Here is a 72089-nt window from a genome sequence, read left to right as displayed (position 1 = left end):
GGAAGGTATATGGTGGGTTTATGGCATTGCGAAAGTTGCGCGGTACTAGAGAGGCTAGCAATGGTGGAAGGGTGAGAGTGCGTATAATCCATGGACTCGACATTAGTCATAAATAACTCACATAATTATTACAAAAATCTATTAGTCATCGAAACGAAGTACTACGCGCATGCTCCTAGGGGGATAGATTGGTAGGAAAAGACCATCACTTGTTCCCGACCGCCACTCATAAGGAAGACAATCAATAAATAAATCATGCTCCGACTTCATCACATAACGGTTCACCATACGTGCATGCTACGGGAAACAGAAACTTTAACACAAGCATTTCTCAAATTCACAACTACTCACTAGCATGACTCTCATATCACCAGCTTTATATCTCAAAACAATCATAAGGAATCAAACATCTCATAGTATTCAATGCACTTTATATGGATGTTTTTATTATATCCCTCTTGGATGCCTATCATGTTAGGACTAAATTTATAACCAAAGAAAATTACCATGTTGTTTAGAGACTCTCAAAATAATATAAGTGAAGCATGATAGTTCAACAATTTCTATAAAATAAAACCACCGCCGTGCTCTAAAAAGATACAAGTGAAGCACTAGAGCAAAATTGCCTAGCTCAAAAGATATAAGTGAAGCACATAGAGTATTCTAATAAATCATGATTCATGTGTGTCTCTCTCAAAAGGTGTGTACAGCAAGGATGATTGTGGCAAACTAAAAAGCAATGACTCAAATCATACAAGACGCTCCAAGCAAAACACATATCATGTGGTGAATGAAAATATAGCCTCAAGTAAAGTAACTGATAGACGAAGACGAAAGAGGGGATGCCTTCCGGGGCACCCCCAAGCTTAGGCTCTTGGTTGTCCTTGAATATTACCTTGGGGTGCCATGGGAATCCCCAATCTTAGGCTCTTGCCACTCCTTATTCCATAGTCCATCAAATCCTTACCCAAAACTTGAAAACTTCACAACACAAAACTCAACGAAAAATCTTATAAGCTCCGTTAGTAAAAGAAAATAAATCACCACTTTTGGTACTATTGTGAACTCATTCTTTATTTATATTTGTGTAATATATACTGTATTCCAGCTTTTCCATGGTTCATACCCCCCGATACTACCCATAGATTCATCAAAATAAGCAAACAACACATAGAAAACAGAATCTGTCAAAAACAGAACAATTTGTAGCAATCTGGATATTTTGAATACTTATGTAACTCTAAAAATTCTGAAAATTTTGGAAAACCTAGGAAATTTGTTTATTAATATTATGCAAAAAGAATTGGTATTTTATCACGCTTCTGTTAAAAATGAGAATTGTTTTCCTGAGTGCAAAAGTTTCTGTTTTTCCAGCAAGATCAAATCAACTATCACCGTAAGCTATCCCAAATGTCTTACTTGGCACAAACACTAATTAAAACATAAAACCACATCTAACCAGAGGCTAGATGAATTATTTATTGCAAAACAGAACCTAAAAGCAAAAACAAAAATAAAATTGGATTGCCTCCCAACAAGCGCTATTGTTTAACGCCCTTAGCTAGGCATAAAAACACGAATAGATCTAGGTATTGCCATCTTTGGTATGCAATCCATAAGTAGCCCTCATAATAGATTCATAAGGAAATTTAATTTTCTTTATAGGAATGTGTGCCATGCCCTTCCTTAACGGAAATTGAAATCTAATGTTTCCTTCTTTCATACCAATAATTGCACCAATCGTTCCAAGGAAAGGTCTACCAAGAATAATTGAACATGTAGGATTGCAATCTATAACAAGAATAATAAAATCTAATCTTCCGGTTACAAGATTGAACACAAGAGATGAACTAGGGTTTGAGAGGAGATGGAGCTGTTGAAGATGTTGATGGAGATTGCCCTCCCCAAGATGGGAGAGTTGTTGGTGATGATGATGACGATGATTTCCCCCTCCGGGAGGGAAGTTCCCCCGGCAGAATCACTCCGCCGGAGGGCAAAAGTGCTCCTGCCCAAGTTCCGCCTCGAGGCGGCGGTGCTTCATCCCGAAAGTCCTCCTCTTATTTTTTTTCCAGGTCAAAATGACTTATATACCAAAAGATGGGCATCGGAGGTGGGCCGAGGAGGCCACAACCCACCAGGGCGCGCCTAGGGGGCCTGGCGCACCTAGGTGGGTTGTGCCCACCTGGTGGCCCCCTGCAGTAGTTATTGGCTCCAATATTTCTTATATATTCCATAAAAAATCTCCGTCAAGTTTCAGCTCATTTGGAGTTGTGCAGAATAGGTAGCCTGACGTAGCTTTTCCTGGTCAAGATTTCTAGCTGCCGGAATTCTCCCTCTTTGTGTGTTCCTTGCAAATTTTGAGAGAAAAGGCATTAGAATTACTCCAAAAAGCATTATTATGGATAAAAACATTATAAATAATGGTAAGAAAACATGATGCAAAATGGATGTATCAGAACGACCTAGGATTAAAATTACCTCTATACGCGTTATTACCAAAATTGTTCCTACCAACAAAATTCACATCCATAGATTCATTATTATTCTCAATCAAAGTAGACAAAGGCATATCATTAGGATCAATAGGAGCACTCTTGCTAGCAAATAATTTCATAAGCTCATCCATCGTTCCACTCAAAACATTAATCTCTTCAATTGCATGCACTTTTTTACTAGTGGAAGATCTTTCGGTATGCCATTGAGAATAATTAACCTAATATTATGTAGTAGTTTAGTAGCTTCTCCTCAAGTAATTTCCATAAAAGTACCTCCCGCGGCCGAATCTAAAAGATTTCTAGAAGCAAAATTCAATCCAGCATAACAATTTTGTATAATCATCCACAAATTCAAACCATGAGTAGGGCAATTTTGTATCATCAATTTCATCCTGTCCCAAGATTGTGCAACATGATCATGATCAAGTTACTTAAAAACCATAATATCGTTCCTAAGGAGATGATCTTAGTGGGAGGAAAATACTTGGAAATAAAAGCATCTTTACACATATTCCATGAATCAATACTATTTTTGGGCAAAGATGAAAACCAAATTTTAGCATGATCTCGAAGCGAGAATGGAAATAGCTTCAATTTAACAATATCATTATCCATATCTTTTTTATTTTGCATGTCACACAAATCAACAAAATTGTTTAGATGGGATGCGGCATATTCACTAGAAGGCCGGAAAATTGATCTTTCATAACAAGATTCAGCAAAGCGGCATTAATTTCACAAGATTCTGCATTAGTAGCGGGAGCAATCAGAGTACTAATAAAATTATTATTATTGGTGTTGGAAAAGTCACACAATTTGGTATTCTCTTGTGTTATCATGATGAAGCAAGCAATCCAACACACGGGCACACAAAAAGAAAACAAAGAAGACAAACGGAAGAGGGACAAAGAAAAAGGCAAATCTTTTTCAAAAATTGTTTTAGAAGTGAGGGAGAGGAAAATGAGAGGCGAATGGTGAATAATGTAATACAAGAGATGAGAGTTTATGATGGGTACTTGGTATGTCTTGATTTGGTGTAGATCTCCCCGGCAACGGTGCCAGAAATTCTTCCTGCTACTTCTTGAGCTTGCGTTGGTTTTCTCCTTGAAGAGGAAAGGGTGATGCGGCAAAGTAGAGATAAGTATTTCCCTCAGTTTGAGAACCAAGGTATCAATCCAGTAGGAGACAACGCACAAGTCACCGAATACCTGCACAAACAATCAAACAACTTGCACCCAACACGATAAAGGGGTTGTCAATCCCTTCACGGTTACTTGCAAAAGTGAGATCTGATAGAGACAGATAAACGATAAAGTAAATATTTTTGGTATTTTTGGTTTATAGATCGGAGAGTAAAAGATTGCAAAAAGAGTAAATCAGAAACTAATATTGTAGATCGGAAACTTATATGATGGAAAATAGACCCGGGGCCATAGGTTTCACTAGAGGCTTCTCTCAAGATAGCAAATAATACGCTGAGTGAACAAATTATTGTCGAGCAATTGATAAAAAAGCGCAAAGTTATGACGATATCTAAGGCAATGATCATGAATATAGGCATCACGTCCGTTTCAAGTGGACCGAAACGATTCTGCATCTACTACTATTACTCCACACATCGACCGCTATCCGTCATGCATCTAGAGTATTAAGTTCATAAAGAACACAGTAACGCATTAAGCAAGATGACATGATGTAGAGGAATTAAGTCAAGCAATATGATGAAAACCCCATCTTTTATCCTCGATGGCAACAATACAATACGTGCCTTGCTACCCCTACTGTCACTGGGAAAGGACACCACAAGATTGAACCCAAAGCTAAGCACTTCTCCCATTGCAAGAAAAACCAATCTAGTTGGCCAAACCAAACCGATAGTTCGAAGAGAATTACAAAGATATCAAATCATGCATATAAGAATTCAGAGGAGACTCAAATAATATTCATAGATAAGCTGATCATAAATCCACAATTCATCGGATCTCGACAAACACTCCGCAAAAAGTATTACATGGAATAGATCTCGAAGAATATCAAGGAGAACATGGTATTCAGAATCAAAGATAGAGAAGAAGCCATCTAGCTACTAGCCATGGACCCGTAGGTTTGAGGTAAACTACTCACGCTTCATCAGAAGGGCAATAGAGTTGATGTAGAAGCCCTCTGTGATCGAATCCCCCTCCGGCAAGGTGCAGAAAAAGGTCCCTAGATGGGATCTCACGGGTACAGAAGGTTGCGGCGGTGGAAAAGTGTTTTCGTGGATGCCCCTGTTGGTTTGGGGATATATGGGAATATATAGGCACAAGAATTAGGTTGGGAGGTGCACGAGGGGCCCACAAGGGTGGGGGCACGCCCTACCCCCTGGGCGCGCCCTTCGTCCTTGTGGCCGCCTCGTGGCTCCTCCGACTTCATCTCCAAGTCTCCTGGTTGTCTTCTAGTCCAAGAAAAATCGTCGCGAAGGTTTTATTTTTTTGGACTCCGGTTGGTATTCCTTTTCTGCGAAACTCAAAAATAGGAAAAAAATAGGAACTGGCACCGGGCTCTAGGTTAATAGGCTAGTCCCAAAGATAATATAAAGTAGCATATTAATGCATGTAAAACATCCAAAACCGATAATATAATAGCATGGAACAACAAAAAATTATAGATACGTTGGAGACGTATCAACTGTGTCCTCAACAAGTCCACCGGACTCATTGAGGACACGTGTAACATGGAGTTTGATGAAAATAATGGCTCCCATGTGGAGCAAAGTGGTCTTTGTGATATAGGTGATGAAATTCCTCCTGAAGCCATAAGAAGAATGGGGATTGCTCAAATACTCCCCATTGAGGAACCCCTTGTGGCCGAAGGAGAAAGATAATGCTCTACTCAAGTGGAGCCATCACCAACACTAGACCCAGACGCTTCCGAAGAAGAAAGTGAAGACCCTCGACCAAGTGAACAAGATCAAGGGCAAGATCAACCTCATGATGATGGTGGTGCACCAAGTGATGCCCAATATCAAGTTCATGATACCGAGCAAGCTCAATATCAAGAGACTTCTCAAGATCAAGGGCAAGCTCAAGATGGTGCTCAAGATGAACAAGAAGATGATCCTAAAATGCCTATTGAGTAACTTCTAGAGCGTTGTGCCGCCAAGGTGGCTTCCAAGCTCGAGCATCAACAACATGTCATGGAGAAGGTGCTTGGAAGCTTGAGAAAAGGGGTAACTACTCGTAAACAATTGTCAAACTTCTGTGAGCATCACGCGTTCGTTTCGTGTGTTAAACCACACAAGGTACATGAGTCGCTCGATGATGAGGATTGGCTTGAAGCCATGCATGATGAACTCAATAACTTCGAGCGCAACCAAGTTCGGGAATTAGTGCCAAGGCCAACGGAGGAACACAATGTCATTGGGACCAAATGGATCTTCAAGAACAAGCAAGATGCGTACGATGTTCGTAACAAGGCAAGATTGGTGGCACAAGGCTACTCCCAAGTCGAGGGTATCAACTATGGTGAAATATTTGCCCCCGTTGCACGTCTTCAATCGATTCGCATGTTGCTTGCATATGCATCTCATCATGATTTTAAGTTGCAACAAATGGATGTGAAGAGTGCATTTCTTAATGGTCCTTTGAGTGAGTTGGTATATGTCAAACAATCTCCGGGATTTGAGGATCCCAAGCTCCCCAATCATGTATACAAACTCAAAAAGGTGCTCTATGGCCTTAAGCATGCCCCACGTGCGTGGTATGAGCACCTTACCGAGTTGTTGCAAGATCGTGGGTTTGAAATTGGGAAAATTGGTCCCACTCTTTTTACTAAGAGGGTCAAGGGGGATTTGTTCCTATGCCAACTATATGTTGATGATATTATTTTTTGTTCTCCTAACAAATATTTCAATGATGAGTTCGCCGCACTAATGACCGAGAAGTTTGAGATGTCCATGATGGGAGAGTTGAAGTTCTTTCTTGGGTTCGAAGGCAAGCAAAGGAGAGAAGGAACATTCATCAACCAAGCCAAGTATACCCAACACATGCTCAAGATATTCAAGCTAGATGATGTCAAGTCGGTCAAGTTTCCCATGCCCACCAAATGCAAGCTTGACAATGATCCCAATGGTAAAGCAGTGGATCAAAAGGTATATCGCTCCATGATTGGATCCTTGATTTACCTTTGTGCATCTATACCGGATATCATGTTGAGTGTGGGAATTTGTGCACGGTTTCAAGCCGCACCTAAGGAAAGCCACTATGTGGTGGTCAAGCGAATCTTTCGATATTTGGCCCATACCCCAAACTTTGGCTTATGGTACCCCAAAGGAGCAAGCTTTGATTTCATGGGTTATTCGGACTCGAATTGGGTGGGATATTGTGTGGAGAGGAAGTCAACTTCCGGAGCGTGCCAATTCCTTGGTCGCTCTTTGGTGAGTTGGTCTTCGAAGAAGCAAAATTGTGTGTCTCTCTCTTCCACCGAGGCCGAGTATGTAGCCGCCGCAAGTTGCTGTGCACAATTTCTATGGATGAGGAAAACTTTAAAGGATTACGGTGACTCTTGTGACAAAGTGCCTCTTCTATGTGACAATGAAAGTGCTATCAAGATATCTCACAATCCGGTGCAACATAGCAAGATGAAGCACATTGAGATTCATCATCATTTCATTTGGGATCACATCAAGCATGGAGATATTGAGATCATCTACATCAACACTCAAGAGCAACTAGCGGATATTTTCACCAAGCCTCTAGATGAAGCAAGATTTCGTGAGTTAAGGCATGAGCTAAATATCATTGATTCGAGCAAAGTGGCTTGAATCTAAGCACGCCCCACTTCACTCATCTTTTTATCTTGTTCCAGATGTAGGCATGGACATAGGGCGAGTGTTGTTCTCTCAATGAACTCTTCCTCCCCCCATCATGCATAAATTGATCAAATCATCCACATTAGCCATTTTATGGTACTTGTGCTTCAAAGATGAGTTTTGGTCATGGGTCAAGGTCAAAATCTTCGCGGTGTGATGTCGGTTGAACTACGTCGGTATTTCCCCAAAGAGGAAGGGATGGTGCAGCACATCTACGGTAGGTATTTCCCTCAGTTATGAAACCAAGGTATCAATCCAGTAGGAGAACCAAGCAACACTATTTAAACGGTACCTACACACAAAGAACAAATACTTGCAACCCGACGCGTATAAGAGGTTGCCAATCCCTTCTTCGGGTAACGGCACCATAAATTGTCAAGTTAACGGGATAAAATTGTGATAGATTGGATAAATAGATCTCGAATAAAATATGCAAATAAAATATATTTTTGGGTTTTTGGAATAATAGATCTGAAAATAAAAGGTAATAAAAATAGATCTCAAAGAAAATAATAGATCGGAAAGAAAATATGATAAAGAATAGACCCGGGGGTCGTAGATTTCACTAGTGGCTTCTCTCGAGAAAAATAGCATACGGTGGGTAAACAAATTACTGTTGGGAAATTGATAGAATTTCAAATAATTACGATGATATCCAGGCAATGATCATTATATAGGCATCACGTCCAAGATTAGTAAACTGACTCCTGCCTGCATCTATGATACGTCTCCGTCGTATCTACTTTGCCTAACGCTTTTCCTCTTGTTTTGGACTCTAATTTGCATGATTTGAATGAAACTAACTCGGACAGACGCTGTTTTCAGCAGAACTACCATGGTGTAGTTTTTGTGCATAAAGAAAAGTTCTCGGATTGGAACAAACTTTAAAAGGATTTTTTATACAATAAAAGAGAATTTCTGGAGCCAAGAACCACCGGAGTGGGGGCACCTAGGTGGGCACAACCCACCAGGCCCCCCTCCAGGCGCGCCCAGGTGGGTTGTCCCCACCTGGTGGCCCTGCAGACCTCAACCTTGATACTATAAAATCACATATTCGGAGAAAAAAATCAGGGAGAAAGAATTATCATGTTTCACGAGACGGAACCACCGCCACCTCCTGTTCTTCATCGGGAGGCCGGGTCTGGAGTCCGTTTGGGGCTCCGGAGAGGGGGATCTTCGATCTTCGTCATCACCAACCCTTCTCCATTGCCAATTCCATGATGCTCCCCACCAAGAGTGAGAAATTCCTTCGTAGGCTCGCTGGCCGGTCAGGAGTTGGATGAGATTCATCATGTAATCTAATTAGATTTGTTAGGGCTTGATCCCTAGTATCCATTATGTTCTGAGATTGATGTTGCTATGACTTTGACATGCTTAATGCTTGTCACTTTGGGCCCGGGTGCCATGGTTTCAGATCTGAAACTTTTATGTTATCACCATTATATCTATGTTCCAGATCCGATATTGCAAGTTATAGTCACCTACTACGTGTTATGATCCGGCAACCCCGGAGTGACAGAAGTCGGGACACTTCCCGGTGATGAACGTAGTTTGAGGAGTTCATGTATTTGCTATGTGTTAATGCTTTGTTTTGGTTCTCTATTAAAAGGAGGCCTTAATATCCCTTAGTTTCCAATAGGACCCCGCTGCCACGGGAGGGTAGGACAAAAGATGTCATGCAAGTTCTTTCCACAAGCATTTATGACTATTTACGGAATACATGCCTACATTATATTTATGAACTGGACCTAGTGTTGTATCGCCCTAGGTTATGACTGTTATATGATGAATATCATCCAACGAGTTCACTGATCCAATGCTTACGAATTTCTCTCATATTGTTCTTGCTAAGTTACTACTGCTATTGTTACTATTGCACTTGCTACAAAATCATTGCTATCACTGTTACCATTACTATTGCTGTTGCTACTGCTATCAAAACTATCATATTACTTTGCTACTGATTGAAGGAAATATGCCCTAGAGGCAATAATAAAGTTGTTATTTATATTTATTTATATCATGATAAATGTTTATTATTCATGCTAGAATTGTATTAACCGGAAACTTGATACATGTGTGGATACATAGACAAAACACAGTGTCCCTAGTAAGGCTCTACTAGACTAGCTCGTTAATCAAAGATGGTTAAGTTTCCTAACCATAGACATGTTTTGTCATTTGATGAACGGGATCACATCATGAGGAGAATGATGTGATGGACAAGACCCATTCATTAGCATAGCATAATGATCGTTAAGTTTTATTGCTATTGCTTTCTTCATGTCATATACATATTCCTTTGACTATGAGATTATGCAACTCCCAGATACCGGAGGAATACCTTGTGTGCTATCAAACGTCACAACGTAACTGGGTGATTATAAAGATGCTCTACAGATATCTCCGAAGGTGTTTGTTGGGTTGGCATAGATCGATATTAGGATTTGTCACTCCGAGTATCGGAGAGGTATCTCTGGGCCCTCTCGGTAATACACATCATGATAAGCCTTGCAAGCAATGTGACTAATGAGTTAGTTACGGGATGATGAATTGCAGGAAACTAAGGGATATTAAGGCCTCCTTTCAATAGAGAACCAGAACAAAGCATTAACACATGGTGAATACATGAACTCCTCAAACTACGGTCATCACCGGGAGTGGTCCCGAATATTGTCACTTCGGGGTTGCCGGATCATAACACGTAGCAGGTGACTATAACTTGCAAGATCAGATCTAGAACATGGATATAATGGTGGTAACATAAACGGTTCAGATCTGAAATCATGGCACCCGGGCCCAAAGTGACAAGCATTAAGCATGGCAAAGTCATAGCAACATCAATCTTAGAACATAGTGGATACTATGGATCAAGCCCTAACAAAACTAACTCGATTAGATGATGAATCTCATCCAACTCCTCACCGACCAGCAAGCCTACCAAGGAATTACTCATTCCCGGTTGGGAGCATCATGGAATTGGCGATGGAGAAGGGTTGGTGATGACGAAGAATGAAGATCCCCCTCTCCGGAGCCCCAAACGGACTCCAGATATGGCCTCCCGATGAAGAACAGGAGGTGGCGGCGGCTCCGTCTCGTGGATCACGATAATTCTCTCTCTCTTATTTTTTCTGGAAAAATAGGTATTTATGGAGTTGGAATCAAGGTCTGCATGGCCACCAGGTGGGGACAACCCACCTGGGCGCGCCAGGAGGGGGGGCGTGCCCTGGTGGGTTGTGCCCACCCAGGTGCCCCCCTCCGGTGGATCTTGGCTCTAGAAATTCTCTTTATTTATATAAAAATTCCTCGCAAAGTTTCATTCCATTCCGAGAACTTATATTTCTGCACAAAAACAACACCATGGTAGTTCTGCTGAAAACAGCGCCAGGCCGGGGTTAGTTTCATTCAAATCATGCAAATTAGAGTCCAAAACAAGAGGAAAAGCGTTAGGAAAAGTAAATACGTTGGAGACGTATCAACTCCCCCAAGCTTAAACCTTTGCTTGTCCTCAAGCAATTCAGTTGATAAACTGAAAGTGAAAAAGAAAAACTTTTATGAACTCTTTTGCTCTTGTTTGCATAAATAAGCTTAAACAGCACCCAGGTTTTCAGCCAACATTATAACTAACCATACTGACAATAACTCTTAAAAATTATATTAACTCATATCAATGACATAATCAGCTAGCGAGCAATAATAAGATATCTCAAACAGCAACATGTTGTCAAAACAACCATGATAGAATATGACAATAGTGGTATCTCGCTAGCCCTTTCTGAGACCGCAAAACATAAATGCAGAGCACCTCCAAAGTTCAAGTAGCAACTAAACATTGTAATTCATGGTAGAAAAGGTCCAGTCATTATGCACCCAACATTAGCTACACACAATGCATAAGCATGATAGCAGTGCTCTCAGGTTCTGGCGCTTATTTTAGAAGGTGACGACACAACATAAAAGTAAATAGATAGTCCCTTCGCAGAGGGAAGCAGTGATTTGCAGAGGTGCCAGAGCTCAAGTTTTAAAACAGAGGTAAATGATATTTTGAGACATGCACCCTTCTCATTTACTTCACGACCATCAGTTATCAATATCTTCCATGCTAAGAACGCTAGTGGCGGTTCCCAAGCGATAAAAGTAAAGTTTTTGACTCCATTGGGAGTTTTTGTTTGATTATTTGTAAGCTTTTTCTGTTTGCAGTTTGGGACTGGGCATCCCTATTACCGCCCTTTTCTCGGGCGATGGCGAATGAATAAACACTCGACCTGAGAATTACCTGCTTAGCATGGAAGATAGCGACCACCTCCTGTCGTTCCATGAATGATCCAGGCACACAAAAAGGATGTTTATTAGAAGTTTTTAGAGGTGGCACATGCAAATTTACTCAGGACGGCAGGGTAATACCACATATAGGTAGGTATGGTGGACTCATCTGGAATAACTTGGGTTCAAGGTTTTTGATGTACAAGGAGAATTCCCACTTAGTACAGGCGAATGCTAGCAATTAGATTGAGAAGTGGCCAGCTAGAGAGCAACAACGGTCATGAACATGCATTATGCATAAGTAACATTGGACACTAGCATGAGTAGGATATGAACACCATGAACATAAATATCATAGAGGCTATGTTGGTTTTTATTCAACTACGTGCATGAACATGTGCCAAGTAAAGCCACTCGAACATTCAGAGGAGGATACCATATCATCATACTACATCACAATCATTTTAACGCAATGTTGATATCCAAGATAAATCATCACTCCCAGCTACTTATGCATGGCATGATAAACTATAATCTCTAATTGTCATTGCAAACATGTTTAATCATAATGGGCTGAATCATGGATACTGGGTTAAACATATTTACACAAACATAACAAGTCGAGTTCATACTCGTTTCTCTCTCACACGGCCAGTTCATCGAATATCGTCATTATTGCCTTTCACTTGCATAACCGAACGATATGAAAATAATAATAGTGCAAGAGCGTCGTGGACTAAGCTGGAATCTGCAAACATTTTATTCAATAGGAGAAGACAAGGTAAAATGGGCTCTTTATTAGATCAACAATTATTCATATGAGAGCCACTCAACATTTTCATCGTGGTCTTCTCCTTGGTACAACTCGAATAAAAAGAAAAGAAATTCAGAGAAACACACTAAAATATTTTTGGAGTTTTTGGTTTTCTTGAACAAGCAAATAAAAGGGTAAAACAAAAACGAGAAAACTATTTACACGGGAAAGCTCCCAACAAGCAAAAGAAGAACAAGGAAATCTTTTTGGGTGTTCTTTTTAATATTAATATTACAACTAAGCATGCATAGAAAGTAAACTAACTATTTTTTTTATTTTTCTAAAGTTTTTCAAACACATAAGAAAGAAAGCAAGAAAAATAAAATTTAAACATGGATGATACAATGAAAAAGGGTGAACACTGACAACGGGAATAAGTGGACATGAATGTAATGTCGGTGAGAAACACGTACTCCCCCAAGCTTAGGCTTTTGGCCTAGCTTGGTAATCGATCAGTAGTCTGGATAGTAGTCAGCGTGGTAGCTCACGGAGGCTCTCGGTGCGGATGCCTCGGCTTGCCGTGCTGCCTCCACCACCGCGTTGTGAGCTCGGGCCTCGCTCTCAAGAACAAAATATCTTCCCTTGCTGTGATAGTCAAAAAGAGCAGGCGCAGGCAAATATGTGTGCACAACAGATGTTTGGTTAAACAACAGATTATAAGTGAAGTTATGAATTTTTCCTTTGAGGATCTTATGACTTTTCAAAGCATTAAAGTCTAAATACTGTGTGTCTAGGATAGGGTCAAAGGGCAAAGGTGAAACACCCAACCCTCGTGCTAAATGCGTGGCATATATTCCACCATAGAAATAGCCACTATGAGCGTTATGTTGCAGTCTGCGTGCAACAATCGCTCCAAGGTTATAACTCCTTTCACAGGTGAGAGCGGTGCGTATGACGCTCAAATCTGGAGCACAAAGTGTACTATAGTCTTGTTTGCCTACTATACATTTCCCGTTAAATAATGCAAAGTACTGAATTGCAGGAAAATGAATGCTCTTTATTCTACCTTGTGCCACTCCCCTCGTCTCACCGTAGCAAAGACTAGTCAAGAATGATTGGTACTTAGCCCTTGGCGGTTCGTCAAGCGAACCTCAGAATGGGAGTTTGCAGTGGTGAGCAAAACTCTCTAGTGAAATGGTAAATGGATTTTCATAAAGCTTAAATGACACCCTAGACTCATGGAGATGGAATTTAAATCCTTTACAAATGATTAAGTGAGAGTGTGGTGTTGTTCGCACTTATCTGAAATGTAGGGACCGAGACCGGCATTGTGAACATATTGCTCAAATTCCTCCTTAATGCCCACATGCATCATATAATCATTACAAGGCCATAAGCATGTTTTGGTGGCTGCATCTCAAATGGAACTTTCACTTGGTTCGACATAAGACAGGCGAGCGGAGTTGTCACTTGAAGACGCCCCGAGGATCTCCTCCACGAAGAACTCCTTCCAAATAGGTTCATCATATTCGCATACAATTTTTTGAAAAAAAATTAATGACAAAAATTTATCAACAAAACTTTATAAGATTGATAGCAACTACTCATAGGGATACTTAGAGGCCATAGCAAGCATTCAAACTACTTAGGACTCAAGAATTCAACATGCAAGCTCATCTACAGCAGCACCAAGAGTAGCTAATTATTAAAAATATAAACCACTAAAACAAAAACTAATTGGATAAACGGTGGAGTCACATACCAAGCATCAATCCTCCGAAACAGTTTCAGAAACGGAGCTTCGAGCAAAGAGATCGAAATCCGCGGGTTTGAGAGCAAGAACACGAGAGAGAGAGAGAGAGCAATGGAGATTTTTTCTGGAGGTAAGTGATGATGTGGTGTGAAGGGATAAGTGAGGGGGCCCACATGGGGTCCACAACCCACCAGGGCGCGCCTGGGGGTCCTGGCGCACCCAGGTGGGTTGTGCCCACCTGGTGCACCTCCCTCTGATGTTATTTGCACCAAAAATTCTTAAATATTCAAAAAAATCGTATTAAATTTTCAGGGCATTCTGGGAACTTTTATTTTTGGGTCATTTTTTATTGCACGGAAAATTCAGAAAACAGACAAAACATGGCATTTTGTTTTACTTAACTAATAAAAACAAGAAGCAAAGGGTAGGGACAGAAGGTAGTGCTTACTAAATTCATCAACTTCATACCTCTAAAAAATGATCCATTAATAAGGTTGATCAGGTCTTATTAACAACCACTTTCGATTAGCATGAAACCGAAGAACTTTCGTAAATCACTAAGTTACCTCAATGGGGATATGAATGTCCCCAACAATAAGCATTTCATATTTCTTTTTGGCAGTACGTAGAGGTATTTGAAAACTTCCAATAGTGATTGTCGGAGATTTTTCAATAACATTAATACCATTCACTTGGAATTTTTCCTTCGGAAAGTGCACCGTATGCTCATTACCATTGATATGAAATGTGACCTTGCTTTTATTGCCATCAATAACAACTCCTGCAGTATTCAAGAAGGGTCTACCAAGGATAATCGAAATGTTGTCGTCCCCGGGCATCTCAAGTATAACAAAGTCAGTCAAAATAGTAACATTAGCAACAACAACGGGCACATCCTCACAAATACCAATAGGTATGGCAGTTGATTTGTCAGCCATTTGCAAAGATATTTCAGTAGGTGATAGTTTATTCAAATCAAGTCTTTTATATAAAGAGAAAGGCATAACACTAACACCAGCTCCTAAATCACATAAAGCAGTTTCACATAATTCTTTTTGATAGAGAAAGGTATAGTTGGTATTCCCGGATCTCCAAGTTTTTTAGGTACTCCATCCTTAAAAGTATAATTAGCAAGAATGGTGGAGATTTCAGCTTCCGGTATTTTTCTCTTATTGGTGATGATGTCTTTCATATACTTTGCATAAGGAGGCATTTTAAGGATATTAGTCAAGCGAGTACACAAAAAGACTGGCCAAGGCATTTCAGCAAAGCGTTCAAATTCTTCATCATCTTTCTTTTTAGTTGACTTAGGTGGATAGGGCATAGGTTTTGAACCCACGGTTCTCTTTCTTTACCGTGTTTTTAGCAACGAAGTCTCTTTTATCATATCTTTTATTTTTAGGTTTTGGGTTATCAAGATCAACTGGTGGTTCTATCTCAACATCATTGTCTAGTTCTTCATTATTTGTTTGACTATCTTCATGAACCTCATCATTAACGTTTTCATTATCAGAAGGTGAGTGTTCACTACCAGGTTGAGTCTCAGCATCAGAGATAGAAACTTCATTATCATTATCGGGAGGTTTCTCTACATCAGGTTCACTAGAAGCATGCAAAATCCTATCATTTTTCTTTTTCTTTCTAGAAGGACTAGGTGTAGTGGTGTTGTTCCTTTGTGAATCATGTTCAATTCCTTTTGGGTGTCCCTTAGGATAAAGTGGTTCCTGAGTCATTTTACCTCCTCTAGTTGCAACTCTAACAGGAAAGTCATGTATATTATTATTCATTTCATCTAGCAACTCTCTTTGAGATTTAGCAACTTGTTCTAACTGGGTTTGTACCATAGAAGCATGCTTTCCAACACCTCTAACATCATTTGAGATTCTAAATAACAAGTCACTCGAGCGAGCAATCATATCAGAATTGTATTTCAATTGTTTCATAACATTTGCATTGAAGTGATCTTGTTTTCTAATATAGTTTTCAAACTCGTAAAGGCATTGGCTAGGGTGCATATTATGAGGATTGTCATTTTCATTGAACTTCATTAGAGAATTTACCTCTACCACCTTAGGAGGTGGTGGTGTATTAAGCCCATGTATTTCTTCAATAGGAGGTAAATTTTTAACATCCTCAGCTTTAATACCTTTTTCCTTCATGGATTTCTTTGCCTCTTGCATATCTTCATGACTGAGATATAATATACCCCTCTTCTTCGGAGTGGATTTAGGCGGTGGTTCGGGAAGAGTCCAATCATCATAATTTTTCAATATGTTATTCAATAATTCTTCAGCTTGACCAACTGTTCGTTCCCTGAAAACACAACCAACACAACTATCTAGGAAATCCCTAGAAGCATCGGTTAGTCCATTATAGAAGATATCAAGTATTTCATTCTTCTTAAGAGGATGATCAGGCAAAGCATTAAGTAATTGGCAACGCCTCCCCAAGCTTGTGGGAGACTCTCTTCTTTAATTTGCACAAAGTTAAATATTTCTTGCAAGGCGGCTTGTTTCTTATGAGCAGGGAAATATTTTTCAGAGAAGTAATAAATCATATTCTGGGGACTACGCACACAACCAGGAGCGAGAGTATTGTACCAAGCTTTAGCATCACCCTTTAATGAGAACGTAAATAATTTGAGAATAAAGTACTAACGAGTCTTCTCATCATGAGGTAAAAAGGGTGGCTATGTCATTCAACTTAGTAAGATGTGCCATAACAGTTTCAGTTTCGTAACCATGGAAAGGATCAGATTCAACCAAAGTAATTAACTCTGGTCAATAGAGAATTCATAATCCTTATCATCAATAAAGATAGGTGAAGTAGCAAACTTAGGATCATATTGCATTCTAGCATTCAGAGATTTTTCTTTATACTTGCATAGTAATTTCTCTAGATCATCTCTATCCTTACAAGCAAGAATATCTCTAGTTGTCTCCTCATTCATAACATAACCTTCTGGTACCTTAGGCAATTCATATCTAGGAAGGCTAGTTCTAATAGGTGTTTCAGGAGGTTCAGTTTCAAGTTCATCATCAGATTCAACAACATCATGTTGTGTTACTCTAGCAATTTGTTCATCAAGAAAATCACCAAGTGGCACATCATTATCATTAAGCAAGGTACTAGCATCATCATAGGTATCATTCATAGCAGAAGTAGCATCATCAATAACTTGCGACATATCAGGATTAATAACATGTGGTGGTGTTGCAAGTTTACTTATAACAGAAGGTGAATCTAAAGCAGAACTGGATGGCAGTTCCTTACCTCCCCTTGTCTTAGAGGGATAAATCTTAGTCTTAGCATCCTTCAGATTCTTCGTAGTGATAAATTGATAATAATCCCAAGTGACTTAACAAATATAGCTATGCTCCCCGGCAACGGCGCGAGAAAAGGTCTGGATAACCCACAAGTATAGGGGATCGCAACGGTTTTTGAGGGTAAAATATTCAACCCAAATTTATAGATTCGACACAAGGGGAGACAAAGAATATTTGAAGGTATTAGCAGCTGAGTTGTCAATTCAACCACACCTGGAGATTAATTATCTGCAGCAATGTGATCAGTAGCAAAGTAATATGATAGTTTTGATAATAGTGACAACAGTAATAGTAACGGTAACAGTGATAGCAGTAGTTTTGTAGTAAGTGCAACAGTAACAGTAGCAGTAGTAACTTAGCAAGAACAATATAAAATAAATTCGTAGGCATTGGACCGGTGACTTGTTGGATGATATTCATCATGAGACAGTTATAACCTAGGGCGATATGGCACTAGCTCCAGTTCATCAATATAATGTAGGCATGTATTCCGTAAATAGTCACACGTGCTTATGGAAAGAACTTGCATGACATCTTTTGTCCTACCCTCCCGTGGCAGCGGGGTCCATATTGGAAACTAAGGGATATTAAGGCCTCCTTTTAATAGAGAACCGGAACAAAGCATTAACACACGGTGAATACATGAACTCCTCAAACTACGGTCATCACCGGGAGTGGTCCCGACTATTGTCACTCCGGGGTTGCCGGATCATAACACGTAGTAGGTGACTATAAGTCGCAAGATTGAATCTAGAACATGGATATAATGGTGGTAACATAAACGGTTCAGATCTGAAATCATGGCACCCGGGCCCAAAGTGACAAGCATTAAGCATGGCAAAGTCATAGCAACATCAATCTTAGAACATAGTGGATACTAGGGATCAAGCCCTAACAAAACTAACTCGATTACATGATGAATCTCATTCAACTCCTCACCGACCAGCGAGCCTACGAAGGAATTACTCACTCCCAGTGGGGAGCATCATGGAATTGGCGATGGAGAAGGGTTGGTGATGACGAAGAACAATGATCCCCTCTCTGGAGCCCCAAACGGACTCCAAATCTGGCCTCCTGATGAAGAACAGGAGGTGACGGCGGCTCCATCTCGTGGATCGCGATAATTCTTTCTCTCTCTTTTCTGGAAAAATAGGTATTTATGGAGTTGGAATCAGGGTCTGCGGGGCCACCAGGTGGGGACAACCCACCTGGGCGCGGCAGGAGGGGGGCGCGCCCTAGTGGGTTGTTCCCACCCAAGTGCCCCCCTCCGGTGGATCTTGGCTCCAGAAATTCTCTTTATTTATGTAAAAATTCCTCGCAAAGTTTCGTTCCATTCCGAGAAATTTTATTTCTGCACAAAAACAACACCATGGTAGTTCTGCTGAAAACAACGTTAGTCCGGGGTTAGTTTCATCCAAATCATGCAAATTAGAGTCCAAAACAAGAGGAAAAGCGTTAGGAAAAGTAGATACGTTGGAGACGTATCAATGACAAAGGGAATAGCATATGTTGTCATTATGGTACGACTGATAAAGATCTTCATAGAATATGTGGGAAACAATACGAGCATCTAGGTTCCGCTGTTGGTTATTGACCGGAGAGGTGTCTCGGTCATGTCTACATAGTTCTCAAACCCGTAGGGTCCGGACGCTTAACGTTCGGTGACGATTTTGTATTATATGAGTTATGTGATTTGGTGACCGAATGTTGTTCAGAGTCTCGGATGAGTTCACGGACATGATGAGGAGTCTCGAAATGGTCGAGAGGTAAAGATTCATATATAGGACGATAGTATTTGGACACCGGAAGTGTTCCGGGGGTACCGGGTACGTATCGGGTCACCGGAAGGGACTACAAAAAAAAGACACATCCGTGACATTTTGGGCCGAACGAATTTTTTTCTGTCATGCTTATGGCACTTCTTTGACGATAATTGTGGCAAAACCCGGTATCATCATAGATGTGGTGGGCTCCTACTTCTATGACAAAAAACATGACAGAAAATGGGCTTTTTGTCCTGGGCGGGCCGGAGACGCAGCTACATGACATTCTTTGGGCTGTCCATGACGGAAAAAACCGTGGTAGAAGCGAGGGCAAGGAAAATATCAGGGAGTTCCCGGTTACGGTGGGTGGTCGGGGCCGAGTGATGCGCGTTTCTCTTGTACACGTATGCGCGTGTGTGCAAGGCGTTGCGCTCTAACTGAAGCCGAGCGAGGCGTTGGGCTCTAACTGAACCCGAGCGATTGCACTAGCTACGTTACTGAACCTCGATCGATCCCTTGTTGTTAACTGAACCCGAGTGATTCCTTATCTACTGCTGCTAACTGAAGCCGATCGATGCTGCCTCTGGATGAACTGTGAGCATTGTTGGGGGGGTTGGATGAACAGTTCCCGGTGGGAGGTTTGATGAACAGGACCCCGTGGTAGTAGAGGCCGTTGCCGCTGGATGAACAGGACCCCGATCGAGCCGGTTGGGGGTGGATGAACAGGACCCCGTGGAGGGCTGGATGAACAGGACCCGTGGAGGACTGGATGAATAGTAGCCCGTGGAGGGGTGGTTTAACAGGACCCCGTGGAGAGGGCTGGTTGAACAGTAGCCGGTGGAGGAGCGGTGGAGGCTGGATGAATAGGAGCCCGTGGATGAACAGTCGTAGGTGGAGGCTGGAGGAGGTCGACGGTGGATGAACAGTAGCCCGTGGAGGCTGGAGAAGGTCGACGGTGGAGATGAATAGTACCCCGTGGAGTCCCGTTTTGCGGTACGCCACACCCCTCCCAATGAACATGACCCTCGTTTCGACCGTAGCGCTCCAACACAAGTCTGTTTCCTCCGTTTTGCGATACGCCACACCCCTCCCGATCAACAGGACCCCGTTTCGATGGTAGGAGGTCCAAGAGAAGTTTGTTTCCTCCGTTTTGCGGTACGCCAGACCCCTCCCAATGAACAGGATCCTGTTTCGATCGTGGCCGGTCGAACACAAGGCCGTTTCCTCTGTTCTATGGTATGCCAGGCCTCGTTTCGATCGGCTGTTCTGTCCAAGCCGGTTGCCTCCCGATGAACACGACATATTCCGTTGCCTCCCAATGAACATGACACATTCCGTTGCCTCCCGATGAACACGACGACGCAGTTTCTCCGTTTCGACCCAGCCATGTACACGAGCCCTGGCCGTACGTATGCGCGAGTAGGCATTCGAGACCCCGCCCGTATGTACATACATGGCCGTATTTACTTTCTTGCACCCTGGCCGCTGTACGTACGTGTACACGATATTAACGGGACTGCGTGACATGCTACGTGCGCGCCTCTACTACGACACGTGCCCTTCCTGACACGGCCACGGTTCATTGCTTCAGCCTGCAGACAGACCGATCGACCAGTATGTACGTACACGTTCGCGTCCAGAATGCCAACGCTACGTACGCTTCGACCAGGTGGGTCCCGACTATCAGGCACTTCCTTGCGTGCGAAGATGTAGCTAGTGGGTCCCAATAGTCAGGGGGCGATTCATTTTTTCGCCCGTAATATGGACGCACTTCCTTGCGTGCGAAGATGTAGCTGGTGGGTCCCAGCAGTCAGGGGGAAACGTTTTTTTCGTGAAATACGGTGGCCCGTCCGATGGGTCCCTGCTGTCAGGTGGAGGAATCATTATTTTTCGCGTAATAAGGAGGCACTTCCTTGATGCGCCTGTGGACCTAGCTGTCAGCCTCTCCACTTCCGATGGAAGTCGTTCCTTGACCACATTGACCATGCCGCGCCAAGAGTACCAAGGCGGTGAACAACGGCGATGCCTAGGAAGGGGACGACACGGAGCCGGGGAAGACGTGGCAGTGGATGCCCATGCAGAGAGGAGTACGAGGGTTCACTGGTTCGGCTTTGGTGTGGGGTTGCCGTCCCCGCAGAATAACAGGGGATGTGGGTGAGTGGAGGGATGTCATGGCCAGCGGTGGGAGTAGTAGGGGGCAGTGAGGCCTCCGCGGCAGCACAGCCGGCCACAGGAGGCAGGAGCAGGTGACACGACCGGCGCTGCTTTGGGTGGCTGGAACAAGAAGACCAGAGGTTGAAGAAGCACTACAGCCGATGGATGGACATCGTACGGTCACTGGAGCTAGAATCGTTCATATTGACTAAGTTGACAAAGCCCTCTGTCCCCATCAACTTAGTAGGCCCACAAGTCAGCCTCCCACTATGCTGGGTCCCGACTAGCAGGGAGAGTATTCAATTTTTTTTGTGTAATAAGGAGGCACTTCCTTGCGTGCAAAGATATAGCTGGCGGGTCCGAGTTGTCAGCGGTGGGAACATTTTTGTGTGAAATACAGAGGCCCTTCCGATGGGTCCCAGCTGTCAGGTGGAGGAATCATTATTTTGCGCGTAATAAGGAGGCATTTCCTTATGTGCGGCCATGGACCCAGCTGTCAGCCTCTCCGCGTACCGTCCACTTCCGATGGATGTCGTTCGTTGACCACATTGACCACGTCGCGCCGAGAGCACCAGGGAGGTGCACGATGGCGAGGCCTAGGAAGGGAACGACACGAAGCTGGGGAAGACGCGGCAGTGGATGCCCACGCTGAGGGGAGTACGAGCGCTGACTGGTCGGCTGCAGGGTGAGCCTGACGTCGCCGGAAAATAACAGGATGTGCGGGTGGGTAGAGGGATGGCCTGGCGGCAGCACAGCCGGCCACGGCCCGCCGGCGCTGGTTTGGGCGGCTGGAGCAGGAAGATCAGAGATTGAAGAAGCACGGCGGCCGTTGGATGGACATCCAACAGTCACTGCTCTATATTGACTAAGTTGACAAAGCCTTGCGTACGCGCCAAATTGTTTTTAGGACAACGTCATCATGAACCTAGTAGGCCCAGAAGTCAGCCTCCCAATCTGTGGAGAACAACATACAACCCATTAGCCATTATTTTCAATAGTTTACAACCCATTTGCTAATTCTTAAGGATATTTGAAGGCCATATTCTTTTTATTAGCATTACAGACCATATATTCTGGGCACTGCTAAAAAATTCAACGAAATTTTTCATATTTCGGTGGGGTCCGAACTATTTTAATCACGAAATTTCGAGTCACGTTAAAAATAATTTTTTAAAAATTATATCAAAATAAAATTCAAAAAACAATTCTCCGCAAAAAAAATGAATGAAATTTAAAATCTTAACTAGCAAGATGCCCGTGCGTTGCACGGAACATGAAGATGCACATGTATGAGTAGTTTATCTCGTGGGAGAAAAGACGATATTTTAATGTAATTGACAGTTGGCTTTGGTTTTTATAAGAGTAGAGAGTAGAGAAATCTAGAAAAAATGATATTTTAATGTAATTGCCGGTTGGCTTTGGTTTAAAAATTTACAGCCCATTTCTTACAACTTATAGCCCATTTTCTGGGGAAGCCCATTTCTTACTACTTACATCCCTCCCCATCTTGAAAGATTTTCAGCCAAGCAGGGCTAAGAAAAGCAAGTAGGCCTCGGTTTTGGTATTCTCCAAAAAAAGAACTAGGATAGCCATTTTCAGAAAGAAAAAAGATATCAACTGGGCTCGTCATGTGCTTAAATAAAAGCGTAAGCGTGGGCTAGACGGGCCACAGCCCCCGGACATCGTGCAGTTGAGCTCCATCTCTGAAACTAAAAAACAACTGGGTGAGCTGCTGGGTCCCTGGTGTTATCCGCTCGTTGTGTAATTTTCTCGTTTATTGACTACATTGACCATGGCGTGGGACCTAGTTGTCAAACAATTAGGAGGAAGCATTTTTTTAGCTTGTAATAACGAGGCACCTGCTTGCGTAACGCAATGACCCTGGTGGGTCCCTACTGTCGGCCTCTCCACGTACAATCATCTCCTGATTCCTCTTGGTTGTTGACCATGTTGACAACGCCAGACGGCGGCGGGCACAACGAGCGAACCAAGGCAGAGAATGATGGCAAGGCCTCGGACGGGAACAAACAACGGCTGTGGAAGATGCGATAGTGTAGTGGCAGGTGGAGGGGAGTACGAGGGCAACAACATGCAACTCAAGCTTACAAACGGTACAAAAAGCCCAAGGATTAATTGTTCATGAAATTTTTAGATAAAACCCAGGTTGAACATGGCAGTAACATCTAACCCAACCACTCTTTTTCGCAGTCACAAACAAATGGATCAGTCTGATCCATAAAATCAACATCCTGTGCAAAAAAAAATATTCCAGGAAGACTACAACTTGTTGTAAATAGAAGCCGAGCAATTTTAGAAGCCCATTTGTCCACCTGAAACTTCTTTTTTTGCTGTTCAATGTGTCCGTCCGTGAGAAATCTCTTGCGGTAAAACTTAAGCAACATGGACAATAGTAACCTCGCATTCAACAGGAATAATGTGACAAAGCTTCAATTTGCCTGGTTGGATGCATATCCTTCCATCGTTATTGACCTCAAATGAATGTCATGAGAATTGAGAAAATCTTGGTGCTTATTACGCCACCGATTGGTTTTACGTTTTTCTCCATGTGGTTGCAGTACCTAAGTAGACATGAAGATTTGAAAACAGTTAAGGTCTAAAAAAGAGTATGTCGAAAGAGCAACAGCTGAACGGTTAATTCTAGTACAATATATACGGTCTTTCAATGTGCATGAAATCATCACCTTTATATATAAATTCTCCAGAGACCGAAAGCATCGCAGCAAGCCAAAAATTGTGTTCGGATCATAACTGAATATTCTGTTTTATAAGATCTTGACAGAATCTAGCAGCATTGTTAGGCTATCCATGGACGAACTCTTCATTGAGCATATAACATAATATTAGTACCCAAAGTGTACTCCAAGATGATATAAAACTTATGCGCACAAATGAAAAATGCAGCTTATGATTTCAACTGTGTAGATGATAATATACGGTACCTGAAAAAGTGAGGAGCCAAACACCAACTTGTTGTGATCATCATACGGAGCACTAATAAGACCCAAGGTCTCCAGTTTGGGCGCAGAGACAACAGTTATTTGCGAAGGTTTATAACAATCATCAAGGAGCAACCTTTGAAGTGATGGGGCATCTTTGATGATGAGCTGCTGTCCTTCAAAACAAATTCCAATGCTTTTAAGGTGAGGTGACTTTATTTAGAGACAACTGATAGGGATTTCTATTCCCAAAACAATCAGCAAGCACTCCAGGGCAAGGTAACTGGAGTGGATGATGCTGTGCAGTGAGGCCTCCGACAGATAAACCACCACAAGCGAAAGTTTTTTTAGCAGTGGGAGTCGAAGCATTTGTACCAGATCGTCTGGTAGATGGCACCGGGCGAAGGTGGCGGTGTGGAGAGAGGAGGAAAACTGCGAGATGGACAACGGTGGTGTGGGCACGAATTCTTGGTGTGTTCGTGGTATGAAACTTTCGTGGTAATGGTAGAACTCAAACTGCTGGAGTTTTCCGAATTCAGGGGATGTCAGCCAAGCGTCCACCGCACCGGGTATGGACAGCAGGTAGCGTGTCGGGATGCAGAGGCGTTGAACGGGGCCCTACTGGTGAGAGGAGACGATGGCTTTGAGGAGATCAAATTCAGGAAGGACAGATATCTGACGACAATCGAGATTGAGGAGCGCGGTGCGCCATAGAGGGTGCCACCGAGTTGAGAGGACTTGTGTGCGGCAGCAATCCTTGGTGGGGAGAAGCGAGATGATCTCCTCAAGGATGACGTCCGGGAGATCGCTGATGCGGTCCACCGGATATTCTACCAGTTCCTCAGATCTGGGTGGGGGGGGGGGCTCGCCGCTTCTCCCCGCGCTGCCGGGTGAGGGATCTACAACCGGCTTCACTGAGGGGGTCCTAGATTATGGGGTCCTTGGATGTCCGGGCTGTGTAGCATGGGCCGGACTGATGGGCCATGAAGATACAAGATAGAAGGCCTTCCCCCGTGTCCGGGTGGGTCTCTCCTTTGCGTGGATGGCAAGCTTGACATTCAGATATGTAGTTTCCTTTCTCTGTAAACCGACTCTGTACAACCCAAGGCCCCTCCGGTGTCTATATAAACTGGAGGGTTTAGTCCGTAGAGGCTAAGAAAAATCCCATAGGCTAGACAACTAGGGTTTAGCCATTACGATCTCGAGGTAGATCAACTCTTGTAACCCCTTTCTACCTCTTGAGTTTGCGTTGGTTTTTCCCTTGTAGAGGAAAGGGTGATGCAACAAAGTAGCGTAAGTATTTCCCTCAGTTTTGAGAACCAAGGTATCCATCCAGTAGGAGGTAACACGCAAGTCTCCAGTACCTGCACAACCAAACAAGAACCTCGCAACCAACGCGATAAAGGGGTTGTAAATCCCTTCACGGTCACTTACGAAAGTGAGATCTGATAGAGATAATAAGATAAATATTTTTGGTATTTTTATTTTATAGATTGGAAAGTAAACAACTATGGAAATAGCAAATAGATAGGAAAATAATATGATGGAAGATAGACCCGGGGGCCATAGGTTTCACCAGTGGCTTCTCTCGAGATAGCATAATCTACGGTGGGTGAACGAATTACTGTCGAGCAATTGATAGAAAAGCAAATAATTATGAGAATATCTAGGCATGATCATGTATATAGGCATCACGTCCGTGACAAGTAGACCGAAACGATTCTGCATCTACTACTATTACTCCACACATCGACCGCTATCCAGCATGCATCTAGAGTATTAAGTTCATAAGAACAGAGTAGCGCATTAGGCAAGATGACATGATGTAGAGGGATAAACTCAAGCAATATGATATAAACCCCATCTTTTTATCCTTGATGGCAACAATACAATACGTGCCTTGCTGCCCCTGCTGTCACTGGGAAAGGACACCGCAAGATTGTACCCAAAGCTAAGCACTTCTCCCATTGCAAGAAAGACCAATCTAGTAGGCCAAACCAAACTGATAATTCAAAGAGACTTGCAAAGATATCAAATCATGCATAAAAGAATTCAAAGGAGAATCAAATATTGTTCATAGATAATCTTGATCATAAACCCACAATTCATCGGATCTCGACAAACACACCGCAAAAAGAATTACATCGAATAGATCTCCAAGAGAATCGAGGAGAACTTTGTATTGAGATCCAAAGAGAGAGAAGAAGCCATCTAGCTAATAACTATGGACCCGAAGGTCTGTGGTAAACTACTCACACATCATCGGAGAGGCTATGGTGTTGATGTAGAAGCCCTCTGTGATCGATTCCCCCTCCGGTGGAGCGCCGAAAAAGGCCCCAAGATGTGATCTCACGGGTACAGAAGGTTGCGGCGGTGGAAATAGGGTTTCGTGGTGCTCCTGGATGTTTTCGGGGTATATGGGTATATATAGGAGGAAGAAGTACGTCGGTGGAGCTGCGAGAGGCCCACGATGGTGGGGGCGCGCCCACCCCCTGGGGCGCGCCCTCCTGCCTCGTGGTCTCCTCGCTTCTTTCTTGACGTCCACTCCAAGTCCCCTGGATCATGTTTGTTCCAAAAATAACTCTCCCGAAGGTTTCATTCCGTTTGGATTCTGTTTGATATTCCTTTTCTGCGAAACACTGAAATAGGCAAAAAAAACAACAATTTGCACTGGGCCTTTGGTTAGTAGGTTAGTCCCAAAAATAATAAAAAAGGTATATTAAAGCCCATTAAACATCCAAAAGAGATAATATAATAGCATGGAACAATAAAAAATTATAGATACGTTGGAGATGTATCACCCCTATACTCATCAAATACAATCAAGAAGGACGTAGGGTTTTACCTCCATTAAGAGGGCCCGAACCTGGGTAAACACCGGGCCTCCCTTATCTCCTGTTACCTTCGATCCTCAGACGCACAGTTCGTGACCCCCTACCCGAGATTGGCCGGTTTTGACACCGACATTGGTGCTTTCATTGAGAGTTCCACTGTGCCGTCAACAGCAAAATCAATGGCTCACCTTGTCATTAACGAAAACATTACCTCTGGAGAAACCCTAGTTCCGGGACAACTCCTCCAGCTCGGCGGTTTCACCATGGGCATCTGTGCGGCCTTTAATCCAGGGGCAGCCCTTGAGATTGCCAAACATCGTCTTCACATCGGCCTTGAACACCCCGAAAAGATGGATCCAGCAGATGTCTCATCCTTAAACGAGCTTCTCGATTGCATCGCCGCCCTGGGATTAGCAACTGACTACGATCGGATCGGGCTTAAACCCGATCAGAGGGAAACCAGGTCCCCGCCAATCACCCATCTAGTAGGGGTCGTAGAGGAACAAGCCGATAACACTTCTCCCCCTAAGTTAAGAACAAGTTATGTTCGGATTTCCGAGTCCTACGAGCCAGAAACCCATCTTCGAGAAAAGACCTCATGTCCTCTGAACATAGAACCGGGCGCTGAGCCCGAAGACCGCCAAAACGCTCCGGACACTAGACCGGTGACCTTGCAAATTCTTCAAACCCCTGATGCAATAATGGGCCAGGGTGGTCCGAATTTTCGCCCGCCCACCCACCACAAGCAATATTCCCCAAGAAACTCAGGTCCTCTAGACGTATGCGACCTAATGTACGTGCGGCAGCAACCCGAGGAAACAGTCCACCACCTTTGGGCCAGGTTCCTCCTTGTTAAAAACAAGATCAAGGATTGCTGTGACGACGATGCGGTTTCAATATTTTGCCGCAACTGTACGGACGAGGGAATCCTTAACACTCTCAACCGTCGCCGCATACTATGCTTTGCAGATCTGGCACACATCATACAGAAATACAGTGCAATGGAAAGCACCTAGAAGGCACACACAGCTCGATGGGAACCTCCTGCCTTCAAGCAACCCACCGGCCGGACAAAAAGGATGCACCCTTATGGGGCACCTAATCAACATCCCATCAACAAAAAAGTGAAGCCCTTTACGGGATGCAGAACTGTCCTTGACGGCCTGCTCGATACACCTTGTCAGATACACACAACGCCGAGTACCAAACCAACACATAGCCTTCGGGCATGTTGGGTACTCCGGCAGGTGGCTAAGAGCGGTGAGGCCATCCTCCCTAGCATTCCTTCAAAGTGGCACTCTTTGGAAGATGCCGATCTCAACGTTTTTACATTCTTCGAGACCTTTTCTTCCAACAACCGGTGCAAGAGGGCATTGCGCGACCTTGCTGAAGTCAACCAGGTAGCCGCAGTAAATCCTTGGAATGACACGGCGATAAACTTCACCGCCGATGACGAGCCAAGGGCCAGATTAGTCCGAGCACCAGCCGCTTTGGTCCTAAACCCAATAGTAGGCGGCTTTCGGCTCACCAAAGTGCTCATGGATGGCGGCAGTGGATTAAACCTCATCTACAAAGATACGCTTCAAAAAATGCAGATGGAAAAAAGTCGCATTGAGCAAAGCGGCACTACTTTCCGAGGTATCATCCCCAGTCGAGAAGCAATAAGCTCGGGGAGGATCAAACTCGATGTCGTATTCGGCACGCCGGAGAACTATAGGTCCGAAGAGTTGCTCTTCCACGTGGCACCTTTCCACAGTGGATATCACGCCCTGTTAGGGAAAGAAGCATTCATACGCTTTCTAGCCATACCCCATTACGGGTACATGAAGCTCAAAATGCCAGGGCCCAATGGAGTTATCACTATCGCCAGTGATCCAGATATAGCACTCCGCGCCGAAAACAAGACCTTATCCCTAGCCCTCGAGGCGCTATCCGAGGCCCTCGCGGCCGAGGAATTGACCACTCTGCGTTCTACAGTGGACAAGGACGTCGTAATCCTCGACAAGAGGCCCAAATCACTTCTTTTAAACCAGCAGACGAGATAGTCAAATTTCAAGTACACCCAACGGATCCTAATTAAACAATAGCCATTGGAGCACAGCTGGATCCAACGATCGACACCGCATTAAGAGTGTTTCTGCGCAAAAGTTGGGACATCTTCGCCTGGCATCCTTCAGACATGCCAGGAATCCCACGCAGACTGGCCGAACACAGCCTCAATATAATAAAAGGCTTTAAACCAGTCAAGCAAACATTGCGGCGATTTTCCGAACCCAAGCAACAAGCCATGGGGGAGGAGCTAGCCAAATTACTTGAAGCCGGGTTAGCAAACCTGGTCATGGTGCCAAAGAAGGACAAATCCTAGCGCCTTTGTGTCGATTGCAAAGACCTCGACCAAATAATTGATGCAACTGCAGGACACGATTCACTGTGCTTCCTCGATGCATACTCCGGATACCATCAAATTAAGATGAGGGAATCTGATCAAGGCGAAACGGCATTCATCACTCTGTATGGGCCTTTCTGCTTCAACACTATGCCCTTTGGACTCAAGAACGCTGGTGCCACCTACCAACGCATGATTCAAACATGCCTGGAAAAACAAATAGGCAAAATGATGGAGGCATATAGATGATGTAGTCATCAAAACTAAACATGTCGAATCATTGGTGGACGACTTGTGCCTCACATTCGACAACCTTCGAACATATGACATATGGCTCAATCCGGAGAAATGCGTTTTCGGCGTCCCTGCCAGAAAGCTACTCGGGTTCATTGCTTCCAATAGAGGAATCGAAGCAAATCCAGCCAAAATTCGAGCCTTGTCGCAATTGGCGACACCAACAGACCTAAAGCAGGTCCAAAAGCTAGCTGGGTGCGTGGAAGCCTTGAGCCGCTTTATCTCCATATTGGGAGAAAAGGCACTACCGCTCTATCGCCTGCTCCGACGTACCGATCACTTCGAGTGGACGGATGCGGCAACAGCCGGGTTTGAAGAAATAAAAACTTTGTTAGCAAACAACCCAATCCTGGCCGCACCAAACGTCGGCGAACCTATGCTACTGTACATATTAGCAACTCACCAAGTGGTGAGTGCTATGCTCGTTGTCGAACGAGAGGAAGAGGGACATAAATTCCAACTCCAAAAACCAGTATACTATGTATCAGCGGTCCTTACACCATGCAAATCCCAATACCCGCATTATCAAAAGATAGCGTATGCGGTCTTCATGGCATCTCGAAAGCTGTGACACTACTTTCAAGAATGCTCGATCACGGTGGCCTCTGAAGTGCCACTCAATGACATAATAAACAATCGAGACGCCACCGTCCGCATTGCCAAATGGGCTATCGAGCTCTTACCATTTGAAATAACATGCAAGCCACGCCGAGCTATTAAATCTCAGGTATTGGCCGACTTGTCGCCGAATGGACGGAAGCCGAACTCCCTAAGGAGTACACCACATACTCCAACAGGGTGATGTACTTCGACGGCTCCAAAATTTTAGCCGGATTGGGGGCCAGTGTAATCCTCACATCCCCTACAGGGGATACAGTCCGTTATGTATTACAAATCATGTATACGGACTCCAATAACGCGGCCGAATATGAAGCGCCCCTACATGGACTCCGGATGGCAGATTCCATGGGCATACAACGCCTTGAGGTGCGCGGGGATTCGAACCTCACGATATCTCAAATAAATGGAGAATTCAACGCAAAAGATCCAAAGATGGCGGCCTACCGCAACACCGTACTTTGAATATCAGCTCGGTTGGAGGGGCTCAAGTTTCATCATGTGGCTCGAGATAGTAATCAAGCAGCAGACATCCTCGCTCGAATGGCGCTAAACGCAACCCCGTCCCGCCTAATACCTTTTTGGAAAGTCTTTTTAAGCCATCTGTAGTATGGCAAGACGAGAGAGGAAATACCAGTCCGACACCAATCACACCCCCAGACGCCGAACATGATTCAGATATCATCGGGAGCTCGGGCACTGAGCCAAGCCTTTCGCTCATGTAATCATGGCGGTTATAGCTCCATGGACCGAACCCTTATTGGCCTACCTTAATAGGAAGGAATTCCCTAATGATCAGAACGAGGCCCGTCGCATAGTTCGACGCTCCAAGGCCTACAAAGTTCACGAAGGCGAGCTCTACAAGAAAAGCACTACTAGAGTTCTCCAAAGATGTATCTCCGAATAGGAGGGGCAGTAGCTCTTGGCTGAAATACACGCTGGCCTTGGTGGCCACCACGCCGCAGCTCGGGCCCTCGTAAGCAAAGCCTTCCGTACAGGCTTCTTCTGGCCTATAGCCCGAGCAGATGCACAGGCTCTTGTACAGCGTTGTGTAGGATGCTAGCTCTTCGCCAATCAAAGCCATATGCCGCCCACTGCCCTAAAAACTATCCCCATTACCTGACCTTTTGCGGTCTGGGGGCTAGACATGGTCGGACCCCTCAAAGGGGGAAGCCATAAGAAGAAATACTTACTGGTCATGGTGGATAAATTCACTAAGTGGATAGATGCCAAACTAGTAAAAATAGCTGAAGGCGGACCGGTGATAGATTTTATATCCGGTGTCGTACACCGTTATGGTGTCCCACATAGCATTATTACTGACAACGGCTCTAACTTCACAACCGATGGGGTAAAAAATTGGTGTGCTAACCTGGGCATCAAGCTCGATTATGCCTCCGTATATCACCCTCAAACAAACGGTCAAGTCGAGCGGGCCAATGGCCTGATAATGAGCGACATCAAACCCAGACTGGTGCGATCCCTAAAGGAGTTGGATAAACACTGGGTCGAGGAACTCGATTCCGTACTCTGGGGGCTACGAACCACGCCAAACCGCACGACCGGATACACACCATTGTTCATGGTGTACATTGCAGAGGCTGTCTTGCCCTGCGACATTATTCATGATTCGCCTCGAGTGCGTATGTATGAAGAGAGAGAGAGGTCGAGCTCGATCGACAGGACGACCTAGATGGCCTGGAGGAGGAGCACGATGTCGCAAAAGCTCGTTCCGCATTCTACCAACAACAAGCTCGAAGATACCAAAGCAGAGAAGTGCGGGCAAAGACTTACAACGTCGGTGAGCTCGTTTTACGCCTCCCAGAGAAGAAAAAGGACAAACTCAAACAAAAATGGCAAGTTCCCTTCATTATAGATGAAGTTCTGACGGGAGGATCCTACCGCCTTCGCAACACATCGGATAATCGCTTAGAGCCGAACCCTTGGAACGCTGCCCGGCTCTGAAGATTCTACGCATAAGTACAGCCATGCTTTTTATTTCGTTCCTTTTTTTCTTTCTTCTGTCAATTTTTCTCTTTTCCATTTTTATACGTTTCCCATGGTGAGCTCAGATAGGCTGAACACTTGAGGGGTACACATCTTAAATGTATACACCCCCGCCACGACTGGGGGCTTCCGTAAATAGAAGCTTATTATTATACCAAGCATAAATCTCACACTATATGTGTCGTTTATGGATACATATCCTTTCTTGCCATTATATGCACCTCTATGACTTAAGTTTTTGCCAAGCTGGGTTGCCTCGCTCCTATGCTTATGCCCTATGTTCCCGATTGTTCGGCTAGGGCATAAAGGTAGCACCTCTGCGATTGTTACAACCGGGTCATCCGGACATGTACCTCAGACGGGTGAAGCCGAAAGCTGGCGTTCTTAAGGGAATAATTGGTCAGCACTAAAACGACAGATTGCAATCATCTTCAAGCACTTTGAGACGGTTTTTCCATACTATGGACCACACGCCCCGACACGCGTCTTCATAATATGCCAACCCAAGGAAAGGAACCTTTAACAGAACTATTTTCCTTGGAAGATGTTTCTTACATATGTAATATAACATACATCCCGAACTCGAATTTTTTGTCTGTTTGAGCACAATGGCTGGGTTGCCTGGTTCCCGGAAGGATACTTCCTTTTGTCCTCCATACCCGAAAAGGCTCCGCCATTTTTGGCCCGGAGGGTAAAGTCAAAAGTCTGCGATGACAAAATCATTTCACATGTTCGGATCAAACCAAAGGTTGATCATAACTGTACATTGATACATTAAGTTAAAAATCTATTCCTTCTCTATGTCATCTATAAGGCTGTCTAATCTACAGTCTTCCTGCGAATATTTTGCGGCGATCATTACTTGATCACAAAACAAATTTAAAGGGATTTCCTTCCCATCTAGTCCCTATGGTCCCACCCGAGCCATATGGTTTAGATCCAGTTTCGAGTAGTGTGTCTTCACCATGGCCCATGCTTCTCGTGTGCCCTCACGGCAGGCAGACATCTTCCATAGCTCGAACTGGTGTCGGGCACCTTTGAACAAGTTTATCAGGCCCTCCATGCATTCTGGAGGTGTATCAGATGGCCATAACGCCTTCACCATACTTTCATGGCTTTCCGGGCCCGAGCATGCATGGCGGACAACTCCTTTAGCACGTCGCCTTGAAACCGGACACCTCCTCCTCCGGTCGACCAGTTAACAAACCTGTCGCAATAAATTCATGACATTCTGCATTATGGACTAAACATGAGTACCTCAGGTGGCTCCGAATAAGAGAGGAAGACATACCGAACATGCCGCCCTTCAGCTTCTCATTTTCCTTCTGAGCGGCTGATAGCTGAGCCTTCAAGCTCCCTATCTCTTCGGATGGTTTGTCCTTTTCCTCCGTAAGTTTTTTCTCCCTAGACGCGCCCATTGTGGTCTTTTTCAATTCCACTAGTTCGGCGGTGACTGCACCCAATTGCGTCTGGCTTGTGTTCAGCTCCTCAGCCAGCATAGTGTTCTTTTCTTGCAAAACCGGCAAAAATCATTGATCCTTAAATCGGTTTGCTTCACCGTTTCAAGTCTCGGGGGCTACTGGGATATGACCATGCAAAATTGTGTCAAATTTTACCTGTATGCTCTTTGAGAACAACTGAATAACCCCGGCAAGGCCGTCTCGAGCGGCCCGGATATACGCATCTGTTGAACTCAGTGCGGCGAATTCTTGTTCAGACAAGGCAGCAGCACGCATGGCTTCCCTTAATCAACAATGATTCATCACGCTCTCCACTTCGGAATACGTGACTGACACATCATCTGAATCCTCTTGAGGAGGCGGAATGGGCGTTGCATCGGCCTGTGTCCTAGTCGACGAGTCCGGCATCGGATTGGTGGACATTTGGCTAATCGGGCGTTTTCCCACCGTTTGTCGCGTACTCCTCCTAAAAGATTAAAAGATAGAAAGGGAAGGCCCTTAACAATCTGGACTCATGTCTAGGCATGCATTAAAGTATACATACCTCTTGGAAGACTGTGAGGTCTTTGCAGTACTCCCGGTCCCTTTGCGTTTTGAACGACGGCCTTGTACCGGGGCCGCCCTCGAGGAGATACGGTCCCTGGAGTGCTGATCCTGTTAAAATCCGGATTAGTACAACGGGTAAAGATACAAATAAAGATCTGTTCTTAGGAAGTCTCTGGATACTCACGATGCAAAATGGGTAAAGGCGAGGGTAGTCGGCGGTGATGGCCACTTCCGAACCGTCAAAACTCGCCTGATAGTATACCCCGTCGTCAAATTCTATATATATATCCGGATCCTCGCAAAAGCCAGGATCCTCATCACGATTATGATCCTCCGGCTGGGGAGCAGGACAGTGGACGTCCTCGATCATCCTCCTCCATGACTAGTTGGTGGCAACAAAAAGTAAATTTGATTAGTATCTACAATGCAATAAAATAAGCACAGACGATCGAGATCTTACCCATTCAATAGGGGTGTACATGGAATAAGCCTCCCGACAGTTTAACCGGAGAAAGTCTTCTTTTTCGCCCTTGTATAGATCGGCCAAAATTAAAGCCAGTTTGGCTGGGGTATCCAGACCCTGCCGTCTGTAACGGGACGCGTCATCTTCTCCGTTGTAACGCCATAAGGGAGTTACTCTGGACTGGAGAGGCTGCACGCACCTCTTTACTGCAATCGCCATAACCTCAACTATTGAGAGTTCGGAATAGGCAAGCAGCTTGACCTTACTGACCAACCTCTGTATCTCTGCACTGTCCTCTTCTTTGGGACTTTGGGGATGCCAGTTCAGGCGCTTCTTTAGAGGAGCACTGGAAAATTCAGGGAGGCCGCGCCTGACTGGATCCGGCAGCGGAACGTCGTCTATATAAAACCACTCCGAAGACCACAGCGGGTATGCTTCCTTAGGTGTTCCTACAGGGTATCCAACCCGGCATAACGCCATACTTTGGCGTCGCCCACTTCAAATATGGAACCCCCTTGGTGGCGGGGGATGAGGCAGAAGAATTTCCTCCATGATCCAAAATGGGCCTCGATGCCTAGGAATAGCTCGCAGAGGGCAACAAAGCCTGAGATGTGCAGAATCAAAGTTGGGGTGAGATTGTGCAGTTGGATGCCGTAAAACTCCAATAACCCCCGGAGGAAGGGATGGACTGGAAATCCCAGGCCCCGCAATAGAAACAGGACAAAGCACACCCTCTCCTCCTTATTTGGGTTGGGGAAGTTCTCAGCCGTAGCGTCATTGCCTATTGAATATAATCCCGCTCGAACAGGAACTAGATCTGCGAGGGGGAGGTAGCCTTGTGTCTGGAGCCGGGTTAGTTGAAGATGAGGCACGGAGCAGCTCTGCCAATCACCCTCTTGAGGGCCATGGGGACGAGAGGAGGAGCCTGGGGCGCTGGCCATGATGGAAGGCTTTGTTTGTGGCTAGACTTGGACCGTTTCCCTTCTGCGCAATGTGAGATGGCATTTGGAAATCTATATCTCCTTATATAGATGCCATCCGAGCGTGGTGAAGGGCTTATTCGCGAGAAAACATGGACCGTTCGTATTCACCCGACATGCAAAAATCGAAGCGTCGACAGGGGGAAATCGTAAAAGACGTCAGGATTATCGCCGGATTGTCACTGGTCGGGATTATAATGAAGAACCCACCTTGCAAAGCCGAAGACATGGGCCAAAGTATTACATCATCATTGAAGGCAAGTTCGGGGGCTACGGAGGGAGTCCTGGATTATGGGGTCCTCGGATGTCCGAGCTGTGTAGCATGGGCCGGACTGATGAGCCATGAAGATACAAGATAGAAGGCCTTCCCCGTGTCCGGGTGGGACTCTCCTTTGCGTGGATGGCAAGCTTGACGTTCGGATATGTAGTTTCCTTTCTCTGTAAACCGACTCTGTACAACCCAAGGCCCCTCCGGTATCTATATAAACCGGAGGGTGTAGTCCGTAGAGGCTAAGAAAAATCACATAGGCTAGACATCTAGGGTTTAGCCATTATGATCTCGAGGTAGATCAACTCTTGTAACCCCTATACTCATCTAATACAATCAAGAAGGACGTAGGGTTTTACCTCCATTAAGAGGGCCCGAACCTGGGTAAACACCATGCCTCCCTTATCTCCTGTTACCTTTGATCCTCATATGCACAGTTCGGGACCTCCTACCCGAGATCGGCCTGTTTTGACATCGACAGTTGCCGCTGGCGGGAGCCTCATCTTCTTGGCGCTGGGGCCAGTCGACTCCATTTTCCTTGTGGGCATTGCGCCCAGCTCACGGGTTTAAGCAGAGTAGCCAGAGACGAGCCTAGTGGCAGTGCGAGTGGGGAAGAAGGAGGGCTGGGGTTTCTGTAGGAGTGAAGAAGAGGAGCAAGCATTTTCTGTATGAGTGAGGAATAAGGTGAGCGGGGGTTTTCTGAACGAGTGAGGAAGATGGGGAGCGGGGGGAATTGGGGGGCGACAGAAGCGGGAGAGTCCAGCGAGCTGCAGTATAAGTGGAAGTGAGGAGGAAGGAGGGTTTTTCTGGGATCGCCCCTGATAACCCACAAGTATAGGGGATCGCAACAGTTTTCGAGGGTAGAGTATTCAACCCAAATTTATTAATTCGACACAAGGGGAGCCAAAGAATATTCTCAAGTATTAGCTGTTGAGTTGTCAATTCAACCACACCTGGATAACTTAGTATCTGCAGCAAAGTATTTAGTAGCAAAGTAGTATGATAGCAACAGTAACAGTGGCAAAGGTAATAGTGACAGCAGTGTTGTAATGATTGTAACAGTAGTAACGGTAAAGTAAATAAGCGAAGAACAATATGTGAAAACCTCGTAGGCATTGGATCGGTGATGGAGAATTATGCCGGATGCGGTTCATAATGTAACAGTCATAACATAGGGTGACACAGAACTAGCTCCAATTCATCAATGTAATGTAGGCATGTATTCCAAATATAGTCATACGTGCTTATGGAAAAGAACTTGCATGACATCTTTTGCCCTACCCTCCCGTGGCAGCGGGGTCCTATTGGAAACTAAGGGATATTAAGGCCTCCTTTTAATAGAGTACCGGACCAAAGCATTAACACATAGTGAATACATGAACTCCTCAAACTATGGTCATCACCGGGAGTGGTCCCGATTATTGTCACTTTGGGGTTGCCGGATCATAACACATAGTAGGTGACTATAGACTTGCAAGATAGGATCAAGAACTCACATATATTCATGAAAACATAATAGGTTCAGATCTGAAATCATGGCACTTGGGCCCTAGTGACAAGCATTAAGCATAGCAAAGTCATAGCAACATCAATCTCAGAACATAGTGGATACTAGGGATCAAACCCTAACAAAACTAACTCGATTACATGATAAATCTCATCCAACCCATCACCGTCCAGCAAGCCTACGATGGAATTACTCACGCACGGCGGTGAGCATCATGAAATTGGTGATGGAGGATGGTTGATGATGACGATGGCGACGGATTCCCCTCTCCGGAGCCTCAAACGGACTCCAGATCAGCCCTCCCGAGAGAGTTTAGGGCTTGGCGGTGGCTCCATATCGTAAAACGCGATGAATCTTTCTCTTTGATTTTTTTCTCCCCGAACACGAATATATAGAGTTGGAGTTGCGGTCGGTGGAGCTCCAGGGGGCCCACGAGGCAGGGGGGCACGCCCTGGGGGTGCAGGCGCGCCTCCCACCCTCGTGGAAAGGGTGTGGGCCCCTGGCCTTGATTCCTATGCCAATATTTTTTATTATTTCCAAAAATAATCTCCGGGAAGTTTCAAGTCATTCCGAGAACTTTTGTTTCTACACAAAGATAACATCATGGTAATTCTGCTGGAAACAGCGTCAGTCCGGGTTAGTTCCATTCAAATCATGCAAGTTAGAGTCCAAAACAAGGGCAAAAGTGTTTGGAAAAGTAGATACGACGGAGACGTATCAACTCCCCCAAGCTTAAACCTTTGCTTGTCCTCAAGCAATTCAGTTGATAAACTGAAAGTGATAAAGAAAAACTTTTACAAACTCTATTTGCTCTTGTTGTTGTAAATATGCAAAGCCAGCATTCAAGTTTTCAGCAAAGATTATGACTAACCATATTCACAATAACGCTTAGGTCTCATGTTTACTCATATCAATGGCATAATCAACTAGCGAGCAATAATAATAAATCTCGGATGACAACACTTTCTCAAAACAATCATGATATGATATAACAAGATGGTATCTCGCTAGCCCTTTCTGAGACCGCAAAACATAAATGCAGAGCACCTTTAAAGATCAAGGACTGACTAGACATTGTAATTCATGGTAAAAGAGATCCAATCAGTCATACCCAATACAAATTAATAGTAATGGATGCAAATGATAGCGGTGCTCTCCAACTGGTGCTTTTTAATAAGAGGGTGACGACTCAACATAAAAGTAAATAGAGAGGCCCTTCGCAGAGGGAAGCAGGGATTTGTAGAGGTGCCAGAGCTGGTAGAGGTCGAGTTCATACCAGCTTCTCTCATCTCAACCAGTCCATCATATATCATCATAATTGCCTTTCACTTGCACGACCGAATGATGTGAATAATAATAATAGTGCACGTGCATTGGACTAAGCGGGAATCTGCAAGCATTCAATAAACAGGAGAAGACAAGGCAATATGGGCTCTTGGTTAAATCAACAACAATGCATAGAAGAGCCACTTCAACAATTTCATTATGGTCTTCTCCTCTCGACCCCAAAGAAAAGAAAAGAAATAATACTATTTACACGGGAAAGCTCCCAACAAGCAAAAGAAGAACGGGAAATCTTTTTGGGTTTTCTTTTAATTATTACTACTACAGCAAGAAAAGTAAACTAGCTAAAGGCTACTACTAATTTTTTTGTTTTTTCTTAAGGTTTTTCAAACACACAAGAAGAAAGCGCGAAAAAGAAAGTAAACTAGCATGGATATTACAGTGAAAAAGTATGAACACCGACAACTAGCATGAGTGTGTGGACATAAATGTAATGTCGGTGAGAAATACGTACTCCCCCAAGCTTAGGCTTTTGGCCTAAGTTGGTCTACTGCCACGGCTGGCCTGGCGGATATCCGAAGTTGTAACTGGGGTCGTATTGAGAAGAAGCCTCGGATTGCCACTGGTTGGCAATCACCTCCGGATCCCACTGGTAATCAGACTGTCGTGGAGGATCAAATTGTGGTTCCGGCTCTGGCTGTAGCTGATGTAGGGTTCCGGTAGGCGTGGATGGCCGCGAGCGGAATGAGATACTTACCTGCAGATAAGTCAAACAAGGAAGGAGCAGGCAAGGTAATAGTCTCAGGGTGATTTTTTATCAAATAACAGTCTGTACTTAAGCGCCTTTTCCCTATTCTTAACAATAAAATCATGCGCTACCATACTCTTATTGTCTAGAAAAACAGGAGGCAACAATTTTTTCTTCTTTCTCATAATGCCTAATAGGTATGTTATAGTATGCAGTGAGGCGCGAGGCGAAGATGCCTCCCAAGATAGGGCCCTTAGTACGGTTAAGATTTAACCGCTTTGCAACAATAGCACCCATACTAAATATGTCATCACGAAATAATGCATGACACAAAATAACAATATCAGGGGCACTCAGGTTTCCACAATTTCCGTGACCAATTAAGCATCCACTAGCAAATATAGCAAAGTAACGTAGAACAGGAAAGTGTATGCTAGTAATTCGTGCGTCGGAAACCTTCCTCGTTTCCCCTACAGCAATGGTATCAATAAACCCATCCACGTCATCACGATGTGGTTCCTCTATGATGCCCGAAAAGGGCAACTTGCAAACCTCACAAAATTCACGAAGGGTCATCTCCTTATACTCATCATATAAATAAAAATCCACCGTAGGTGGTGACCTCCTAGAATGGAAATGAAAATTTTGCACAAAGATATTAGTGAGTAAGAGATACTATTCGCGTTGGTCGCGGAGGAAGTCGGTGAGGCCTGCATTCTCAGCCAACTCATAAAAATCATCATAAATCCCGGCTGCTCTCAAGAAATCATCACAAGGCCATTCACACGGCCAAACCTCTATGGTGCGAGGCAGATTATATTTGGGCCTCTCTTCTTCTTCACTTTGCTTATCCTTCGAGCTTCGGCTCGAAGAGCCCCTCAAAAGTCTCTTCATCATTTTCTGAAAATTTCTAAAAAGTTTAGTAACTTCAAATAAAAGTGAACCAAACTCAACAAAATTGATAGCAACTACTCCCACAAGTGCCTAGAGACTATATCATGCATTAGAACTACTTGGAACCATATAAATTTGACATGCAAGCTCAAGAACATGGTCACCTAGGCAGCAAAAATTTGCAATAATTAAAGCACTAGAACAAAAACTAATTGGACCATTGGAGGAGTCACATACCAAGGAACAATCCCCCAAAGCAGTTTTGTGAGAGGTGCTTTGAGCAAGGAGATCGAAAATCGCAGCAAAATGAGCTAGAACTCGTGCTTGAGCTGGCTGGTGATTGTTTTGGGAGGAAGAAGGAGTGTGTGGTGGCTGGAATAAGTGGAGGGGAGCCACCATGGGCCCACGAGGCAGGGGCGCGCCCTGTAGGGGTGGGCGCGCCTTGGACCCTCGGGGCCAGGTGCTTGCTCCCCCTGTTGTGTTCTCAGTGCCAGATATTCTCAAATATTCCAGAAAAAATCATATTTCAATTTCGGGGCATTTGGAGAACTTTTATTTTTGGGGTATTTTTTTATTACACGGATAAATCAGAAAACTGACAGAAAATACTATTTTTACTTTATGTAAACTAAACAACAGAAAGTAAAAGGAGGGTACAGAAGGTTGTGCCTTCTAACTTCATCCATCTCATGCTCATCAAAAGGAATCCACTAACAAGGTTGATCAAGTCTTGTTAACAAACTCATTCCGAATCGCATGAAACCGGAGAATTTTCGAATAGCACTAGGTTACCTCAACGGGGATATGCACATCCCCAATAATAAGAATATCATATCTCGTTTTGACAGTAGGAAGAGGAAATTCAAAACCTCCAAGAATTATCGATGGAATTTTTCCAATAGAGTTTATACTATGAACTTGAGGTTCTTTCCTCGGAAAGTGTACCGTATGCTCATTACCATTAACATGAAAAGTGACATTGCCCTTGTTGCAACCAATAACAGCCCCTGCAGTATTCAAAAAGGGTCTTCCAAGAATAATAGACATACTATCGTCCTCGGGAATATCAAGAATAACAAAGTCCATTGAAATAGTAACATTTGCAGCCACAACAGGCACATCCTCAGAAATGCCGACAGGTATAGTAGTTGATTTATCAGCCATTTGCAAGGATATTTCAGTAGGTGTCAACTTATTCAAATAAATTCTACGATATAAAGAGAGAGGCATAACACTAACACCGGCTCCAAGATCACATAAAGCAGTTCTAACATAATTTCTTTTAATGGAGCATGGTATAGTGGGTACTCCTGGATCTCCTAACTTCTTAGGTATTCCACCCTTGAAAGTATAATTAGCAAGCATGGTGCAAATTTCAGCTTCCGGTATCTTCCTTTTATTAGTAACAATTTCTTTCATATACTTAGCATAAGGATTCGTCTTGAGCATATCAGTTAATCGCATACACAAAAAGATAGGTCTAATCATTTCAGCAAAGCGCTCAAAATCCTCATCATCCTTTTTCTTGGATGGTTTGAGAGGAAAAGGCATGGGTTTCTGAACCCATGGCTCCCTTTCTTTACCATGTTTCCCAGCAACAAAGTCTCTCTTATCATAACGTTGATTCTTTGATTGTGGGTTATCAAGATCAACAGCAGGTTCAATCTCTACATCATTATCATTGCTAGGTTGAGCGTCAATATGAACATCATTATTAACATTATCACTGGGTTCATGTTCATCACCAGATTGTGTTTCAGCATCAGAAATAGAAATGTCATTGGGATTCTCAGGTGTGTCAACAATAGGTTCACTAGAAGCATGCAAAGTCCTATCATATTTCTTTTTCTTCCTTTTAGAAGGACTAGGAGCATCTAAATTATTTCTCTGAGAATCCTGCTCAATTCTCTTAGGGTGACCTTCAGGATACAAAGGTTCCTGAGTCATTCTACCTCCTGTAGTCATAACTCTAACAACATTATCATTTTTCTTACTATTCAATTCATTGAGCAAATCATTCTGAGCTTTAAGTACTTGTTCTACTTGAGTGGTAACCATAGAAGCATGTTTATTAATGAGCTTAAGTTCACCTTTAACTCTAGACATATAATCACTCAAGTGTTCAATCATATAAGCATTGCGTTTTAATTCTCTACCAAAATAAGCATTGAAGTTTTCTTGCTTAACCATAAAATCGTCAAACTCTTCTAAGCATTGGCTAGCAAACTTAGTAGGATGGATTTCAGCTTTATCAAATCTATAGAGAGAATTTACCTTTACTACCTGTGTCGGGTTATCAAAACCATGTGTTTCTTCAATAGGTGATGGATTAAAACCATGTATTTCTTCAACAGGCGGTAAATTAAGACCATGTATTTCTTCAACAGGAGGTAAATTCTTAACATATTCAGCTTTTATACCCTTTTTCTTTCATAGATTTCTTTGCCTCTTGCATATCTTCAGGACTGAGAAATAGAACACCCCTTTTCTTCGGATTTGGCTTAGGAGTTGGTTCAGTAAGTGTCCAATTATTTTCATTGGTGAACATATTATTCAATGGAATTTCAGCCTGATCAACAGTTATTTCCCTGAAAACACAACCAGCACAACTATCCAGGTGGTCTCTGGAAGCATCGGTTAGTCCATTATAAAAGATATCAAGTATTTCATTTTTCTTGAGAGGATGATCAGGCAAAGCATTAAGTAATTGGAGAAGCCTCCCCCAAGCTTGTGGGAGACTCTCTTCTTCAATTTGCACAAAATTATATGTATCCCTTAAAGCAGCTTGTTTCTTATGAGCAGGGAAATATTTAGCAGAGAAGTAATAAATCATATCATGGGGACTACGCACACAACCAGGATCAAGAGAGTTAAACCATATCTTAGCATCACCCTTTAATGAGAACGGAAATATCTTAAGGATATAATAGTAGCGAGTTTTCTCATCATTAGTGAACAGGGTGGCTATATCATTTAATTTAGTAAGATGTGCCACAACAATTTCAGATTCACAGCCATAGAAGGGATCAGATTCAACCAAAGTAATTATATCAGGGTCGACAGAGAATTCATAATCCTTATCAGTAACAAAGATAGGTGAAGTAGCATAAGCAGGATCATATTTCATTCTAGCATTCAGAGATTTTTGTTTCAGCTTAGCTAGTAATTTCTTAAGATCACTTCTATCATTGCAAGCAAGAAAATCCCTAGCAGTTTCTTCATCCATAACATAGCCCTCAGGCACAACAGGCAATTCATATTTAGGGGGAGAGTCTTCATCATCACTTTCATCAATATTATCAGTTTCAATAATTTCATTCTTTCTAGCCCTAGCAAGTTGTTCATCAAGAAATTCACCAAGTGGCACAGTAGTATCAAGCATAGAAGTAGTTTCATCATAAGTATCATGCATAGCAGAAGTGGCATCCTCAATAACATGCGACATATCAGAATTAATAGCAGAAGCAGGTTCAGGTGTCGCAAGCTTACTCAAAACAGAAGGTGAATCAAGTGCAGAGCTGGATGGCAGTTCCTTACCTCCCGTCGTATTTGAGGGATAAATTTTAGTTTTCTCGTCTTTCAAGTTCTTCATAGTGACCAGCAGATATAAATCCCAAGTGACTCAAAGAATAGAGCTATGCTCCCTGGCAACGGCGCCAGAAAATAGTCTTGATAACCCACAAGTATAGGGGATCGCAACAGTTTTCGAGGGTAGAGTATTCAACCCAAATTTATTGATTCAACACAAGGGCAGCCAAAGAATATTCTCAAGTATTAGCAGTTGAGTTGTCAATTCAACCACACCTGGATAACTTAGTATCTGCAGCAAAGTATTTAGTAGCCAAGTAGTATGATAGCAACAGTAACAGTGGCAAAGGTAATAGTGACAGCAGTATTGTAATGATTGTAACAGTAGTAACGGTAAAGTAAATAAGCGAAGAACAATATGTGAAAAGCTCGTAGGCATTGGATCGGTGATGGAGAATTATGCCGGATGCGGTTCATCATGTAACAGTCATAACATAGGGTGACACAGAACTAGCTCCAATTCATCAATGTAATGTAGGCATACATTCCGAATATAGTCATACGTGCTTATGGAAAAGAACTTGCATGACATCTTTTGTCCTACCCTCCCGTGGCAGTGGGGTCCTATTGGAAACTAAGGGATATTAAGGCCTCCTTTTAATAGAGTACCGGACCAAAGCATTAACACATAGTGAATATAAACTCCTCAAACTATGGTCATCACCGGGAGTGGTCCCGATTATTGTCACTTCGGGGTTGCCGGATCATAAAACATAGTAGGTGACTATAGACTTGCAAGATAGGATCAAGAACTCACATATATTCATGAAAACATAATAGGTTCAGATCTAAAATCATGGCACTCGGGCCCTAGTGACAAGCATTAAGCATAGCAAAGTCATAGCAAGATCAATATCAGAACATAGTGGATACTAGGGATCAAACCCTAACAAAACTAACTTGATTATATTATAAATCTCATCCAACACATCACCGTCCAGCAAGCCGACGATGGAATTACTCACGCACGGCGGTGAGCATCATGAAATTGGTGATGGAGGATGGTTGATGATGACGATGGCGATGGATTCCCCTCTCCGAAGCCCCGAACGGACTCCAGATCAGCCCTCCCGAGAGAGTTTAGGGCTTGGCGGCGGCTCCGTATCGTAAAACGCGATGAATCTTTCTCTCTGATTTTTTTCTCCCCGAACACGAATATATAGAGTTGGAGTTGAGGTCGGTGGAGCTCGAGGGGGCCCATGAGGCAGGGGGCGCGCCCTGGGGGGGGGGGGGGCAGGCGCGCCTCCCACCCTCGTGGAAAGGGTGTGGGCCCCCTGGCCTTGATTCTTTTGCCAATATTTTTTATTAATTCCAAAAATAATCTCCGTGAAGTTTCAGGTCATTCCGAGAACTTCCGTTTCTGCACAAAGATAACACCATGGTAATTCTGTTGAAAACAGCGTCAGCCCGGGTTAGTTCCATTCAAATCATGCAAGTTAGAGTCCAAAACAAGGGCAAAAGTGTTTGTAAAAGTAGATACGACGGAGACGTATCAGCCCCCTCTTCAAGAAATATGGGCTTCTCCTCGCAAAAAACAAAAACAAATGGGCTTTAAGATGGATAGGCTTTTGTATCGGCCTAGTCGGTTGCCCGTGTTTCATATTGGAGGGCCTTAACACTAGAGGCAGCCCATTAGAGACACTCTCCAGCTCTCCAGCTTATTGCCCATTCGAAAGAAAAAAAGAGACGCCTCCAGCTTATGGCTACTCATCGGTAACCTTTTTCAACTTGGCATCCACCAAATTAGAGGATGCGGTACTGGATGCAGACACTCACACTGGTCATGTAGCGCGGCAAAGTGAGGTGTCAAATAACAGGCCTACAATATACTTACTAGATTGTGAAGGTTCACAGGCTAGTCAACATTCACATTAAACTAAGCTTCAGAAGATACGGTATGCATACTAACATTCAGAAGAACAAAAGTTCAGCATGTTTATGCATCTCAATGATTCACCATACTATAACCAATACAAAGTTGTGAGAAGGTGTGGAAATAAATAAAATCGGTCGATGCTTCTCTGAGCAAAGGGCCTCCCTGCGCACGCATTAATTTCCTGGGCATGCTTGTTTCTTCTCAATGTTGCGAGCACTTTGAGCATGTTGGCAACTCCACAGCTAGCTAGCTGCCTCATCTTGCAATTGATGCTGACACATTTCCATATTGTGCAGTTTGCCTGAAATCATCTTCATTGTCCTGAATCTGAAAAGATAGGAAAACAATAGCTATACTTAAACAATGTTGCAAAATAGTAGCACATATCAATAGCTCGGCATGAAAAAACACGATCATCTGGACGAAGGGGATACTGACCTGCCTGAGGAAGATTATATATAATTTCATAAGTCCTTAGTTGATTTCCACCTTCGGCTGCAGTGCTTGTTTGATCCTCCACACATGACAGGATCGTTCCGCACTGCAATCAGCAAGTCAACGTACGAATAGGCTTATTTCATCTTGTGGTGGTCATTGTACCTAGTTACGAATGTAGGAATACCTGGAGCACCATGAGGTTAGCTGACAGCAGGTAGATGCAGCCATTTAAATTTTGTGCGGTGCTACCAAAATTGAGGTTTGTATCCATTCCCGTTATGAGAATTCTTCTTGAAGTTGGTAGAATGTGACGGCTTGTTCTTTGCATCAAACTTGCCTTTCCCCTGAGATTTGTTCTTGTTGTTTTTGGGCTGGTTGGGCTGGAAGTTCTTCTCGTGTATCATGTGGGCACTAGAAGCTCCCTCAGCCACCCGAGCACGTGTGTCTTTTGCTCTCGCCTTCTCTTCAAAATCAAGAGTGCTGATGAGATCCGAAATGGAAAACTCATGTCTCTTGTTTTTCAGAGAAGTAGCAAAATTGTTCCACAAAGGTGGAAGCTTGGCAATGATGGTGCCAGCAACAAATTTGTCTGGCAACACACATAAAGTACTCAAGTTCCTTAGTGAGTGACTGTATCTCATGAGTCTGCTGAATAACAGAGCGCTCATCAGTCATCTTGTAGTCACAGAATTGCTCCATGACGTACAACTCGTTGCCAGCGCCCGAGGCCCCAAACGTGGCCTCGAGCGTAGCCCACATGTCTTTGCCGCTGTCAAACGACATATATGAATCCACAATGGAATCGTCAAGAACACTCAGCAGGGCGGCTCTGAAGAGGGTATCCATGTTCTCAAAAGCTTCCTGCTGTGTACGATTAAGATCGCCCTCAGGTTTACCCTTAGTGGCGTCGTAGCAGTACATGATCTGAAACCAATATACTGCTCTTGTGCGCCACCTTTTATGTTGCACCCCCTGAAAGTAGGCAGCTTCAAAAGCGCAGCAAAACCACTTGGAGTAAATTGCCTATAATCAGGTTTTTTGGATTGGATTGTTGAATATATGAGCAATTTACTATGAGATTTAATCCAAATCAACAGTAAATAGATCATGACGACAATTGCAAAGATCAAAGTAATGATGCAGACTAAACTAGGAGGACAGAATCACATACTGTACAGCGGGAGCAGAACCGCTGTGGTTGATGTTGTCACTCATGTCGTTGATGAAGAGGTTACCGAGGTCGGGGAAGAAGGCTGTCGTTGAGGAAGTCGTCGCTGGCAGCAGTCACAGGAGTGTGCTCCCCAAAAACCTGATCGCTCCTCTCCCGTACAGGATCACGAAAGGCGGGGTTCGAAGGACTGATGTCCCTTCTCGCGGTGCACGCCAGAAGGAGGGATGGAGAAGAATTGCGTGGCGGCGCTAAGATCTGGAATGGTGCAAAACCATATGATACAACGGCGGCTAGGGTAGGGCCTGTCAGGTCAGTCGTGCAAGTAAGACCAAGTACAACAGTACTCCCTCCGTCCCGATTTACAGGGCATGCATGTTGTTCTAGGTTGAGAATTTAACTAGCTATATATGTAATATATGTGATGAAAAATATATGTTTAGAAACTTCATCCGCCTAAGAATCCAATGATATACTTTTGGTGACATATAACCCATATTTAGTTAGTCAAATGGATGATCTGGAATATGCGCACGCCATCTAAACTGAGACGGAGGGAGTAGGCCTTTGGCCCAAACCCCACGTCCAAGTCAATAATAGCCCCACTATCCAAAAGAATCAGAAATGGCTGAGTAATTCAGGCGTCCATTAATTATTAATTAATGACTTAATAAATTTTCCGACCAACAAAAATATAGACCACGTGCATAGCTTTTGTCCTTGGACAGGCTCATTCCCGAAGAGCGCCCGTGTTGGTTTCTTATTATCATGCTCATGCAAATGCTAGAATAGATCACATTATAAAGTGGTGCAACTCACACTCACCTAGCAGTATGGGACTAAACTTTAGTCCCACTCACACCACACTTAGAGCATGGTTAATAGTATAGCCAACATCCGGCTATATGAAGTTGACACATCATCTAGAACCAACCTAATAGCCTGCTAGTACAATAGTTAGTCCCTTTAGTATAATACTATATCATTAATAATGGCCCCACCTTTTGTCTCACAAAGTATGTTGGAGCACCTGCTACAACCGGCTACAAGTTTTTCAACCCGCTTCTCTTCTCTCTCCTCTTCTCTCTCCTTCAACTAAGCACAAATACTATATTGAAATCCTTATAGCCTGCTTATGTCATCTAATTGTAGTACTTGCTATAAAGTTACTCTCCACTGTGTAGTCTGAAATGCTAGGCTTGCATTGGGCGGTGCCCTCGGTCGGCGCGCTGCTTCAACGGCGGAAGCAGTGAGAGGTTGTGTCGCCCTAACTTGCCATCAATGTGGAGTGGTGGGCTCAGCTGGCGCCGGGCAGGAAGCGCGCGTGGGAGGGGGAGGGGTTCTTGGTGGGCCAAGAAGGTGAGAAGCCAACTTGGGATCGGTCCGGACGGGGAAATATCATGTGCTCCCATACTCACTAGTTTCATGCATATGACACTAGTCTACTTGTTCCTCGTAAGCAAGAAATATCATGAGCATGTTACCACTTCTCATTAACTACTTGCCACATAAGCAAAATTTAAACATCTACCTCTACTAACGGGTTGGTCGTGTTTAAACATCTACCTCTACTAATAGTATAGCCACATATCTGGACCGACCATTTTCTTGCATGACACCACACTTAGAGCATGGTTAATAGTATACAAGAAATATCATGAGCATGTTACCACTTCTCATTAACTACTTGCCACATAAGCAAATTTTTCTTGGAGTGCGCTAAGTTACTCCCACTATAGACGTACAAAGTGTGGGCTATGTAGAGGGCATAGTAAGCAAGCTTCTCATCGTTATGCGAGTTGACATGACACATCAAAGTAGTAGTTTTTTTAAAATGTACATCAAAGTACCAGTGTAGTAGTCTCCAAAAAGGGTCGACCATGTCCATGGCTACCATCCCATCCCGTGCTCCGTCATTGAGTATGTGCACGATTCACGTGCCATTCAAGAAAAAAAACTACGTACCTTCCATTGAAGAAAAAAATTAAAAACAAACATGCCACCGCGTCATGGTCGAACTTTGATTCGTCCACGCGTGGTTCCCGACCCTCCACTAAGTGAACAACTACCAAACGCGTCAAATTATCACGTGAGCTGCCTCTTCATCCAGAAATGAGCTCCACCGTGTACCCCCGCGCGTGTGTTAGGGAATGAGGCACAGAGTACGTGCGTCCGTGCATGCAATTTTTCTCTTCGTGCACGTACTCCTTTTTTGTGGGTGATTCGTGCACGTACTCGGCCTACGTTGGTGACCGTTGGTGAGTCTCACTTATCTCTACATCTCAACATGTACATCTGCATCTATGTCTACACTACATCTACATCTACATCTACATCTACTATAGTACACCAAGTTTTAAACATTAGACCAGCCATTTTCTTGCATGACACGACCAGCCCGTATCGCTTCTTGCTCCTCGTCTCTCTCAAAGTGCGTCCGCAGGCGGTTTTGCCGTCGATTGAGGTTGGTTTGCTCACAATCGGTCCCACATGTTATAAATCTAAAAAGAATACTCTCACTAGTGGACCATTGAAAGAAGTATATTTTTCACCCTCAAATGTAAGTTGATGGACAAATAACCCCCCAAAGTTAATTTTGGTATGGTTTTTACCCTCAAATCTCTAAAACCAGGTATATCACCCCCTTGAGCGGTTTTAGTGTTCACATGTTAGAGTTTAGGAGGTTTTGATTGTTGACTAGGAATTGACTAATTATTTACACTAATGAAATGGCAACGATGCAGTCGAAAGCCGCGGATGTCGTCGGAGATGTACCCAATGGACCCTGACCTTCCCTACGAGGAGAGAAGATCATGCAGGTGCCTTTCAAGCTCAAGGGGTCGTCGGGCTACCTCGTCGGCTCGTCGCCCGCCTACCTCTGGTCCTCCCAAAGCCTCTATCATTGTCGCGCAGCTCACGGTGGCGCTCATTTGCAGGTGGGCGCTGCTAGCTAGGAGACATAGTTGAGTTAATCGAGCCCTACTTGAAAATCAATTATGTCCTTGGCCTAAGCTCCGCTACTAGAAGAAAACTCTTGCAGAGGAGGACGATGAGAGGCAGCACCGTGCTACCTACATTGGTCGTTTGATTCATAGGATAGAATGCTATAAGATTTTTTCCCCATGTAATCATGTGTTAATTGGCAATCTAGCATCCACCCAACTTTTTTTTCACTTCGTTTGTTTTTCCTATGTCAAACACTCTGTTTTTTAGGGGAACACTGTGTTAATGCTATGGGATTCAAGTGGACATGCCACTCCAATCCTTTATTTTTCTTTACGAAGAGAGTACTTGCTGCTGCTGTTCATTTAGTAGTACTAGGTTAGTAGGTGACCTTGCGCTTGGCTCTTCTCCTCTTCCAGAAGTCAAAAAATAATGATGGTACTACAGTAGTACTTCTGGCAATCTGACACCAAATGAACTGCTGCACGTCCACCACTTGTAAGCAAAAGTTTCTCCTCGTGCTGCGAGCCACCGTGCATGCGTTAGCGAGGGAGCTCGTCATTCTGCGAGTTGACGGAACACATCAAAGTTATTTAGTACTCTCTCCAAAAAGGGCCGACCATGTCCATGGCTACCATCCCGTGCTCCGTCATTGAGTACGTGCACTATTCATGTGCCATCGAGGAGAAAAATATTGCGGTGCACAACCAAAGATGACTTTATTCACCTCCTTCTTGGTCACGGTGCACAACCAAAGATGACTTTATTCACCTGGACGGAGGGAGTAATATAAAATATTATGAGTGCAGACGCTCTACCGCGAGGTTCCTTGCTCCTTCTCGGTAGTCGGGAATCTATGAGGATAGAATCTATGAAGTGAGTGTTTGGTTCAAGCCACACCTTAGTCAAGCCACACTTGGACCCCACATGGCATACACACAAAAAATAAGGCAAGATTCCCTTAGGCTTGCCAACTTGTGGCTCTCATTTTTATGAACTAACCTTAGGCAAGCTTGGAAAAAATGTGTGGCAATGCTAGGCCTAGAACCAAACAGCCCCTAACCTTAGGCAAGTGTGGCAACATTGTATGGAAAAGTGTCGCATGGTTAGGCCTAGAACCAAACAACCCCTTAATGTTTATTTGCTAATTAATAGCATTGCATACAATGAACTAACCACTGCATTTCGTGTTTGGTAGTCTCGAGTCATTGAAAACATGCACGCCCACATCTCTTATTGGTTGATATGTCAAGAAACAAGAATGTTTATTTGCTAATTAATAGCATTACATGCACGCACGACGACAAGAAGGAGCAAGGAACCTCGTGGTGGAGCGTCCGCACTCATAATATTTTATATTATTTAGCGATATAAAATCAACCAATCATCTCCACAGCAGACCGGAAGAGTACGAAACGCAGTAGCCCAGTGTAGTTACATCACACTACATGGCTAACCCACGCTATCACCATATTTCTTGGCCTCCGTGCGACACTTAGCTCTAGTAATCCAGCAGCCCGTATCGCTTCTCGCTCCTAGTCTCTCTCAAAGTGCGGCGGGCTGGCGTGTTTGCCGTCTATTGAGGTCGGTTAACTCAGTACATGTTGGCGACATGCCAAGAGCATTCTAAAAAAATTACTGTACTCTATTGTTATGCCGAGAAGAGGAAGTGCTTTGACCGACGGACCAAACAAGACAGGCGTGTCGTGCCATGAGTGGGTCCAGTTTCTCGTTTTGAACTTGTTTTGTGTAGTAGTAACACTTGGTTTTGACTATTGATAAGATTTTATATAGGGCCTAATGTATTCTTCGAGGATGCCTTTGCCTATTTATAAGATTTTATATAATTTGAAAATTATATCATTCGAAGATCCTTTCACGTTCCATTTTCAAAAAAAAAATCCTTTCACGTACAAATTTGACTGTATGCTTTGAGCAACTTGCATGTCCTATACTGCTCCTGTTTGGATACTCTAACTTAGCTAGAGGTTAGACTAACTCATGACTAACCCTGAACTAACTGTAGCCAAAGAGGTGTTTGGGTGACAGGGTTAGATTGACAACAAATGCACTTGATGGAGAGAGAAAAGTGATTTTTCAGTGGGCCCAATGAGAACTATCTCCAATTAGCACCTCTTGGGTGGGATAGTTTTTTTGGTGGGTTCGGTGCAACTTGCTCCAATTTAACCCTCATGCTTGGATAATTTAGGGTTATTTGAGCCCCAACTAGCTCAAACTAACTCTAACCCACGGATCCAAACAGGGCCAAAGTTAGTCTCGGAAAACGCATTAAGCCCTATATACATGGACAGACGGAGTACATGATACTAGCAAACGCTCACCATTAATAGTAGTTCATTGGTTGGTTTTGATTTTTGATTTAGTCGCTATGCTGCTACCGTCCAATATTCGTGTATGGTTGTTTCTAGAGTAAAAAAAGGAGGTACTAGTACTTACTGTGGGAAAGGTGAAGTGTTGGTTGCTTCGCCCGAGCAACTTATTACTCTAGGAATATGGGAGTACCAGCGGATTCAACGAACAGAGAAATGATGGTTGCTTCGTCCGAGAAACTTACTGTGGCGAAGGTGGGGCTCTGTAATTTGACTGCTCACTAGTCATTACTACTGCGGTGCAACGACCGGGGTGAATCTTTCCCTGCAGTTGTGCACTCAATATTGCTGCATGGCAGGTGGAGCCGGATGAAGGATGTCCCACATGTCGGCGAAATGAAGTTGAATTGTTTCTGGCATTGCTATCAATCCTTCAGGATTTGTTTATTGTACGCATAATTTTAATGAAATTGTACTGTGATGCTATGAAGGTTTCAACTTTGGTTCCCGCAGAAAAAAAAGGTTTCAACGTAGGATTCATGTGTCCTCTTGCCTCAAGATTATCTCGTTACAACATTCCATCAAATACAAATGAAACTACCATGGCTGCTAATGCATCTCAATGGTTCGCAGATCAGCGCCAATATTCGCATCACAACTGAAGACAAAGTTGTGAGAAGGTGTACAAATAAAGAAAAATATATAATTGATCGATGCTGTTAGTAGGCATGGCTCCATTTTCTGGGCACAGTGTTCATTGGTTGGTAGCTAGTTTCACCCAGCTCTGTAGCCAAAAAAGAGGTGTATGGAGGACACCACAATCCAATCATTTTGTGCAGCTCCACTAAAATCGAGCTGACCATCCCTGTTTGGAAAGATATCCAGTCAGTGTGAATTACAATAATAGTGGAACTAGATGATGAAACATAACACACACAAATAGAAACCGATCACCTCTGCGATCTCTCTTTAGGACTAACTACTTGTTGGAGAAGATTAGGCACGGAGTTGGATGAGGAGGATAGCAAAACCAATCTCCCTTTCTGCAGTTCCACAAAAATGTAAAAACGTTGCCCGTGTGACATGTTGGCGGAACTGCACAAAACACTCTTAAGAAAAAAGTGATTTGTGCAGTTCACCAAAAGGTCGCAATAGCAACGAGGTGAAATGGACAGCCCTGTTTGCAAAAGGAGGTAGAAAGGAAACAATTACTGCCCAATAACACGAGTTGAAGACACATACGCCGACAAAAAAGAAGCATATTCCATGTAATAAGGGAAAGATAGCAGCATGGTGGTTTATCAAAAATGGTTTGAGGACGAGATTGCAAGATGGGAAGTAAGCCGGCCGTGATCCACATGCAGGATTTTCCACATGCAACAACGTGGGAAGATGGGCAGTGGAGCAAGGCCGGAGGAAGCTGTACCTGAGGGTCGTCGGGATGAAACTAGGAGGGCGCCGGCGCCCGGGATCTGCCCATACTGCAGCAGCGAGCAAGTGGTGAAGGCCCTGCCACGCCGGAGCTTGGTCAGAGAGAACGGCGGGTATCGGAGATCGGGACGTGCTGCCTTAACACCGTCGAACGGAGAAATGATGCACATCCTCCCTTTCAGTAGCGGACGGGATGCGGCCGGATCACTGATCAACGGTGAAAGAGAGAGGCCACCGCTGCCATGTGTGAGATGGTGTGACGAGAGACAAACCCCGGCAGGCAGGCTCCGTTGTATATAGTGGAGCGTATTTTTCCATTTTCCCATGACAATCGTTTTATATTCTGTACGTGCCATTGAGGAATATATAACTTTATTTAATACTAACGCGTCAAGTCGAACTTTGTTCTGTCTACGCATGGTACACGACCCTCCTTCTAGTAAAAAACCGCTACACACGTCAAATTATCACGTGGGCTGCCTTTTCATACAGAAACAAACTCCACCGTGTACCCGCGCGGGTGTGGCCGGGAACGAGACGTGAGTACGTGTGTCCTGTGTGCACCTCTTCTTTAGGTGCGGGTACGTACGTGGGTGGGTGTGAGAGAGATGGTTTGTGCAAAACAGAGGCAATGTGTCGATGATATCTCAAACAAGAAAACGTAACATATGCCATGTCTATGAAACAGAGTCATGAATATATCATATATAGAGGGAGCGATCCACGAGAAGAGAGTGGAGGGATCATCGGCGTGAGATATTGATAGAATCGAAAATAGGGATGAAGTGTGTGGCTGCGCGATCGATAAAGAGTGCCATCGAATTTGTGTTTGCCCACGTCAAAGATACAGGGCGGCTGGCCTACTAGAATTTGACAGGGCAGATGTGCAATTTTTCTCTGTGTCATGGATACCTACCTACAACGTTCGAATATCGGTGTGGGGGGGGGATGGGGGCAGAGACCTAACTATAGAGAGGTAGATCGACTAGTATATGTGTGGAGAAGGAGAGAGACCTAGCTATGTATTGAGGGAGATCAATCAACATCCATGCATATGTGTAGCAGAGGAATAAGGTTGGGAGAAAAACAAAGGTAGAGTGTATGAGGGTTGGTGGTGGAGTGGCGTCTCACAAATGGTGGGAGAGGCCTGCTAGACAAACGGAGGGTACGAGTGCAATATCAATAAGAGAGGGCCGGAGATGTCTGTCTGTCTATGCACGTGCGTGTGAGATACGGGTTGGGAGGTATGCAAGGATGATGAGGGGAGACGATATGGTTGTGGTAAACATACGTAACTACATAGGAAGATCAACCATCGTGTGTCCGAGAAAGGGAGAGACGTAACTAGTGAGGTAAGTCTATCGGTGCGTGGGGAAAAGAATTATAGTCGACCTAGCTATATGTAGGGAGATCGGTACATATACATGCATGCATGTGTTAGAAGCAAATAAGGTCCGGAGAGACAGATAGGGGGAGAGGGGTGCGGCTAGGAGGTGGTGCGAGAGGCCTACTATGTCGAGGGGGGAGGAGTGTGCAAGTATGAGAGATGAAAAGAGGGGTGGGAGTGTGCACTTGCGTGGAACCGTATTGGACATAGGGGGGCATGGACGGTGAGAAGAGAAGAGGGGAAGTATGTGTTTGTGGTAGGCACACTTGGCTAGAAAGGTATATCGGCCGGTGTGTGCCGGAAAGAAGGAGTCGGGGGGCCTACACACATCGCGGGAGAATGGCCTAAAGAGAAATAACGAATGTGCGCGATGGAGGGGACACTAAGGGAGGGTGAGAGGGGGCGGGCCTGTGCATGCACGATAGAAAGTTGGCGCTAGCTAGCTACAGAGGGAAGAGGATCATGAAGGTGTAAAAGACAAACAGAGATCATAATTCATTATAAAAAAGTGGATACGGATACTTGAAGAAGATATCATAATGTAGAACATTGATTATAATTTGGGCTAATGTGTGGCTTTTGCAGCTCCGGGCAAAATATACTTATCATAATGTAGGGGGCGGGGCACTATACTTTGTGTGATAAACACGATGTACGTATGGAACATGGTTTAGATTATGAATATATAGTTAGTACATCAAATGTACTATTATTTGGAATCAACATCAAGTGTATTCAAAAAATTGAATTCGAGTTCATATAGTACACATAGTTCATATCTATCTCTATAGTAATCATGTGGTGTGTTGTTAAGGTAATACACGAATGATGGTTGAAGTTTTGGCAACAATCATGATTGTAGATTCTTATTGAAATAGAGAAACAAATTCAAATTTAGTTCGAATTGCAGCGGTAGTATAGACATTTGGAATGCACTAAAATGTTGGCATGAGTAGGTTACATGCATTATACACCCAGCGAAAAAATTTAATTGGACATAACCTGGATTCATACTCTGTTTTGAATATCATTTGTATAGTAAAACGGGACAAGACTCTCTCTTTGTGTGGTGTGAATAGTTTTATTTTTTAGTTTTTTTCGTTGTGGGAAGTGCGAATTGATTTGGTACCTACAAGTACAATATTACACGTTAGGCTTGTCCCTAAAATTCAACCCGCGCCTTGTTATCCTAAAAATTCAGATATCGTGCTCCCAAAACTGGCGCCTTGCTACCCCGAAATTACAACACGCGCGGAAACTCCCTCCAGCTGCCAAATCCCGACACGTGAAATCCCCCTTCTAACCCTGAGCCGAAAGGGCCGCTAGTTCAAATTGGTGGGGGTAATTTTGTAACACACCCTACATTTTGGACAAGCGCGTCCCTAAGTCATGGTTCCCCCTCCCATCGCCTCCTTTTCGCCATTCGAAATCCCAGGCCGCCATAACCTCTCCGCTGCAGCCGCGAAACCCCACCCTCCTCCGTCCGCCACCTCACCGCTACCCAGCCGGAGCCTCTTCCCCGATGACGTCGTCCACTGCAACAGCTCGACGTCCCTCATACACCTCCCCGGATGAGGATCCATCGTCCATCTTGTTGTCCCGCCGGTTCAGTCGCCCCGTCCTCCACCTCCAAGGAGCTTCTCTGACGATCGCCTCATCTATCACGGCTGCTCCATCCCCACAGCGCCGCCTTAACCTGCTCCACCTGAACTGCAGCATCCTCACCGACTCCTCGGACGAAGCCGAGGCCTACTCGGCGCCACCAAAGAGGTTGTACACTCATCGCATCACACTTTCTCCTTAACTCGACCTCCCGGCACCGACGGTGCTCCATCCCGCACCCCCATGGAGCGGCTACCTCGAAGCCGGCGCCGTAGGCAACATATCCACGGCGGCTCTCCCCCAGTGCGAGGCCCCTTCGGCGGCGGCGGCCATACTAGCCGGATCTGCTGCTGCTCCGGCTCTCGCTCGCTCGCGCTACTGCTAGTGCTCCGGCTCTCGCTCGCTCGCTCGCGCTACTGCTGCTGCTCCGGCTCTCTCTCGCTCGTGCTACTGCTGCTGCTGCTCCGGCTCTCTCTCTCTCGCTCGCACTGCTGCTGCTCTCCCCCTCGCTCGTGACGTTGCTCTGCTCCGATTTAGCTACACTTCAGTTGACAGAATCAACTTTTGGGTTAGTCAATTTTCAGGGGGTGGGGGCGGGCTCGTCGGAGTTAAGGAAGAACCACCCGTAACGGGGAGGGGGGCTCACAAGAGAGGTACCCACTATCTATCTTAGGGTTCAGGGTGGGGGCGGTGGTGGGGCACTGGCGTGCGGATCGCCGGAGAAAAATCTCGGCGCGGGGGGGGGGGGGGAGGCTAGAAGGATGGCAGCGGCGGCGGCGGACTAGCAGTGGGGAGTTGTTTCGGGGCGGTGAGGCGGCGGCGGACCGGCGGTGGGGAGTTGTTTTGGGGCAGCGAGGCGGCGCGGGGGGCGGCGGTTCGGCCGGTGGTGGCTGGCGGCTCAGGGGGTGCAAGTTGAAGATGAACTGCAGGCCCTCCCTAAACTACATGTGAAGTGCTCTCTGCTACCATTGCGTTTAGTTTTGACAGTAACATTCAGATTCCATAGTAAATTTTAGTTTCGACAGTTAAGTTCAGAGTCAACAGTTTTTACCTCATCTGTTGTAGTTGGGTGGTTTTTGGTGGTAATGTATTTTACATCATCTATAGGAGATGCTATTAGAATCCCACTTGAGATTAGCGATGTCTGTCTTGTGCTACTTCAGCCTCGACGTCTTACGCCTCACCGGAGCGGCTCCATCGACGTTACGATCCATCACAACAGAGCAGTGCCCTGGACGCCATCTACAGATTCCTCAGATCTTCCTCCACACCTCCGACAGCCACCTCTGCCTCAACTTCTTCAGCGACCAACCCAATGATGCTGAGGTCGACACGGCTATGGCAAAGAGGTTGTACACTTGTCGCATCACTTATTACTCTACATTCATGTCAATCCATTAGGGCTATTTTGGTTCAACAGAAAAACATGGCAATAGGAAATTTTCCTATGGCACTCTACTATTCAATTATTCATTCATTTTGTTGAAATGAATGGAGCAAAATATCCACCTGGACCTACTTTTCAAAATCCTATGCATGAAAACAAGACCAAGTGCATTAGTGGCAGAATAACATTCTAACTATACACGCTTTCATATGGTTTCACTTTATTTTGGCCATGTTTCTTTGCATTCCTCTGCTCCTCCAATTCCTGTGAACCAAACAGCCAAGTTGACAGAAATCATGTGTTCACAAATGCTCTGTTTTCCATGTGCATTCCTAACCTATTCCGGTGTTTTTCTCCTATCCCTGCATTTTTAGAATCATGCAAGCCAAATGAGCCCTTACGGAATTATTTCAGTTACAGGTAGGTGTCGAAGAAAACTTTGTGAGGTTTGTCCTGCTCCTGCCGCGACGTCGTCCACCTCACCTGAGCTGCTGCATCGACAGAAGCATCCACCAAACAAGACATCACGACTCCTGACCATCTTTCGCTGCCTCAGATCTCCTTCCCTGCCGCCGGCACCCACCGCAACGGCATCACCATCATCGACTCAGCAGATGAACCTGAGGAGTACACGGGTCCACAAGAGAGGTCGCACTCTTTTGTTTCTGCTTTATGTTATGCATTGCTTAATATTACCTGCTACTTTATTGTCCTGTTCACCTCTTAGACTCCAAGTCAGGTCCAAACACTACAAAAAAATACACTTCCGTGATGATACGTGTTTGTCATAGTAGGTCATGTTTTCTGTCATGCATGTACATCCATGACAAATTTATGACAGAATGAAGATAGTCATACATGTGCTGTCGTAGAAGTGTTCCATGACATTACCAAAATTATCATCACGGAAGTGTCCACTTCCATGACGATAAATCGCGCGTCACAGAAGTGCTTTCGTCAAGGGTGACCGACACGTGGCATCCACCGTAACGGAACGCCGTTAAGCTATCGGGTCCGGTTTTGGATCCGATAACCCGTTAACAGCCCATACTAATGGGGATTTCCACGTGTAAAATTCTGATTGGCTGACGGAAACACGTGTCAGCTCCGCGTTGGCACAGGTGTCACTCATCCAATGGGCGAGATGTGCCTACGATATGCTGACACGTGGACTAGCCCAAAAGTGGCCCATAAAGTTTAAATGGGCCAGCCCAACTAAAGGCCCACAAGATTTTGCGGTCCATAATGGGCCAGCCCAGCAATGGCCCATGAGATTTTGCGTATCATAACGGGTCGGCCCAGCTAAAGGCCCACGAGATTTTGCGGGCCATAATGGGCTGGCCCAGCTAAAGGCCCGTGAGATTTTGCGGACCATAATGGGCCGGCCCATCTAAAGGCCCAACATTCTCAGTTAAGGCCCGTACGGCTAGTGTCAAATCGGTCTGTCAACAGCCAGTCCTAAACTTTTCATCATCGCTGCCCATGGTCACTGCTGGCCCGTTAACAGTCCGCTAAGTATATGGGCCGAATTACGGCCTGGTGTATTTCCGGCCTGTTAAAGGTCCTGCTTCATTTGGGCCCATTTACAGGCCATTGAAACTTTTGGCCCATAAACGACCGTGAAGGATTTGGGTCATATTCGAACATGTCTGACATTTGGCCTGTTAGAGGCCCACTATAGATTTGGGCCACTTTCGGCCTGTTGTGATTTTCGTCCTGTTAACGCCGGACGAAATCCATGGGCCATATGTGGCCCAACGTCACATCAGGCCCATTAACGGCCCATATAAAAATGACGATAATCTAGCCCGACCGAACTTCCGGCCTGTTAAAGGCCCGTGTATTAGGTCGGTGCATTTACGGCCCGTCTGAATTTCGGCATGTGAAAGACGCGCATCGTAAATGGGCCCAATCTCACTTTCGGTCTTTTAAAGGCCCATGTTTTTATGGGCTCGAGATATTTACACCTGTAAACGGCCTATTGTTACTGAGGGCCCAAATTATGTTTAGGCCTGTTAAAGGCCCACTATGGGCACAGGCCTACCCGAAAAATATGAAATCTTATGCTGATTTACGCCCAGATATTTTTAGTGGGCTGCATGCAAATTTCGGCCCATAATCGTTTTTAGCCCAATTGGAATGGGCCCGACGAATGTTGGCATGTTGGGCTCCTACGAAGCTTTCGGCCGAATACATTACTAAGATAAACCTACACTATACAAAAATAGCGTCATAATTATTGCAGCCTTTGGCGGCATCATAAATGCTGTATCACAACAAAAGGTCTGTTGGCATAAAGTTTACAGTCCTTGCAGATAAAAGCACCATCAGATGTATAGAAGCACAGATCATTTGACCTAAGTGCTAATGTTTTAGGCTGTAGAATCTGATGGACTAGCACGATCTTCACCTTTTTTCCGCCATTGCTCTTGAACAACGAAGCGAATGTCTGTAGTCTGGTTTCAAAACCATTCATATCTTGACGACATTTGTCAACCACTATTCTTGTTTCCAAAACGACGTCCATTAGGGATTGGACTTGTGTCTGGAGCACAGATATATCACTCTGTCTAGCAGGAAGATTTTGTTCAGTAGGCGATGTGGACGAGGTTAACTTGACAACCAACCCAGAATTACGCAGGAAGGTGCTTTTTGCACTGTTAGTGGAGAGATACTGACGCACTGCAGCAAGAGGTGACATTGCGCATGTGGTAGCCTCGTCACCTTCAGGTGGTTGTGGCTGTTCAATCATTTTTTCCATAGCTTCCTGAAAGTTTGAACTTGTAGATTAGTGTACCAGATAAGTTACTAATGAGACAAAAACAAACAAAGTAGGTTACACGTTTATATATAACTTATTTTGGTGAACTACTGTAATACATTAGCATGTATTGTAGTGCCAACTACATAATAAAATCACTTTCGGAACATATGTCCATGTAGCATGCCTAATGTATTGTCTATTTCCTCACATTCGTTGACATCTAAGGATAAAGAGACATGGTTTAAAGTAGGATGAACATAGTATGACATCATTCATATCATGGGCAAACAGATATAAAACAAACAGGCTATTTTATCATTGTATGCGCAGGTGAACATAACAACTAGAATACAGATCAAGACCAAAAGAATATCCTTCATCTCTTTTAAACCATGTAAGGTGAAATGATACGTTAAGACAAATGTGTATAAAAGTGAACATAGTAACTGACATTGGTTGCAAACCAAGTAGTTAAATGAACACATCACAGTACCAATCAGTTCAAAGGCAGGAGGAGTAAGGACTTACAACAGCGGCTTGAACTGGTGTGCTCATGCCCTTCATCTTGCTGGTGTGGCAATCCTTGAAGATTTGCACTGCATTCGGTTCAGGTTCTTTTTGGTCTGCGCAGGCTTTCCTCTGTATTTGGAACAAGTCAATATAGATACGATAATATGGCACAGAAAAAAGAAGGAAGTAGCAGCTATTTACAAGACCCTCGCAGTGTGCAATATAGCTACGAGATCCTGTTGTCTGTTGGAATTTCACTTTAGAACGGTTGGTCTTGTTCTTCAAACAGTTAGCCTAGAAGAAGATACACTTGTAAGGCACATACATAAGTACAAGTTCAATATGTGGTCTGATCAAATACATATAGCCTACCTGATACTTTGGATCAGACCAGTGTTTAACGAGGGTTGTCCAGTCTTCATCTGTAATATATTCCACTGGAGATGTTTGGGCGATTTCATTGTTAGCCTTGCCTTCAAAGTGAGATTTTCTAAGGTGGTACCGATACTGTCGCAGAGGAGACTGAAGAACATGAGTGCATGCTTGTTTAGTTGCATCATCTTTCGGATCCAACTTGAACCTCATCTGTTGAAAAAAGAATGTGAGTCTTATTAGGAGGAAGCTAGAAAGTATGGGACAGAGCAAGACAATATTACTAATTGCGATGAATAACATTACTTACGGATAAATGGTCAAGGAAGGTGTTAAACTAGGTATTGTCTTTCTCATTCCTGTACTGGATCCACGCTGGGAGGATACGTGCATGACACCTAACGGCAACGGCTGCCTCTGATACTAACTTGGCTGACTCTGTAGCATCACGTGGCCTTTTTAAACCTGCCTCAAAATGGATCTCCATTCTTCCTCATTTAGATTTTGTTAATCTGTCAAGCATTATACCTGATGTTTGTTTCCGCTTGCGTCGTGGTGCTAGTTCAACAACGAATATGGAAAGTGTTAGGGTACATCAAACTGTGAGAGTACATATAAAGGAGCATGCAACTGCAACTTGACTCGGTCAGGTATTGTCTTGGTGTTGATGCTCATGAGGTTCATCTGATCTTGCCAAGTCATGTTGTGTCAGCAGTGCTTCGGAAGTAGTGTTAGGTGTGAAGGCAGCGGGAACTGGCCAGTTCCGGAGCAAACGAACGAGTAACTCGTTGAGATGCTGGTACAGTTGAAGCGGATGCTGCAGCTGGTGGAGCAGGTGATACTGTGTTTGTAGATTTAGCCTGTGGACTTGGACCTTCTACTGCACTATAAGTACCAGCAGAATCTGGACGGCAGATCCCTACTATATTATTTTCCTTGCTCTTTTTTGACTTTGCCATGTCAAGCCGTACCCACAACACAAAAGAATAAAATCGCTCTTCAGAACTCATTGATGCATGATACAGACAAGCAATACTTTGATGTAAGACAACTGTATGAGGATGGAATATGTAAGAAAAACAGGACGACATGACATATTCACAGCTACGATGTGTAAACTAAGCAGAAGGATTTTCAAGAAAATAGAAGTAATGCAAGCTAGACACCATATGAAAGATGCAACCAATATTACTCTGCCAAGTTAAAAGTGTCTTGTCATAAGTGGCAATTCGAAAAATTAGAAGCAGTACAACATAGAGATCAATGCAAGATGCAACCACTATCAAACTGCCATGTTAAAAGTGTCCAATCATGAGTGACTGATGTGGGATACACAACAGCGGTACTTTGATGTAAGAACATGGTATGATAGATAGATGCAGTGTATTCTAGACACAGAACGCCATGTCATATGCACATGTATAACGTATGAACTCAGCAGGTGCAATTTAATCAAAATAGAAGAAATAGAGGCTAGACAACATATGCAACATGAAACCAATTATCACACTGTCAACTTAGAGCAAGCACCTGCGATGGTGGAGTATGGGAGATGAACTCATCATGTAGACTTGGGACTTCAACTTCATTAGGAGTAGCAGTGGCAAATCTGGAGAGTCTCTGTTTGCGTCGGTGCGGAGGACCGCCAACATCCCCTAACTTACTCTTTTCCTTCCTATTTTCTGATATTGCCTTATGAAGTCAAAACCACAAGAAGATGAATAAAATTAGCTCTGCATAACTAGTTGATGCATGATACAGACGAACACTACTTTGATGTAAGGCAAGCGCAGGATAGGAGGATGGAATATATACAAAAAAAGACAGCGTTTGTCGGTGTACAAAAAGAGGGGTGCGTTTTTGTACCCCTTTACCTGTGCACGGGCAGTCGGAGCCGCGCCCACGGTCACACCAAGCAGAACAGGGGAGGTGAGCCAAGGTAAGACCGAAGCCCAGGATACTCAGAGCAACGCCAAGGCCAAGACCACAAAGAGAAGAGGGACGAAGCAGGTTCCCCCGGCAAGATCCTTGCCGGGGGGAGCCTCAGCAGCCCCGGCAAGACCCTTGTCGGGGCAGCTCGCCCCACACCAACAGAGCGAGCCACCCTTGAGCCCACGGCCCCCAACGCCATCATCCACGTGGGGCCAGGGCTCGGGAAGGCACCTCTGTGGTGGCATGCAGATCTTTGTGAAGACATATTCAAGATCAGATGAGGATTAGAAGACGACGATCCCCGGCAAGATCCTTTCCGAGGAAGGCCACCGGAACCCTGGAAAGGTCCTTGCCGGGGACGACAGCGCGCCGCGGCAAGACCCTTGCCGGGCCACACGGCAAGACCCTTGTCGGGCCACCCGGCAAGGCCCTCACCAAGGACGCCAGCAGGGCCACCGCCAGGCCCGCGCCAACCAAGCTTCCGCCGTCGTTCACATGCAGCTACCAGCTCAACCAGCTGAGCAGGCACCTGCGTGGCAACATGCAGCTCCCGGGCCAACTCGTCAAGCGCCTGTGTGGCGGCATGCAGATCTTCGTGAAGGCTCCACCACCGCGCCACCCCAGCTGCTTGCCTGCCTACATGGCATCGCATGCCTCACTGGCCAGGGCGCGTGTCGAAGCGAGAAGGAGCGGCGACGGACGGGACGAGCCTCGCCCCCGTCCCCGATAAAGCAAGGGGACACCTAAGCTACGCATTAAATGCGTCTTGTCCTGTAATACGAGCGATAAGCTCATAGCACTGTGTGCCTTTCCACCTCCTGTGTGCCACTGTGGCAGCCCCTTTCGACTATAAAAGGAGGCCCATGGCATACTGGAGAAGGATTCGGCTCTTTCGAACCACGCACTCACCACAACTAGTTCGAGAGCTCAAGAACTCTCTGAAATACACCCACCAAAGCAGGACTAGGGTTTTACGCATCCTCGCGGCCCGAACCTGGGTAAACGATCCTCGTGCTGGCTACTGATCCTACTCTTCTTGCAACCCTGCGCCCCGGCAACCGTAGTAGGTATTCTTGTGATCCCATAGGTGTCGTTTCCCCGACATCTTTGGTGCACCAGGTAGGGGGCGCGATTGTGAGAATCTGGTCTAGTAGTTGGCCTCGCAATTCTTCGTCGCCATGGCTCCCAAGAAGGAGACGGTCGGGAGAAAAGAGCGGCGCCTGCGAGCGTGAAGGATGCCAGCGTGGCGACAGAAAAGCTAAGTCATTCAGAACCTTGAGTTATTTCCTTTTACACATAACGTTATCATCCTCGGAGATCTTGCCTATGTATGGAAAACCTGCACGTGAAGGGGCCTTTCCACAATTGGCAACGCCCTTGTTCTGTTTCGAGTCCGCTCAATAGCTCAAAGCGGCTGCGTCGAGAGTGGTGGGGTAGCCTTCCGCACCTGGCAACGCTCCCGACTCTGACTCGAGTCAAGCTCGACAGTTCGGGCGGCTGCGCTAAGGGCGGTAAGGTGGTTCGCCCCGGCAGCAAGCACACCCGGCAGGCCAATGGGCATCCGTCCCCAAGATGCTGCCCTGGGTTTAGGCGCCGGCGGGCCTACCCAGTTGACGTAGGGTGGACATACAAAAGGAAAGTCGAGCAGGAAAATAACTTGCATGATACTAAAAGTGCTGCAGAGTTATATTACATCGAATTGTTGCTGCGGTTCTAACTAGAGATAGAGATTGTCTTGGTTGTGAACCTGCAGCGGCGATAAAAAAATGGGGTGCCTAATCCCGGCGTTGGCCCTCCACCCTATGAATTTCGCCGACTCGGCTGATGATGGACTTGATGCGCTCCCTGAGCGGCGCGAGGTCAGTACGCTCCGGCAAGCTCTCCAGCGCGGCGTCGAAGTCGAGGTCGGGGTACCAGTGCACCACCTTGGTGAGAACCTTGGTCATGGCACCCTGGCAAAGCCTCCGAGACTCATCGGCCAGTGAGGCCGCCCGGTTGGCGTGAAGCCGCTCCAGAGCGCCGACGACCTTCTCAAAGAACATGGTCAGGCTGCAATTGGCGCTCACGCTCCACTCCGGGGCATACCTCACGTCCGGCATCCCCATGGTGGCCAGCTGCGCGGCGGCCTGGTTGGCAACGATGGCAAGGTGATCGAGCCAGCAGTTCTCGCCCTCCACATGATCCATGAAGTTGAGGGCCTCGTTCTTCTGCAGCTGCTTCTCGTCCTCCAGATTTTTGGTCAGGGTCTCCTCCCGGGCCCTGGCCTCCGACAGCATCTTCTCAAGACCCTCCAGCTTCAGCTTGAGGTCCTGGATGGAGTTGTTTGCCTCGGAAAGCTCCCCGGCCTTGCTGACGACCGCGCCCTGCGCCTCTGTCAGGGCGCTATTAAGCGTGTGCTTCTCCTGGGACAGCTTCAGGGCCTGCTCCTTCAGCACGTTGTGCTACGCCTCCAGCTCCTTCACCTTGCGGGCGTGAACCTGGGCCTAGGCATTGAGTGCCTCTTTGTGCCTCTACTCCAGCTCACCGGTCCGCTGCAAGACAAGCTTCTCCACCTCTTCATCCTTGCCACGAAGCGTGGCAGCAAGCTTCTCCTCACGCGCGGCGAGGTCCTCCTCCTGGGAGTTCAGCGCGGCCTCGTGCTGGGTCCGGGCGGCTTCGGCGGCCGCGGCCAAGTTCCTCGCCGTCTCTTGGGCTTTCTCGACGTCAGCGAGCTTCATGGTGAGCTCCATGTCGCGCTTGGCCAGCTCGCCCTGGGCAGCCTTGAGCTCCTTGTGGGCCTCGCGGAACCAGTCCTGCGTCTCGGCAACGCGCTTCTGGAGGTCCGCCTCCGCCTTCTCCACCACCGCCGTCCTGGACTTAGCCTTGTCCAGGCGGGCGCGGTGGAGCGCATGGAGCTTCCGGAAGCTGGCGCCCATGGCGTGGAGGAGCCGCTCTTCCTGCGAGCCGTCGCCACCAACGCTCGGCTCGTCAACGACCACAAGCCTGGCGGCGGCAAGCACTTCTTCGTCAAACACCTCTCCCTCGACGGGCGTCCTGCTGCTCGACGTGCCTGGAAGGTGGACGAACAAGTCGTCACTCACCCTCAGGTACTTGCCGAAGCCGGAAGCAGCGGAGGAGGAAGGCTGGTCATCAGCCACCTCATCCTCCTCCTCGGCAGCGGCCTTGCTGGCCTCCCCGGCAGGCCCCGTGCCGGCCTCCTCAGCAGTGGCCTTGCCGGCGTCCTCGGCAGCGCCCTTGGCGGCCTCCTCGGCGGCGATCTTCTCGGCGTCCGCCTCGGCGGCCTTGGCGACGTCCTTGATGACGGCGTCCACGTCATCTGGGTTCATCGAGGAGGAATCTGGACGCCGAAGAAGGGGGTGCGGCAAGTCCAAGACCAACGGTCTGCAAGAAAGAAAAAGGAATAGGGACGAACGGCGAACGACTTACCAGTGCCAGGCTGGGAAACGGAAGTCCCCTCCCCGCCAACATTTGGCGTCGAGGCAAAGTCGCCGGCACCCAAGTTCTCCTCCTCCTCCTCCATGTGCGTGGGCTCGGCGCTCGGCGCCCTTGCCGGGGACGCCCCACGGGGCGGCGTGGTCGATGGGGGCGGCGTGTTGGGAGTAGCCCTCTGCGGCTCCTCCTGCTGCAGCTCTCCTCCTGCATACCTGGCAAGGTCAGCACCAAAGTGTCGCGCCCCTGACACATGTCGACGGGGGAAGAGTGATGAACTTACGCTGGGGGCTGCTGTCCGGACTGCTCAACACCACCAGTGGCGCCCTTGAAGTACCAGCCGGGGGCTGGCCACCCGTTGAGACCTTGGCCCTCTTCACTCTCTGGGCCAGCGTCTCCACGTCCCTACAAAGACGAAGACAAGTCAAGACGAGCGACACAGATTGAGGAGGAAGAGATAACGAAAAGTAACCAGATACTTACTCGTCGTCCGCCTCCTCCTCTGTTGTCTTCCTCTTCCTCCTCGGGCTGAGGGATCCATAATCAAAAGTGACCTCCGTGTCAACATCCGCCGGAGGAGGGGAAGGAGGCGATGTCTGGACACGCTTGGACGAAGAAGGGGCGGCTGTCTTCTTCTTCACCGCGGCCTTCGCCGGCTTCTTCGCCGCTGCGTCCCTCGTGTGGTGCCCGGGCCCCTCCAAGGTCAGCTGCGGCCGCGCAGCCCTGCCGGGCCGGACCGGCTCGCCGGAACTAGCCCGTCGCAGGAGTCGCCCTTTCCCCATCGCCGGCGTCGGGCCTGCAGCCTCGGCCTCCTCCTCCGATGACTCGCCGACCACATCTTCAACTAGAGGAGCCTCGGTGCCGGTGCTGCTGGCTTCCCTGGCGGCCACCGCCCACCGGGCGAGCTCCTCCTCCTCCACGGCCGTCGCGGCCTTGTCCTCCACACCGCCAGCGCTGTCGGCCTCCTCGGCAAGCTGTGCCTCCCTCGCCCTGGTGGCGATGTAATCCAGTTCCGCCAGGGTGGTGTCCTGGACGAGGAGCCACTCGGCGTCGGCGTTGACGTACCCCTCGTGTAGAGTATCAAAGAACTGCTACACCTCGGCGTCCTCCGGCTCCTTCCAGCATGGGTCAGGGCCATGCGCGTTGCAGTCCGGCTTCATGGCTATGATATCGGACCGGCGCGAGTTATTACACAACGGGACCATCCCCGTCGGCAACTTGAACAGAGGCCCCTTGAGGACCTTGCCGGCCTTCGCGGCGGCCCTCGCGACCTTGCCGGTCTGCTCGACCTCGCCGCCGCGGCCCACATCAAGATGGAAGAGCCGCTGGCAGTAATGGGCGTGTCCCATCACTGTGAAGTTGTGGTCGAGGCCGGGACAAAGCCGCATGATGTCGGCGGGGTTCGTGAAGAGCCAGGCTGGCCTCCCCTTGTTATGCAGTGGAGCGATTCGGCGGCGGATGAAGTCCGCCCCGATCATCTCAAGGGTGAGCCCGGCCTCGGTGAGCCGGAGGATCCTGGTGGTGGCGACCGTGAGTTTCTCGTCGTCAGCATCGACGTCGCTCCAATCGCTTCTGCGGACCGGCGGCGCCCGACGAACTTCGCAGAACGCCGGCGAGTCCTTCTCCTCGATCCAGCACCACCGGCCCCGCCATTCTTACCACCTCTCCTTCATGGCGCCCTCCGGATATGCTCCCTTGGACCTTGAGACCCAGGCGATGCAACTGGAGATGGCACCCCCTGGTTGGATCCGAGGGGAGAAGTAATGGCGAAAGAGCACCGTGTTGGGGTGCACCCCGGCGAAGCCCTCGCAGAGATGCGTGAAAAGGGCCATGCACGCCACCGCATTCGGAGTAAAATCCAGGAGGCGGAAGCCAAAGGTATGCATGACGTCGCAGAAGAAATCGGAGAAGGTAGGACAGAGCCCGCAGGAAAAATAATCGACAAAGAAGGGGTAACGATTTGGGGCAGCCTCGGCGCAGTCGGCGGGGATGACGCGTGTGGCTGGATGCCCCGAATTCCCCCCCTCCCCCCCCCCGTCTTCACCCCCACAGGGGCCTGAAGGAGTCCCGAAGCTCGAACACGTCAACTGTCGAGGGGAAGATGGCGGACTGCGTCCGCTGCACCGCCAGCGCACTCTCTGGCGGCTCCGCGGGTCCGGCGTCCTTGGCCACTCCCTTGCCCTTGGTGGATTTTGGCGCCATGGCGGCCGGGGGAGGAGGGCAGGACAGAGGGCGGCAGAAGCGCAACGGTGGCGAATAGGAGCGAAGCTTGGAGAAAAAGAGGAAGACGAGGAAGGCTTTTGAGATTGGGATTGCGCGAAGGGTAAAAGGAACAGTGCGCTCGCGGTTATCCCTTTTTATGGGGAAGCCGCGGGCGCGCTGCCCATTTACTGCGATGTGATGCCCACGTGCGGAAACCGCCCCATGCATGCCGCCCACGTCACGCACACCCCTCGATGCCGTGCCACGCGCGCGGGTCATGGGAAGCGCAGCGCGCGAAAAGTATTACCACGGTAAAAACCGCCCCACCTGCCCGCGCACCGTTTTGGGCCTGGCCCAACAACGTGTCGCGCTTATGTGTGGCCCAGGCCCGGGGGCTCCTGTCGGTGTACAAAAGGAGGGGCACGTTTTTGTACCCCTTTACCTGTGCACGGGCAGTCAGAGCCGCGCCCACGGTCACACCAAGCAGAACAGGGGAGGTGAGGCAAGGTAAGACCGAAGCCCAAGATACTCAGAGCAACGCCAAGGCCAAGACCACAAAGAGCAGAGGGACGAAGCAGGTCCCCCCGGTAAGATCCTTGTCGGGGGGAGCCTCAGCAGCCCCGACAAGACCCTTGCCGGGGCAGCTCGCCCCACACCAACAGAGCGAGCCACCCTTGAGCCCATGGCCCCCAACGCCATCATCCACGTGGGGCTAGGGCTCGGGAAGGCACCTTTGTGGTGGCATGCAGATCTTTGTGAAGACATATTCAAGATCGGATGAGGATTAGAAGACGACGATCCCCGGCAAGATCCTTGCCGAGGAAGGCCACCAGACCCCCGGCAAGGTCCTTGCCGGGGACGACAGTGCGCCGCGGCAAGACCCTTGCCGGGCCACCCGGCAAGGCCCTCACCAAGGACGCCAGCAGGGCCACCGCCAGGCCCGCGCCAACCAAGCTTCCGCCGTCGTTCGCATGCAGCTACCAGCTCAACCAGCTGAGCAGGCACCTGCGTGGCAACATGCAGCTCCCGGGCCAACTCATCAAGCGCCTGCATGGCGGCATGCAGATCTTTGTCAAGGCTCCACCACCGCGCCACCCCAGCTGCCTGCCTGCCTACATGGCACCGCATGCCTCACTGGCCAGGGCGCGTGTCGAAGCGAGAAGGAGCGGCGACGGACGGGACGGGCCTCGCCCCCGTCCCTGATAAAGCAAGGGGACACCTAAGCTGTGATACGTCCATTTTGCATCATGCTTTTATATCAATATTTATTGCATTATGGGCTGTTATTACACATTATGTCACAATAATTATGCCTATTCTCTCTTATTTTACAAGGTTTACATAAGGAGGGGGAATGCCGGTAGGTGGAATTCTGGGCTGGAAAAGGAGCAAATATTAGAGACCTATTCAGCATAACTTCAAAAGTCCTGAAACTCCATGAAAGTTATTTTTGGAAATAATAAAAAATATTGAGCAGAAGAAATACGTCAGGGGGGCCTCCACCTGTCCATGAGGGTGGGGGCGCGCCCTATCCCCCTGGGCGTGCCCCCCTGCCTCGTGGGCCCCCTGTTGGCCCTCCGGTACCCATCTTCTGCTATATGAAGTCTTTCGTCCGAAGAAAAATCATAAGCAAGCTTTTGGGACGAGACTTCGCCGCCACGAGGCGGAACCTTGGCGGAACCAATCTAGGGCTTCGGCAGAGCTGTTCTGCCGGGGACACTTCCCTCCGGGAGGGGGAAATCATCGCCATCGTCATCACCAACGCTCCTCTCATCGGGAGAGGGCAATCTCCATCAACATCTTCACCAGCACCATCTCCTCTCAAACCCTAGTTCATCTCTTGTATCCAATTCTTGTCTCTAAGTCCGGGATTGGTACCTGTAGGTTGCTAGTAGTGTTGATTACTCCTTGTAGTTGATGCTAGTTGGTTTATTTGGTGGAAGATCATATGTTCAGATCGTTTATGCATATTAATACCCCTCTAATTATGAAAATGAATATGCTTTGTGAGTAGTTACGTTTGTTCCTGAGGACATGGGAGAAGTCTCGCTATTACTAGTCATGTGAATTTGATATTCGTTCGATATTTTGATGAGATGTATGTTGTCTATCCTCTAGTGGTGTTAT

The sequence above is a fragment of the Triticum aestivum genome, chromosome 6D, assembly GCF_018294505.1.
Source record: "Triticum aestivum cultivar Chinese Spring chromosome 6D, IWGSC CS RefSeq v2.1, whole genome shotgun sequence".
In the NCBI taxonomy this organism is placed as follows: Eukaryota; Viridiplantae; Streptophyta; class Magnoliopsida; order Poales; family Poaceae; genus Triticum; species Triticum aestivum.
Note: the sequence above shows the minus strand (reverse complement) of the source record.